Here is a 72,089-nt window from a genome sequence, read left to right as displayed (position 1 = left end):
GCTGCAGAGCAGCAACATTCTTCTAATGCTTGTATCCCAGTCTTCTTGTCCTCCTAGTCTTCACTGTCCCCAGCCTGCCTCCGCGGGCCTCTGTTCCTGTTTCCCCTCTCTAGTCCTCCTAGTCCTCCCTGTCCAGTCCTTCTAGTCCTCCTAGTCCTCCCTGTCCCCAGCCCGCCTCCGCGGGCCTCTGTCCCTGTTTCCCCTCTCTAGTCCTCCTCGTCCTCCCTGTCCAGTCCTCCTAGTCATCCTAGTCCTCCCTGTCCAGTCCTCCTAGTCCTCCTAGTCATCCCTGTCCAGTCCTCCTAGTCCTCCCAGTTCCTGCCCTTGTCCCTTGCCCTGTCCTGTTTCCCTTAGCCTTCCCCTTAGCCAGCTCGCCTTATTGATAGTTTTAATTAATTGATCTGATGTCAGTGGATCATGTATCAGAAACATTGTACACTGGTCTCTGTCTCTATGTAGACACAGGGCCCCGTGAAACAGTACTGGCAGAAACATTGTACACTGGTCTCTGTCTCTATGTAGACACAGGGCCCCGTGAAACAGTACTGGACACAGGTGCAAGATCATGTATCAGAAGCATGCAAACACCAGCACACACACACACACACACACACAAGCACACACCACACAGACATTCATGCATACACACAGAAAAGACATACACACACACCAGCACACACACACACACACACACAAGCACACACCACACAGACATTCATGCATACACACAGAAAAGACATACACACACCCCCCCCTTTTCTGTTGGAGAGTGTCAGCTAGACATGCAAACTCATGTCTCTCACTTTAACACACACACAAGCATACACCACACAGACATCCATGCATACACACAGAGAGACATACACACACCATTCTGATAAGGAGAGCGGAGGAATACAGCCCCTCCTTTTACTCTGCTCCCCATCTAAGATCCTTTGTCCTCAAACTGTGACATGACAGCTATCAATCATCAAGGCAGAAAAGAGGTTGGCCTATGTACTACTGTATAAAAATGTGTGGCTGTCTGTCGTCAAGGACCATTCTGCGGGTGTACTCAAGCAGGTGGTCCGGATTGAAGAGCTATCCTTCCTGTGTTCTCTGTGTACTTCGAGATAAAAACCTTGCAGGCATCTGACTTCAGACTCAACTTGTGTCTCACCGCTTCATTCAATAAAAGAACTCAGGTTACATTATTGAGGAGGCCAGTGACAGTATTTCCTTTCAAATGGGGGCTCATCCGGGATTGGATTGATCGCGGTGAACCAGTTGTCGTCTGGAGTCCCAACCAAGGTGTCTCGTCTTCAGTGACAAAACAAGCGCTAAAAAATTGAAAAGGTGAGCAGACCACCTATTTAACTGAATGTCCTGCACATTGAAAACTCTAAATTTATGATTTGTTCTGAATATTGGTATATGTGAGAGCACAGGAATGATGGATCTATAATCTGTATTTTTTTTTCTCTCCTCTCTGCAAATCGTCCTGGAGAGACTGACAAGGTGTGACGGCTGAAGAACGGCCGCCCAGGTCAAAGCGGATGCCGGTGCTTTTTCTTCAAATGACAAAACGGTAGGCAAAATTCCAGCCTTTAAAAATAACTACAAATTGGCAAAATTCCAAATTTAGAATTATTTTGTCATTTTGATAAGAAAAAGTACCTGCGTCTGCTGACATCTGTGAGGCCCTAAGGTCTGTCCAATAGGGTTAAAGTCCCACCGGAGGTTAAAGGCCTATTAATCTATTCTTCCAAATAGGGTTAAAGTCCCACCGGAGGTTAAAGGCCTATAAATCTATTCTTCCAAATAGGGTTAAAGTCCCACCGGAGGTTAAAGGCCTATAAATCTATTCTTCCAAATAGGGTTAAAGTCCCACCGGAGGTTAAAGGCCTATAAATCTATTCTTCAAAAATGGTTAAAGTCCCACCGGAGGTTAAAGGCCTATAAATCTATTCTTCCAAAAAGGGTTAAAGTCCCACCGGAGGTTAAAGGCCTATAAATCTATTCTTCCAAATAGGGTTAAAGTCCCACCGGAGGTTAAAGGCCTATAAATCTATTCTTCAAAAAGGGTTAAAGTCCCACCGGAGGTTAAAGGCCTATAAATCTATTCTTCCAAAAAGGGTTAAAGTCCCACCGGAGGTTAAAGGCCTATAAATCTATTCTTCCAAATAGGGTTAAAGTCCCACCGGAGGTTAAAGGCCTATAAATCTATTCTTCCAAATAGTGTTAAAATCCCACCGGAGGTTAAAGGCCTATAAATTGATTGTGCTTCCAAATAGGGTTAAAGTCCCACCGGAGGTTAAAGGCCTATAAATCTATTCTGTATGAATGTTAAAGCTAAGTGACCTATTAAGAAAGTGAGTCGACTGATTGCTATAAATTGATTGTGCTGGTTTCGTTTGTCTTTTCTCCCCCATACATTTCAATTGTGTGTGGATGTGGAGGAAAAAAGGCATAAGGATATATGTATTTGGGTGGCATGTTATTGAATCTTAACAGAAAAGCTTAGATGTAAGACGAATTGGTGCTGTATTCTTCAACAGGGCCCGCCCAAATTAAAGGGTAGAAGATTGGCTCGTTATTACAGCAACGATTTGAACGACATACAGGCTTTTGAGATTAATATCCACGGACGGGGTTGGGACATTAGGGGATAGTGAATAGGCATTTGTATTGAATCCCAGGTTTAGCTGGAGCAAGTGAAGAAAACATCTTTAGCATAGTTGAACGGACCCCCAAAGTGGAGGGACACGTTACTTAAATAGGTTGGATAACTACGTTGTACTAGTTCACTGGGTCAAGCGATTGGAGTTTGTGTTAAGCTGTGTGGTTAGGGTGACTTTCTCCCCCCTCTGCCTCTCTCTATAACTCACTTCCTCACACTATCTTGTGTTTTTTTCTCCGTCTCCTCCTCCTCCTACTTCCCCCCCCCCCTCTCTCTATAACTCACTTCCTCACACTATCTTGTGTTTTTTTTTTTTCCGTCTCCTCCTCCTCCTACTCCCCCCCCCCTCTGCCTCTCTCTATAACTCTCTTCCCCACACTCTGGCTTCCTCCTTCTCTCTCTCTATCTCTCTCTTTCTGTACCCCAGCGCATCTAAATACACACACATTACGCATAAGGAAGCCTACAGTCTAGCGGGATTGTTCGGATCTTGAGGTTTAGAACGTCTCTGAGGCTGTCCTGTTTTCTGTGTCATAAAAAAATCTCGAGGTGGAACTCATTCGGATTAATGTGTCGATATGTGTTACGGCCGGCTACCTGAGCTCACATCTCAAAGATTTTAATAATTTGCGGATGATTAGCGCGTGAGAGCTAAACGAGCTTGTGGTTGCTGGTTACGGGCGCAGGATTGACCTTTGACCTGAGAAGTGATACTCGAGATTTAGGTGAAAGGAAGACAGGCCCCTTTGGCAGGCGTTTGCCTTCGAGTCAGAATCGTCTCTCTATATTTTGGGCTCTATCACCCAAACACCCCCTGACTCTCTCTCACATTTTTTCTCTCTCTCTCTCTTTTTCTCTCTTACTCTCACACGTGCTCATAACTAGCTCGTTCTCTCTCACTGTCTTTTCTCTCTTTCTCTCTCTCTCTCTCTCTCTCACATTTGCTAACACTAGCTCGGTCTCTCACTCTCTGTCTTTCTCTATTTCTCTCTTTTTTCCTCTCTCTCTCTCACTCTCACACTATCAAACCCTCTCTCCCTCCTTATTTAAAACAGCCAGGATTGATCTTTGACCTGAGAAGTGAAATCCAATACTTAGGTAGCAGGGCACAGGGGCTCGTTGGCTTCTCTGATCAAACTCCCTCATCCTCTCACATTCCTTCTTTCTCTCTTACACTTCCTCTCTCTCTCACAGTTACTCTAAATAAACTCTTTCTCTCTCCTTTTTTTCTCTTTCTCTCTCTCTCTATCTCACTCTCTACTCTCACTAAACTCTTTCTCTCTCTTTTTTCTCTCTCTCTCTATCTCACTCTCTCTCCATCTTTCTCTCTATCTATATTATCCCTCGCTCTCGTCACCCCTCCTCTCTTTCATTCCCACTCCCTCCGTAGACTTATCTCTCTCGCTGTCTCTCACTCTTCTCTCCCTCTCTCCCTCTCACACTAAATTCACACCTCAAGGTCCCCATTTTCATTACAACATAATCATCATTATTATTTCGATAGTGCCGCTTGCTGTAAACATTGCGGGACCACACGTCCTCGAAAAACTACAACAACACGGAGCTGTTCCCTAGGTGGTAGTACTGAACTCGAGCCAGCTCTCTCACTCTCTCGTACTCTCTCTCTTCTCCCGCTCTCACAGGACCCATTCAGAGTGTCTCGTCTCCTCCCCCACTTGCACGCTCTCTCGCTCCCTTTCTCTCGCTCTCTCTCGTTTTCTCTCTCTCTCTCCTTCTCTTTCTCACTCTCTCTCTCGTTCCTTCTCTCTCTCCCCACTCTCTCTCTCTCTCTCTTTTGCTCACGCACCCCGGACACTTTTCTTCACACGCTCTCTCTCTGACTCTCCCATTTTTCTCACACTAGCTTTTTCCCTCTCTCTCTGTCTTTTTCTCTGTCTCTCTCTCTGACTCTCTCTGTTTTTCTTTCTTACTCTTCCTCTCTCTCACACATTTAAACTTTTTTTTTTGCTCTTTTGCCCTCTCGTTCTCTATCCCCATTCTCTCTTTCCATCTCTCTCTCCATCTATCCCTCGCTCTCTTGTCTCTCTCCCCCCCTTCCTCTTTAATTTTCTCACTCTCTCCGCAAACTTAGCATAAAGGTTGTAATAAAATGACGGAACGCATTATACAAAAGTGGAGGTCGTGTGAGCCGGGTAGCGTCGGACAAGTATTAGTAGATACACATTCACGTTGGCTGGGTAAAGTGGCCGACAAAGAAAGAGACAAAGCCAGTACAAGATTTGTAGAATGGGCGGAACAGGTCCAAAAGGTCGGAGTGTTTGGACAATGGACGGAGAAGGTGCCGGTAAAAGGGAAGCTTGGCACATGTGCAGGCCAAGCAGCCACAAGAGTAGCTAATGCAAACGCTGTTATGCAAGGAACGAAAACCTACGTTTTCAAAGCAAAGTCTAAAGCTAAGCAGGAGCTAGCCGAGGCCGAGTCATTCCTAGCTGACTGCTCCTGTTTTTTGGGAGAGGTTAAACTGACTATGCAGATGGAAGAAAGAGCAGCAGAAAGAGTGATTGATAACCTCATAGCGGCTGAGGCTCCCCCATTCACTCCAACAGCTCCTGTGTTTAACACGACCAATCCATTCTCTAGTCAACCACCACCACCACCATATGCAGATGCGGCAGATGCACAGGTGACATTAAACAAATTCCAAATGCCCCTGACAACACCTCAACCAGCATTTATGGGACCTTTAGTTGTGATCAGAGCAGGGCTATTGGATACCGGACCATCCGGTGGCAATAGTGTTAGGGAGGACGATACCCTACGATACCTGGCAGAAGTGGCGGAACATAGTAGTAATCTCACGCCCAGTCCATACGCAGGAACAAACCAAGCTGGGTCTGTGGGGTATGTGGTAGGCACTCAGAACTCGGCACTAGGAACCAGTTCAGGCGCCAGCTCAAGTGGCGCAAGTATCAGAGAATCGACCGGGGGGCCCGTGGGGTATGTAGATAACCAGACCTCGGCACCAGGAGCCAGCTTAGGCGCCAGCTCAAGTGACGTAAGTAGCATAGGATTAGCCGAGGTGCAGACCCTTATAACTCAGCTACAATCGGTACTGGTTACGGGCACACCTCAGAATGGACAAACCCAGGGGGTACAAGACTGGGTGGGGAGTCACCCCCAACAGTCACCCCCATTGACCTCCACGCCAGCAACACGGAGGGACCTGGAACGGGTAGATAAGACTCGGGCCCCACCGACTAGGTATGGTAGTAATGTGTACAATCTGGTGGGACCCGATAGAGCCTATATGATGCCCCTCACACATAGCAAATCGTCCGGTACTGGTAGGGTCACCACGACATTCTCGCCAATGGCACTCCGAGACGTAACACTCATGAAGGAGAGTATGCCGGACATCAATAAGGGTGCAACCAAGTTTATCAAGGCATATTTAGACACATGTGTGGGGCATGAACCGGCCATGGGGGATTTTCGTAAAGTGTTCGCTGCGTGTGCCTCTCGGTCTGCCTTAGAGGGGGTAGAAATTGAGGCACATACAAGGGGGGATCCAGATGACACCCCCCTAAGTGACCTGATTGACCTATTATGGCCGGCACTTAGGAAGAAATACCCCACAAAACAGAATGTGCGTGAATTGAACAACCTACCAGTGAAACCTGATGAAACCGGGACAGAATACATACTCAGGGTCAGAGACACGTGGTTAGATAGCACCGGGGATTACACTACCCCAACCATGGATAAACTGTTTCGCGGTGCAGTTGAGGGGTCCATGAACAAGAACGTTCAAGCAAAGCTCAGAGGTATTATTGGCATAAATGAGTTCTCTCATGAACTCTGGTCCTCCCATCTAGTCCATTACATAGATGTGGAATTGGAGGAGAGAGCAGAATCTGAAAAGGAACTGGCTAATCTCCAGTCGCATATTCTGAAGGGACAGGCAAAGGAAATGAAAGACAAAATGAATTGCGCCAAGTCATATAAACAGATGCCACAAGTAATTCTTGAGGAACCATACTGTCAATCCCCTCACACCCCACAATACCTCCAGTGTCCCCCACCAGCAAAGTACCAGATGTCCAACATGGACGACGAATGGGATAGGGGTGGAAACGAGAGGTTCCAAACTCAGGGGGGGAGGGGGTATGGGAGGGGGTATGGAAGGGGGCGGGGCGGCGGACCATGGGGTTACCCCCCGATGCGAGATGCCCCAGTGCCCGGGACAGGAACCTGTTTTTCATGTGGAATGCCTGGTCATTGGTCCCGCGAATGTCCCTACAACTCAGGGAAAAGGGGGAGGGGTGCCAGGGCCATAATGCCCCCGCCCCACCAGGCGCCCGGCCCGAATCAAATGCCCCGTGGTGGGCCACACCAAATGTTCCAGAACCAATAGGGAGGCCCAGACCCACACACAGGCGATTTGTCCAGCATAGATAAATTATTCATGGAACCCATGGTCAAGTTAACCATAAACGGCCGTGATCATTTATTTATGGTGGACACAGGAGCACGGTATTCTACACTTAACACACACTTGCCACACTCAAAGGATGCCGTCCCTGTAACTGGGTTCTCGGGAAACACCGAAATGTGGCCGTTGTCTGAGACAACCGACTGTGTTTGGGGAACACAGAGATTTAAACATTCATTTCTATTAGCTAAGAGCTGCCCACTTAATTTGATAGGCAGAGACATACTGGGCTCTCTTAATATTGAGATAATGTGTCACCCCCTTAGCATGGACATATTATTCCCAGATGGGAGTTCATTAACATGTGCCACGCCATGGCAGGTGATGAAGCACCAAATGGTCCAGCAGACACAGTTTGGCCAGCCCCACCCTGACACAATGGCTGAGGTATGGTGGGGAGTGTGCGTGGATTTTAACAGCAGCAAGCTCCACGACGCAAACCGAACATGGCAACCCTGGATCTCTTCCCAGTACCTACAAAAAGCCCCAAATGACCCTCCGCACTGTACGTTCTTCTACTCATTAGCGGAGGATGAGAATTATGATGCCCTGTGGGAGGGATGGGGAAAGGGTCAAGATGACGCAAAACCTAGACTCCGGATAGAACATATCTATGTAGGTGAAGCAGGCACCGCGGCTGGGGTGATACTGACCCCACAACAGGCTGAGTATTATAACCTAGGAACCTCCTCTAGTCCGCACCTTACCCTAGGGGTTACTAGAGGGGGTGAAGCGAAAAACCTAGGCCCCATGATTAAGGCATGCATGCAGGCTACTGATTGGGAAAAGACGCAGCATGACTTACTCTGGTACTCTCCAGGAACTAAATCATACCGAATAACCCACGAATCAGAGGTCACGGTAGAATGCCAGAAACAACGTTTACCAAGAACACATGGACGCGAAAACACAGACCACCCCGACACTGATGCACTGATAGATTCGCTACCTCAATCACTGTGGTCCCAGGGACCAATGGATGTTGGACGGCTAAAGATAGATCCAATCTCGATTAAAACTAAGCCAGGAACCACACCCATATTTCGGGCTCAGTACAAGCTCAGTGAAGCCCAGCAGGACGGGATAAAAGATACTATTAAGGGACTAGTATCTGGAGGTGTAATACACCCCACCCGGTCTCGCTGGAACACCGCTATAAATCCAGTTCCCAAACCAGGTAAAAAGGATTATAGAATGATCCAGGACCTCAGGCCAATCAATAAGGTGGTCGAGACCACTAAGTATGATACACCAAACCCATACACCATATTGAATGCAAAAAGACCTGAACAGATATGGTTCACCTGTATTGACCTTGCTAATGCCTTCTTCAGTATCCCCATAGATGATGAGAGTCAAGAACTATTTGCATTCACCTACAAGGGGCAACAATACACATACTCCCGGTTGCCCCAAGGATATATAGACTCTCCTTCTATTTTTAATCATGTATTGAAGTCACACCTTCAAGACATTAAGTTGCCGGAGGGCGTTACCATTTACCAATACGTGGACGACATTTTGATCTCGGCTGAAACCTCTGCTGATATCATGACGGCGACAAAGGCTGTGTTAGCCTCCTTAGCCCACTATGGATACAAGGTGTCTCGAGAAAAACTCCAAGTAGGACGCCCACAGGTTGTATTCCTCCAGAAGGTAATCAGCCAAGACGGCGCTGAGATGACTAATAGCACTAGACATGACATCCTGCACTACTCAAAACCAACCACGGTACGAGAAATGATGAAGTTTCTAGGACTAGTGACGTATAGTAAGAACTTCATAGCAAACTTTGCTGATTATGTGACTCCTATGAGACAGATGATGACGGAGGCAGGATATCAAGACTATAAAGCCCCATTGATCTGGACCGGGGAGGCCGAGAGGGCCTTCATAGAGATTAAAACAGCCATGTCCGAAGCATGCTCTCTCCACACACCTGACTACTCCGAACCTTTTCATCTAGATGTCTCCGAAACGGGCGGGATCTGTAACTCAGTCCTGTACCAGAAGACAGAGAAGGGGCGACAGGTGCTGATGTATTACAGTACTAGACTAGATAAAATAGAGATGGGTCATCCATCATGCACTCGTAACATTGCAGCCATAGGTAAGGCTTTACAAAAGACATCACACATCACAATGGACAATCAGACCATTGTACATACAGGGCATGGTGTCAAGGCATATTTAGACGCTAGTGCGTTTACACTATCAAGCCATAGGACGGAAAACCTAAAGCGCATTTTAGGGATGACTCATGTACACTTCAGCACAGATAGGGTTAACATGGCTGAGCAAATGGAAACTGAACAGGATCATGAATGCAGAGCAGACACCCACTGCTGTATTGAACGAACGCGACGAGAGATGAAGCTGCATGAGTCACTGTCTGACCTCCCACTCGACTCACCAGACATGACACTGTTTAGCGACGGACACAGTCATCATGGCCCCACTGGTGCACTTATCTCATCCTATGCTGTGGTAGAACTGGGAATGGATGGGGGATACTCCACAGTGACATCGGGCATAATACCCCAGACCGCGTCAGCCCAGTTGGCTGAGCTAGTGGGGATAACAGAAGCATGTTTAGCAGCTGAGGGTAAACGGGTAAACTTGCATACGGACTCTGCGTATGCCACACATGCGATTCATGTTGACATGCCGCATTGGGGGAGGAAGGGGTATGTCACCTCGTCAGGGGAACCTGTTAAGCATCTGACACAGCTTACTAAACTCTATGAAGCATTGACCGCACCTGCTGAGGTGGCTGTACTGAAATGCAAAGGACACCAAAAGGGGGAGGGATATATCACAAAGGGGAACAACGCTGCTGATATGGAGGCTAAACGCGTTGCTGGATACCGAGACCCCACTGTGCAGAAGCAATTGGTCCAGAAACCAACTAAAGGAAAACAGGACACTCCAGAAGGGAGAGAACTAACGAGTGAGCGAATCAGAGAACTTCAGCAGGGTGCCGCTCCCATGGAGAAGCAGGCATGGCTAGAGAAGGGAGCGAGCAGGGATCAGGAGGGTATATATAGGAACCATGAGGGGAAGGTGGTAGCTCCGGCTGGACTACTCAACTTACTCTGTCAGGAAGCACATAGTAGAGGGCACTGTGCAGGGTCAAAGGTTAACACCCTCATCTCCCAGCACTGGTGGCACCCCCACCTAAGGGATATTTGTAAATACTTTGTGTTATCATGTGAGATATGCTGTGAGTTTAACCCAAAGGCAGCACTGAAAGCAGGTCTCGGTAGTTTTCCCACCCCGGCGGCACCATGGAAAGAAATTTGCATAGACTTTACGGATATGGGAGTGCAACATCGTGTGGAGGGGAAGAGGTATCTGTTAGTGTGTGTAGACACATTCTCCCGGTGGGTAGAGGCCATTCCCACCAAGACTGAGAAGGCAACCGAAGTGATTAAATGGCTAATCAGAGAACTAATCCCCAGATTCGGGCTAGTTGAAGCAATCCGGTCCGATAATGGTTCCCACTTCTCTAATGAAGCCCTCCAGGAGGTAGAGAAGCATTTCGGTATAATACACCGATTCGGGGCTGTGTACCACCCCGCATCGCAGGGGCTGGTAGAAAGGGCAAACCGCACTATCAAGGAAGGGTTGGCAAAAGTCTGCAAAGCAACCAGTTTGGCTTGGCCGGAAGCCCTTCCCATAGTCCTCTTCACCATGAGATCCAGCACCTCTGCGACTCTCAATGTGAGTCCTCATGAGGTGCTTACTGGTAGGAAGATGCCGTGCCCGTTTCAGACCGCGCCCAGTACTACTCCACCATTGGTGCTGGCACACTCCGAATTGAGTGATTACGTAAAAGGCATGACCAACGCTGTAATGGCAATATCTCAACAGGTGATCGAGATACTGACCAAGGACGACAGAGAAGTGGAAACCAGCCCAGTGGAAGTTGGGGACTGGGTGATGAGAAAAGTGAACAAATTCAATTGGTCTGACCCACGCTGGCTAGGTCCATTCAAGGTAGCAGAAGTAACTACCCATTGTGTTAAGGTCTGGCTTAGGGAGGAACGTCTCAGTAATTGGCTGCATAAGACACATATTTGTAAGTCAAGAGACCCCACCGAGCGGGATCTTAACGCAGTACGGAGGGACCTGGCCGAAGTATCCAGTGATTAGAGACAAAAATGCCCGGGTCCAAATACACCAAATTGAAGGGTGAGGGGGCACTCGCCAGGTTGGGATGTCCAGCTACCAAGAGTAAGAGGGCACTTGCCGGGTTGGGATGCTCAGCTACCGAGATAATATTCATTATTGTCGCAATGACCGCCTTGGTTATTGCTCCCTTCGTCTGGGGGGTAGATAGATATTATAGGAACACACAAGCAGGAAATACAACTGCGATCCCCTCTGATACAGGCCCACCATTGGATTTACGGTATGCTGTAGCATTCCCGCTCGACATCCCAAACCCAAAATCTGATCCTAAATGTGTACCCATCCGTGAACATATCTCTGGTAATGTTAGCTCTTGTGTGCCAAGGGTTGAGCACAGCCGGGAGAGACGAGACGTTTCTGAGCCATACACGCCCGGGGGCCCTTATCCATCTAGGTTTATTGCTGTATCTAAGTTATCCCATGAGAGAGGGGAGTCGGAAGACATTAGGAGGATGACACGCCCCCCCGCTAGGTTTAGATTCAATGTCGGAGCTACGGCAAGCTACAGATTTGACGCATGTGAGATCCTGACGTGTGACGATAACCCTGTTACATACCAACAGCTGATGACGAACGAGATGTTCGTATTATGCTTGAGTTACTACGGCCAGCCGGTCCACACTAATCCTTGCTGGGATAGTTACAAGAGGGCGGCCTGGGCCACCCGACATCCCAGGAAGGGACCGCGACCCATAGACGCCACCATGAGAAGGTCCAGAGGTAGAGACTTGATACAGAGACTGGTATTCACCAAACTACCTAGACCCGGGAACTGTACCAAAGCTAACTGCAATCCTCTGGATTTAACCCTTGTAGACCCCGGTGAACACGACTGGGGGTCATTTTGGCTTACCTCTATCTCCAATGATTTTCCGAGTGCTCTGTTCCACCTAATAATCAAGGAGGACCTCCTTGAAGTACCTCCCTTGTCCGTACCACCCAGGCCTGTAATTCGAAACCTTGACAACTCCCTGGTTGTTGGACCTGTAAAAGGGGACTCTGACACAATTGAGAGGGCATTTGCCAGGGAAACTGGATTCTTCCAGAAGAATTATTGGATTGACTTCACTGAAAATGCGGCGGCTGCAACCAGAAGGGAATGTGTAATATGTGCAGGAGCAAGACCGGCGTTACTAACGGTACCCTCTATGTTTTCAATTAATGAGACCTGGTGCATGACTGAACTCATGATGACTGATAACCCCAGTAAAAGGTGTAGATACCTGGACGGGGCTTACCCACTCTCGCCCGAAAACATAAGGCCCCCCTTGTTCAATCCAATACGGGGTGATCATGTGTGCTATAGGCGCGATCACGTCCGACCAAATGATGAGAAGAGGATGGGTGCTATAGACAAGACGTGGTGCAATATCACCATGGATGTTACCCGTTGGGAAAATGTGACTAGACTAACAAAATCACGTGCTGACATCTATTGGTATTGTGGAGGGACAAAGTTGAGGAACACGCTCGATAAGGCATGGACAGGGTCATGTACTTTGATCTCACTGGTTGCCCCGGTAACAATAACCTCTATTTCCGTAGCTGACATAGAACGAGCTGCTGCTACTATACGTGTCAGGCATCCCCTGCATTTCTTCCGCAGAAGGAGAGCGGCAAGCTTTGATTTGTATGCAGATAATCCTACTTACGTGGATGCAATAGGAATCCCAAGGGGGGTACCGAACGAGTTTAAGCTGGTGGACGAGATTGCTTCAGGGTTCGAGTCAATCTTCGTCTGGATCACCCCTAATAAGAATGTTGACCGAATCAATTATATTCATTTCAATCTACAGAGGCTAGGGAACATGACTCGTGATGCAATTGAGGGACTGTCTGAGCAATTATCAGCCACTTCGTTGATGGCCTACCAAAATAGGATCGCTATAGATATGCTCTTGGCCGAGAAAGGGGGCGTGTGCTCGCTATTTGGGGACCAATGCTGCACTTTCCTCCCCAACAACACAGCTGGTGATGGGTCTGTAATCAGAGCCCTGAAGGGGCTGAGGACCCTGTCTGCAAGTATGGCGACTGATTCTGGAGTGAAAAATGTCGTTAGTGAATGGTTGAGCAAACATTTTGGTCAGTGGAAAGGGCTGATAGCGTCAGTAATGGTAACCCTCATAACGTCTGTGGCACTATTTGTCCTATGTGGATGCTGTTGTATTCCATGCATCAGGAAACTCTGTGAGAAAGTTATTGTGACTGCTGTTGACACAAAATTCGCGCAAGTACCAGAGAACCAGATGATGGTGAATGGAGGGGATGCTGGGTACCAGATGATGGTGAATGGAGGGGATGCTGGGTACCAGATGATGGTGAATGGAGGGGATGCTGGGTACCAGATGATGGTGAATGGAGGGGAGGCTGGGTGTGTAGGTGATGGAGAGGGTGGTATATATGGTATGGTCGGGTTGGAGGCCCTGTTGGGGATGTATGATATGGGCGAGTTGGGGGCCCTGTTGGGGGATGGAGAGGATGCCCACGAGGCGACTGCAGGATCCGTGCTCGAGGCACCGGCCTACGAGGAGCCCTTGGAGGATGCACCGGCCGGCTCTCCTCCCCGTCTCTTTCCTGTTCAGCTGGGGTCCCCCGTGTCTGAGCCACCGGACTCTGCTGACATGATGGCATCCGGGGATGAGGATGTGGGGGAACCAACTGCATGTTTCTATGAGGTCGTGGTAGGGTTGTGAGAATGGGGACAAGATATTGTTGCTTGTTTTTTTTTTTTTTTTTTTTTATTATATACTCATTAGAATATTGTCTACTCATGGGATATTGTATACTCTGATGTGGGACAATGTGTGTTTTGTTTTGATTTATTTTATGTGAATTTTAGTCTGATTTTCTAATGATCCCTCGGCATAGAGATTGCAACCATTGAAAATCATTGCATTTTTTTTATGTATCTCTGATGTGGTCTTCTTTTTCATTTGTGAGTTTGGGTGATGGTGACGGAGTATGACGCTGATGTGCCGGAACTGGGGATCTGAAAGTTGAGTGGTTCTTTACGCATTTTTTATGTGTTTCAATCAATGGGTTTTCTCATAAAATAAGTCGTAATCTGGTTTTGGTTGTTGCGTAAGCTGTGTGGTGTTCTGTGTGCTTTGATTCTTCCACAGGCTGTCGGGTTGGGGAGAGGCTGAGCGACCATGGACACGATGGGGAACGGTCAGCTGTCATCCGCTTCATTAGGGACGCTGTGGTCATGCTGAGAACCGTACCGGGGCCCTTCTCCGCCGGTGGTGGGGTGGAAATGCAACCCCGACGATGTCACGAGCTGTCGCTCGCTGGTCGCCTGAAAATGTAGGGCTGATGCCGGATTGAGGGGGAGGGGCTGACAACAGGACTTCGGCCTGAATTCAGTATGATGCAGTGTCCTCTGGGGGTGATGGCTGACTGACGGTGTCGTTCCGGCGCTCTCTGCCTGATGGCCTGCGGTGTTTGGACTCTGTGTGGACTCCACACAACAACTGAATAAATTAATAATAGATGAGAAAGTATAAATTGATTGAAATTATGCAAAATGTGACTGAACTAAAACTGAACTGTCTTGAAATATGATTGATATTGTGCAAAAGAAAACTGACCTGTCTGAACTGTCTTACATAGTATTTCAGGCATGTACATTATGCGAAAGCGGTCAAGCATCATTTCCATATTTTACAGGTCCTGGTTAAGGTTAAATCAACGTCAGTTTATTGTTATTTTTTTTGTGTTTTCATTCCTCTATGAATATACAGTGAATCTTGATGACTGTATCCTCGTGTTCGTTTCCTGGGTTATATTGTGTGATTGTAATTAGTATTTCACGGTTTTGATCTATGGCCTGCCCATCTATGGCCCTGACGACACTGGACGCTACTGGATGACCACTGGACCATCTGATTGTCACATGTCTCTGCTATACCATGCGCTTCGTGCTATATTTGCCTACTCTAGAGTCTTTCTGTTATCTCTCTCTCTCCTCTGGGCCCCCGTATAGTTAAGCTTCTTATAAGATATACACGCCCTCTTGGATTAAGTGCAAGTCTGGTGTATTGATGGCAGTATTGGTGGTCATCCGATATGTAGGTATATATCCGGGAATGTACTCTATTTGTTCCTGACCTTGGCCTTTTAACAGGTCCATGCTTAGTGTATGTCTTGATGATTGATGGTTGTGTCATATTGTTGGGTGCACAATGAATTGTTGTGTTGACATATGGATTTATATGTCAAAAGGGGGATTATTGATAGTTTTAATTAATTGATCTGATGTCAGTGGATCATGTATCAGAAACATTGTACACTGGTCTCTGTCTCTATGTAGACACAGGGCCCCGTGAAACAGTACTGGCAGAAACATTGTACACTGGTCTCTGTCTCTATGTAGACACAGGGCCCCGTGAAACAGTACTGGACACAGGTGCAAGATCATGTATCAGAAGCATGCAAACACCAGCACACACACACACACACACACACAAGCACACACCACACAGACATTCATGCATACACACAGAAAAGACATACACACACACCAGCACACACACACACACACAAGCACACACCACACAGACATTCATGCATACACACAGAAAAGACATACACACACCCCCCCCTTTTCTGTTGGAGAGTGTCAGCTAGACATGCAAACTCATGTCTCTCACTTTAACACACACACAAGCATACACCACACAGACATCCATGCATACACACAGAGAGACATACACACACCATTCTGATAAGGAGAGCGGAGGAATACAGCCCCTCCTTTTACTCTGCTCCCCATCTAAGATCCTTTGTCCTCAAACTGTGACATGACAGCTATCAATCATCAAGGCAGAAAAGAGGTTGGCCTATGTACTACTGTATAAAAATGTGTGGCTGTCTGTCGTCAAGGACCATTCTGCGGGTGTACTCAAGCAGGTGGTCCGGATTGAAGAGCTATCCTTCCTGTGTTCTCTGTGTACTTCGAGATAAAAACCTTGCAGGCATCTGACTTCAGACTCAACTTGTGTCTCACCGCTTCATTCAATAAAAGAACTCAGGTTACATTATTGAGGAGGCCAGTGACAGTATTTCCTTTCAGCCTCTTAAAGGCACTGTGCCTTTTTCCCATTTCTTGTTTTCCAGTAATTTGTGTTCTCCCTTAAAGGGACAGTGCCGTTTTCTGTGTGTTTCAATAAATGCCCAGTTCTTGGCTTACTCTCATACCTGTCTTGTGTTGTGCGATTGGGGTCGGTTACAAACCATAACACTATTTTGGGGCCACAAAATATTTTTCTATTTTGGAGCCACAAAATATTATTTTGAGGCCCCAAATTGATGAATTTGAGGCAACTAAATACATTTTGAGGTAACAAAATACTATTTTGAGGCCACAACATATTTTTTTCATTTTGCGTGGCAGCAATAAGCCTTTGTAGCAAGCAGATTAGCTGGGCTAGCTAGCTAACATTAGCTGAACTGACATTAACTTGATAGCTAACTAGCGAATAGCATCAGCTAGCTAACATTAGCTAATGTTCTTTGACACTATTATTACACCAACACCATGGAACTAATGACCAATTTGACAACATTCTCTGTCAGAATAGTCAGTAATTTTATATAGTGCTAGCTAACGTTTCAACATACTTGTCTTGTTGCCCATGATCAGCACTGGCAAATGCACTATTACTAAACTAGTTACAGTAGGTAGCTACATCTGCTTCCACGTCTTGTGTTGAATGTCGGACTGGGACTTGACATGACGTTACCAATGTCTTTGACATTTTATTTAGTTTTTTAGTTAACCAATGAGGTCAACAGGCTACTACCGGCAATCCATGTCTGTAATAATAATAATAATAAAACAAGAATAAAAACAATAAAAATGTAATTACAAAAAATATATATAATTGAAAATTATTATTATTCCCCCCACCCCCAATCTAAGATTACATTTTGGGGCTTCAGCCCCCCTAAAAAGGGTCTAGAAATGCCACCGTTTATGCTTGAGGTCCCCAGTCAGAGTACAGACTGAATTTGGAAAGTCAACCTTTTGTTAAATGCCCAAGCTTCTTGGAATGATCTTCAACTCACGCAAAAAAATTTTTTTTTTACATTTACATTTAGTCAATAAAGAGATTTGCACTACAACTCATACCTCATTGCACCTTACCCTAAGTTGTACCTCATCCCATTTCTGCATTGTACTGTATATTGTATTGTAACTCAGTAACTTTTTCTCTACTCTGCATTGTATTATTGTATATATGTATATTGAACACTTTTGTTTACACTTGTTTACATACTTGACTTTCTATTTTATACTTATTTTATACTTATCTATTTTTATCTAGCACACTCTCAGGAGCAAAACAGAAAGAAGCATTTCATATAAAAGTATTCTGTATTTTTGTATGACAACTAATAAAGAAACTTGAAACTTGAACTTGAACGTGAGACTTTAGTCGACGGCGAAAGATTGGACGGGGTTTCGGCTATCCTAACTGCAGTGGGCAGTTCATTCCACTATTGTGGGGCAAGGACTGAGAAAAGGCGGCTTCTCCTTGATGACCCTCCCGGAGCTCGGATAGGAGTGGGTCTGAGACGGCCATTGACCGGAGGTAGGCGGGAGCGGTTCCCTTTGCCGCACGGTATGCCAGGTCGAGGGCCTTGAAGCAGATTTGTGCAGCTATGGGGAGCCAGTGCAGGTCCCAAAGAAGTGGGGTGACATGGGCTGACTTCGGTATGGTTTGAGATCAGGCGGGCCGCTGCGTTCTGAATGAGTTGAAGAGGCTTGGTGGCAGTGGCCGGGAGGCCAGAAAGCAGTGCGTTGCAGTAGTCGAGGCGGGAGATGACTGTTGATTGGACGAGGAGTTGGGTGGCTTCTTTTGTCAGGAAGGGGCGGATCCTTCTGACGTTTCTCAGGAGGAATATGCAGGTTATGGTTGTCACTGCGATGTGAGCGGAGAAGTTCAACTGGTCGTCGAGGACAACACCAAGGTTCTTGGCGGTCGGGGACGCGGTCACAGCTGCATTCTCGACTGTGATGGAAAGGTCGGTCATGGGGGGAGGATTTGGCCGGCAGGTGGAGCAATTCTGTTTTGCTTAGGTTCAGTTTGAGGTGGTTGGTCGTCATCCAGGCAGAGATGTCGGACAGACAGGCAGAGATCCGCTCAGAGACGTGGATATCTGAGGGAGGGAAGGAAGGAAAGGAAGAGTTGAGTATCATCGGCATAGCAATGATACGAGAAGGCATGATCCCCACCTGCCTGAAGAAGTCCACTATTATCCCTGTACCCAAAAAATCCAAGCCTGCTTGCCTCAACGACTACCGCCCTGTAGCTCTCACCTCCATAGCCATGAAGTGCTTTGAGAAGCTAGTAAAGGGCTACATCTGCTCCTCCCTCCCCATCAACATGGACCCCCTGCAATTTGCATACCGCCCCAACAGGTCCACGGAGGACGCCATAGCCCATGTGCTGCACACAGCAGCATCACACCTGGACAAGAGGCAGGGGAACTATGTGAGAATGCTATTCATCGACTACAGCTCGGCATTCAATACCATAGTCCCCTCCATACTCATAGCCAAGCTCAGGGACCTGGGCTTGAACTATGACCTCTGCCAGTGGGTCTTGGACTTCCTGACTGGCAGACCCCAGGTGGTGAGAGCAGGCAACTGCACCTCCTCATCCATCACCCTCAACATAGGGGCCCCCCAGGGCTGTGTTCTGAGTCCCCTCCTCTACTCCCTGTACACACACGACTGTGTGGCTCAGCGGAGTAGCAATACAATCATCAAATTTGCTGACGACACAGTGGTGGTGGGCCTGATCTCTGCCAACGACGAGAGGGCCTACCTGGAAGAGGTCAAGGTCCTGGCGGGATGGTGCCAGGAAAACAGCCTCTCCCTGAACGTCAGCAAAACAAAGGAGATGATTGTGGACTTCAGGAGGTCGGGGGTCAAGGACTACAGCCCCCTCAGCATCGACGGGGCACCGGTTGAGAGAGTCAACAGCTTTAAGTACCTCGGAGCCTACATATCCGAGGACTTGACATGGACCACACACATTGACAGTGTTGTGAAGAAGGCACGACAACGCCTCTACTTCCTCAGGCGCCTAAGGAAGTTCCAAGTCAGTCAGAAGATCCTTAAGAACTTCTACTCATGTACAATAGAGAGCATCTTGACCGGCAACATCACCTCCTGGTTTGGGAATAGCACTGCACAAGACCGAAGCAGACTACAAAGAGTGACACGTTCAGCCGAACGCACAATTGGAGGGGGGCTCCCCACCCTCCAGAACATTTACAACAAGCGTTGCAAGGGCAAGGCTAAGAGAATCATTAAAGACTCCAGTCACCCGAACAACTGCCTCTTTGAACTGCTGCGGTCAGGCAAGCGATACCGGAGTCTCAAGGCGAGCACAGAAAGACTCAGAAGAAGCTTCTATCCCCAGGCCATCAGGCTGCTAAACGAACAATGAATGAACACTACACAACAACAACCACCAAACGCACATAGCACACACATCCACACGCACACACTCACTTAAACAAACACACTGTAGCACCCACTCCACACACTTTATAGCACACACCCACTTTAAACAAACACACTGTAGCACCCACTCCCCACACTTTATATTTATTGATGAAGGATTGCACTACAACTCGTACACCTTACTGTAAATTGTACCTAAATTGTACCTCATCCCATTTCTGCTTTGCACTAGATAGTACTGTACATTAGTACACTGCATAGTATTGTATATTATATGGTAACTCAGAACATTGTACATATGTCTATACCGAACACTGTGACCTCTTTTTCTTCTTCTAAATTACACGTATACTATGTTTGATACTATCTTGTCTAGCACAGTCTCTGGAGCGTAACAGTAAGAAGCATTTTGTATGAAAGTATTCTGTACTTCTGTATGACAACTATTAAAGAAACTTGAAAGAAACTATGAGAAGTGATAATGTTACCCAGAGATTTAGTGTAGAGGGAGAAGAGAAGGGGTCCTAGGACCGAGCCCTGGGGGACACCCCTCCGCAGGGGGCGGGTGGCCGACAGGGTCCCTCTCCATGACACTTGGTAGGAGCGGTCATTGAGGTATGATGTCAGCCATGTCAGCGCAGAGCCAGCCACTCCCATTCCTGCGAGGGACGTGAGGAGGATCTGATGGTTGACTGTGTCGAAGGCTGCAGATAGATCTAGGAGAATCAGGACAGAGGAGAGGTCTTTCGCTTTTGCTAAGTGAAGTGCCTCTGTGACCGCAATGAGGGCCGTTTCTGTGGAGTGGCCAGTCCGGAAGCCTGACTGATTAGGGTCTATAGGAGGTCATTCTGTAAGTAAGAGATAAGCAGTAATTTGGTTGGATACAGCACGTTCAAGTGGGAATAATTTGGATCTTTATTCCCCCTCCTAATTTTAACCTGTTTTAATATGCTTGTAATCTCAACAGTATTGTAAGCTCAGCATCGTTGTGAATGAGGACCACCCCAGCTTCTTGGAATGATCTTCAACTCACGCAAAAAAAAAAAAAAAAAAAAACTATTTAAAAAAACCTGTTCCAGGGGGGGGGGGGGCAGGTGGCGCACAGAGATTACGTTTGTCACCAACACCGGGAGACACTGGATTCGCCTGTTCGAATCCAGCTCCCGGCGTTGCTATCAGCTTGGCTGGCCTCTCACACTGATACAATTGGCTGTATCAGGGGGTGGGAAAGCTGAAGGGTGGGTCCTGGGCGTTGTGGACAGCGACCCCTACAGTTCGGTCGGGGCGCCTGCTCAGCAAGGGTTGGAACTAAGGAGAGATAGTGTGGCCTCCCACACGCTACACTCTCCCCGGTGAGAACCTGCGCGGCCAGGTTGGCCTGCCCCAGGCTGCACATGCGTCGGAGGAAAGCATGTGACAGTCTCCGGTCTCCCGGACCAACAGTAGGGGAAAGTACGCAACAACCAGGAAGAGTGGGATGGGAGAAACATCGGGAAAAAGGAGGGGAAGAAAGATAATAAAAAAAAAAAAAAAAAAAAAAAAACTGTTCCACTCGACAGGGTCGGTACCGACCCCTTTTGACCTTATTAAATTATTATTATATTTTTATGGAGATGCAAAATAATTTGTGATTTTAAAATCAACCGTTTTCAAGTATTATTATCACTACTATGTCACAAATACATGTAGAATGTAAAACGTTAGGTTGGCAATAGTTTAGCAATAGGTTAAAAGTGTATTTATATAATTTTAAGTTTTTTATTGCAATCGTTTTTTTTTACCCGGAACCGGATATGGAAATGTTGAACCATGGGAATTGGAATCTTTTTGCGGCCATTTTGAAGAGGACATCGCTAGCTATCTGCCAGCGTTGGAATTTCTCCAATCTACACTTCCTGTGGTCCACTATGGTGGTTCAAAGTTCAGCGTTCTGAATGAATCATATCAATAATTGTTATGATTCGCGATAATAAGCTACAAAAGGTAACGTTTTTGACAAATATTGAAACGCAGTCAGTTTCTCCACACTATTGTTAACATGTAGGAAGAATTAGATCTGAAATTAGTTTCAATATGGTTACACTGTGGGGGAAATAAAATAATACAGTCGATTACAGTAAATATCAGTATCTGTTATTATGCAAGCCTGGTGATACTATATCCAAATTGAACTCAGCCATTTGAAAGATACTATATACTATATATATAAATGTGCGAATTGGCTATAATAAGGTAATGTATAAGCATATATTCTATATTCTATAATAATATTTCAAATTGCATTGGTCCGGATGGGAGAATTCAGTACTATATACAGAACCTTCATTTTGATCATCTTCCCTTTATTAATTTCCTTAGATCTTTTGTACACATGATCTCAAGAGGGTACTGAATTAAGTTTGGTCATTATTATCATGGTTTTATTCACTGTCAAAGATGAAAAGAAAAATCATAATTCATATTTTCCTTTGTTTCATCACAATTTAAGCAAGCCTAGTAATAGACACAATATTTCTGACACTGAGAATACATTCATTGAGGTCCATAGATGTTCCTAGATACCAAGAATATGCAAATAGCCCTTGTAGAAGTGGAGCAATATTCCATTTACCTAGGTATACATTTTATGCAGATTTTCACCTGGGGTGGAATGAATGAATGAATGAATGAATGAATGAAAACTTTATTTAACAGATTGCAGAATGGGTACAATACAGTACGGCTCAATACATACAATTGTTAAGGGGATGCAGACCTGAGAAAGACGTTTGTCTTGTTTCCATCAGGGTCCCCCATTTTCAATTCATATAGACATTTATGACATACACAACATACATGACATTTATGGCATAGGGACATATAGGTATTTAGTAGATACATTTGTGACATAAACGGTATTCAAATATACAGTACTGTTACCCCTAGATCCTGACAGAGTATATACATATGATGGGGAGGGGACTGTACATTAGGAGGGGGTGGGTGGGTGGGAGAGAAATATACATACGGCGGGGAGGGAATATATACATGCGGTGGGGAGGAGACTGTCTATTAGGAGGTGGTGGGGGTTTTGGGCATTTACGGTGGCCAGTTTCGAATTGCAGCCTCCCATAGGTGCTCTTTAAGAGCGGTTTTGAATGTGGGTAGTGATTCACATTCCTTTACAGCTTTGGGTAGGGCGTTCCACATTGTTGTGGCATAATTGCGAAACGTGTTTAGTCCCTTGTTTGAGCCGAATCTGGGTTTTACATGATTTGTTGAGCTTCCTCTGGTGTAGTGGTTGTGGTATTCACTGACCTTTGGGAAGTATTTTGACATGTACATGGGTACCCCGGTCGTATAGTGTATCTTGTAGACCAGGCCCATTGCAAGTTGCTGTACTCTGTCGTCTACTCTAAGCCATCCTAGGTTGTCAAAGTGGGCAGGGGTGAGGTGGGTTCTGGGGTTCAGGTCAAGTAGTAGTCTGACCAGTTTGTTTTGTGATGTTTGTAATTTTGTTTTAAGCGCCTTTGAGGTGCTTTGGTACCATGAGGTGCACGCATAGTCGTAGTACCCTTGAATGAGTGCTCCTGCCAGAGTCTTCAGGGTATTCTTGTTTACCAGAGAGGAGATCCGGTACAAGAATCTAGTTCGTTGGTTGACTTTTTTTATTACATTGGATGCCATTTTGTCACAGGAAAGATTTGCCTCTAGGATGGAACCCAGGTAGGTAATTTCGTCTTTCCTTGTGACAATATTGTCACCCACTGTAACTGAGAAGCCGTCGGTCTTGCTGAGTTTGTTATTTGAACCGAAGAGAATGGACTCTGTTTTGCCCATGTGTAATGATAGTTTGTTATCAGCGAGCCATATGCAGATTTTGCCTAGTTCTGTGCTGAGGGTTTTTTCAACCTGCAACTTGTTCTTGTCAGAGACCAGCAGGGCTGAGTCGTCCGCAAACAGGAACAGGTTGCAGTCACAGGCTGACGACATGTCATTTGCATAAATTAGGAAGAGTAGCGGTCCTAGTATGCTTCCTTGTGGAACACCACAGCTCACTGTGAGGGGGGGGGGGGGGGGGGGTAGAGTACCGTTTACCTCTACCATCTGTTCTCTCCCCTCCAGGTAGGATTGCATCCAGCTCACTGATAAGCTATCAGGTTACAGGTTAAAAAGATGATCACACATCTCTCTGCTTCAGTGTGTGTAACTGTTTTTAACTTGGATCTTTATTCTCCCTCCTCATCTGTTTTTGTCTCGTTTATTCTGTGTCTAATTAACTAAATTGATTGTTATTTTCCTTATCTTTAAGACTTTAGTCCTCTTTTTAACCTGTTTTATGCTTGTAATCTCAACAACAGTATTGTAAACTCAGCATCATTGTAAATGAGGTGGTTAACCCTCAATGATTTCCAATATTTAAATAAAGCTTTGAATTAATGTATTCAAAACCATAGTATTACTATGATTATAAATATATTAATATGAAAAGGGCCGCTACAGTACCACCCACACAACAGACAGACCATCATCTCTGAATGAACGACTCGATGCAGAGTCGCACTCGCACATCACAGTCCGAGCTGCAGTAGCTTAGCATTAGCTAGCTAGCCAGAAACATTAGACAAACATGGCTGCGCAGTACTTTATTAAGAAACGAACCACCAAAAGGGACGCAGCCGAACGAAAACGCTAAAAATGATAACAATGCAACAATTGACTAAGAAGAACAATGTTGAAAACAAAGTTGTCGACGGAGAGGAGCGGGCCTATCCCTCGTTAGCCTAACGTAGCTTCTTGTGTTTACAACCAGCTAGCTAGCAGGCTAAGCTAACGTTAGCCAACATGGACCTTGGAACAATGTTGTACAACAATCTGAAAGATGTTCCGTGGAGCACCACGTCTTTAGCGTTAGATCGACTCGTCAGCTGCTATAGACTACCGCAGATCGTGAAGTTGGACAACGGTAAGCTACTTATTATGATAACGCCACTAACTAACACGTTAATTAAGTGGGTAACATTATTATAACGAAACCTTCGCCTGGGCTGCTAACGTGAACCTATAGCCCCTAGAAAGTTAGTAACGTAACGTTAGCTGGATGGATCAGTGATTGTTGAATGGTTTTCTATCCAAGGGCGGATAGACATCATCACGGTGGGGACATGTACCTGGCGGCAACGTTAACCTTATGTCTGTAATAATAATAGATTGTTGTACTTTTTAGTGCTGCTCTTGTCAGCTATGATGAATTGAAAATGGGGGACCCTGATGTAAACAAGATGAAAGTCTTTCTCTGGTCTGCATCCCCTTAACAATTGTGTGTATTGAACTGTACTGTACCCATTCTTCAATCTGTTAATAAAGTTTTCAATCAATCAATCAAAAGATAATTAAAGCTGTTCGTTTTGCCTAGTATGCTCTGAAACTACTTCAAGGACACTCACAGGGCCGTCATGTAACGACTTAGCATGTTAGTGTTTGTTTACTAACCTAGTTTGACAGTCACACAGCATTGTTGACTTTCTGGCTAGGTTCGTGTTTATCAGGATCCCCATTGGCTACAGGGCACACAGTAACTTGGGGTACACAACGAATAACAAGCAAAGGGACGGGTTAACAAACAGGAACAGTATAACATTAGAGAAGGGGCTCTGTTCCTCAAATGCCACTAGTTTTTGAATTCAGACTGGCTGGACAAATCTGAGTGAGGAAAGTGAACGAAGAAAGGGCTGGGCAATATGACTAAATATATCATCGCGATATTTTCCTTAGTTTTGAAGGTATAACTGTATGTGACGGCATAGGTTTCCAGTGCAAATGACATCATGATATATCTATTTATATTTGTAATGACTTTATCTTGTGATACAATTGTCATGGTCCTATTTCATTCAAAGTTATCTATAATAAAAAAAGGTACCTTTTAAGCTACAAGGATTTTTTTTTTAATGAACTTGATGATAAAACAAAATAGAATGTATCTAACAACTACAGTTGAAGCGCCGTTGAGCAATGCACTGATCTCATAACTGTGGAGCTGCTCAGTAGCCAGTAGCCACCATTGGAAGGTTGCAGATAGATGCTACCGGGCAGTTCCCAAGTTTAAAAGTGCACTATGCCGTTTTTGGGGAAGGGGATTTGTTTATACTTATTTTGCTGTAGTATCTTATGTCATCATAAATAAAAATAAATAAATAAAATAATTTCAAGGCACTATGCAACAAAAGTAGGGTCTTGCCTTTATGAACAAACAATAACGACAAACGAAAACAGAAACCTTTTGGTAGCTTTCTACTGTAGCTTCAAACAGTCTTCCAGGGACAGTTTATTTATTCAGTCATGAAATACCTCAGAATCTTTCCACTTCTCTTGACTCTCCCAAAGGTACATAACTATGAAGTTGTTTTTGCAATACTGTTGTATAGCAGTTGAGATCATGTTTAATTTGCAAGATATAATTTAATTAAAATATCAGCATTTGTTTGGTTGTCCCTTGAACTTGGGGGCAGTGGTGATTTAGGCCTGTGGGAAAATGTTTTGCCATTTGTTCCAGTATAATATATTATCATTTATAGAGATGCTGCATTATCTCCTGCACTGAACCAGTCATCTGTTTTAAAACTGTTGTTATTGTCTTTATCCCCACAGGTGAGCTGGTTGAAGGGCTTAGAGACAATGACTACCTCTTGCTCCATTCCTGCCGTCGATGGACGACCATCACCGCTCATAGTCTGGAGGAGGGACACTATGTCATAGGGCCCAAGATAGAGATCCCTGTGCACTATGAAGGTGAGATGGAACCATATTTAAACTAATTTACCCCTGGCCTGATTTTGATTAATACTTTAAAACCATTTCCTCTGGGGGGCCCTGATGGTGGAATATTTGCCTGGAAAACTGTTCTGCTATTGTAAACATGCGTTCCACTTCCCCTCATTCTACTGTTCTGCCTCCTGGTTTGTTTTCTGTCAACACTACTTTCTGAAAAAGCAACACAGGGGTTAAGTTGCCATTTGGATGGACTTTGAGCAGGTATGGGGGAGGTGGAAGACAAAACAATACGGTTACCAGAATCCATTTAGCAGCCCATGTGCTAAGAGAAGACATTTAGCAGCCTGGGTGCTAAGAAGACATTTTTATCAGCCTGGGTGTGCTCATTCAGAAGCCATTATGTAAAGGAAAGAATCTAGGCTAAATATTTTGCAAAAGGGTTAAAATTTTCATGTAGAAAAATTTGGTCAGAAAAAGCACTTTGTCATGTTGCCTCAGAGTTGAATAGACAGGGGAAAACCTGTACAAGAGCATGTCTCTGGCAGGTTGAAGGCATTAGAGCACTAGTAATATTAGCCAATTACTAATTTAACAAAACTAGGAATTAATATTATTATTTTAGCTAGCTAATGATTGCCTGAAGCTGCTTACAGATTATTCGCATTGCGCTTTTGGTCCCCGCGAGGCAGGTGTGATATATAATTGATCGTCAACACGGAGGTGCACTAGCGAGGAGGAAGAACATCATGCAATACTATTTGGCATGTAGCCTAATGCTTCTCCTGCCAGGTAACGTAGAGAATTGGTACATTAGGTTAGAAAAGCAAAAAGACGGTGGTGATGAAAGACTGCATGAACATGCAAATATGCTTCACGGAAGAGGCTTCGTGCCGATCGTCTCGTCTTTCCCTGCAAAGATCGTGGTCAGTTTTTGATGGGGTGTGTAACTCGGAAACAAAGAAAGGTATGATTTCTCCCAACGTCTCCTTTACATAATCCACTCACATTTGGGAGTTGCTTTTGCTTACATCTTATTCTCATTGGTAGAGCTTTGCATTTTTGCAAGGTCAGCTGCAACCACGGCAGTCAAAGTTGAAATCCTTTTACTTTTGAGCACAGCTCTCTGTGGCAATTTGGAACAGTGTGCCACGGTCAAGGGTAGCGCTGCTGTCTCAGTTGCGTGTTACGCACGCCCTGTATGAAAACAATGGCTCAGTCAGCGCAAAGCAATTTCGCCAGTGATCATGCACAGAGCCTTTATAGCTGATAGAAACAACATTTCTTTACTGGCCGTTGAAGACCACTGCTCAATATGCCGTAAGCAAAGATGTTTGCACGTTTGTAACGACAGTCTTGGCATTGTATTGTACAATGTACATTTGGAATGATTATTTTTCTTTTTTTCTGTTTTTGTTTTGAAAACCAAGCCCAAAATGGAGATAAGTCTTGGATGTTTGTGTTATCTTCATTCATGTCGAAATGCTAGTTTTTGCATTTAAAAAAAGCATCCCATATCAAGCAGAATGTACAGAAGTACAAGTCATTCATGCTCTTCTGTAATCTGTATGCGCTGTGGTGCCAGCTTTTGGTCAGGTCCCACAGATATTTGCTCTCAAACACAAATAGCGAGTAAAACAAATGCAAAAAACCTTGATTTAGTTTAGGTGTTTCTTCTTCTTCAGGCCAGTTTAAGTTACTGGAGCAGGACCGGGACGTAAAGGAACCTGTGCAGTATTTCAACAGTGTGGAGGAGGTGGCTAAAGCGTTTCCAGAGAGAGTGTACGTCATGGAAGAAATTACTTTCAATGTCAAGGTATGTCTTTTTCTTCTATTACATGGATCACAGCGGTTGCCTAGAGGTTAGAGAAGCGGACTTAGGACTTTAAGGTCACCGGGTTCAAATCCATGGACCAACTGGGATCATCGATGTGAAGCTTGAGTGAGGCACTGAATAGAGACTGAGTAGAGACTGGGGGCTAGATCCACAAAGAATGGATTGCACGGAGCAAGTTGCACCCTTACTTACAATTCATTATGAATTGAAAATGGGGGACCCTGATGTAAACAAGACGAAAGTCTTTCTCTGGTCTGCATCCCCTTAACAATTGTGTGTATTGAGCCGTACTGTATTGTACCCATTCTGCAATCTGTTAATACAATTTTCATTCAATCAATCACCGTGCGCAGCGACCAGGAAGGGGATTGGGAATTGGCATAACGACTAACATTGGGATGGGAGAAAAACTGAGGAAAAAGGAGGGGGGAAAAGATCAAAAAAAAAAATAAAAAAAAGTTATAGCCATGCAAAGAAGGTAAACATCTCCATAGGCTTTCAACTGTGGCAGACTGGGTATATATAATATAGTGCAGAAAAACAAAGGTACTGCATTTAGCATAAAATAAATAATCATATCGGCAAAGCCCAAGAACAGATGGCCATATTGACCTGCACACTGTAGTGTCCAACCGTACACTTTTTAAGCATTAATTTAAAACCAAAACGATGGACCTCAATGCATCGCAACAACAGACACATTGTACAACAGGTAAGCTAAAATGTTCCATTACTCAAAGATCATTCCCTGGATCTCATGCACTTCTAAAGCAAATCACATAATGGAATTGTGTCCAGCCTTACATGGGGGAAAATAAAGGTTCACAAAAACATCCCCTTCTACTATGTGGAATCAAAATCACAAATCCAACTGAATGGAGTCCAATGTCAACCTTTTACCGACTATTGTACTTTTGTGCAGTAAAACTGTAATTCTCTCACATATTTGGGGACAGACACATACATATGAGAAACATCAACAATTAAAATGTACACAGAAATTTTTGTCTGTTAAGAAATCTTTATTGGCAGTATGCCTCCAAAAAACGTGACGTTATTAGCCATCATTATCAACCATGCCATGTTTTTTTTGTAATTTGACTGCCTCTTTGGTCATCACTTTACAGATGGCTTCAGGGGAATGCAACGAGGACACTGAAGTTTACAACATCACGCTGAGCACCGGCGACGAGCTCACTCTGATGGGCCAGGCCGAGATCCTCTACGCCAAGACCTCCAAGGAGAAGTCGCGCTTCAACACCCTCTTCAAGAAGATCGGGAAGCTGAACTCCATCAGCAAAATCGGCCGGGGCAAGATGCCGTGCTTGATCTGCATGAACCACCGCACCAATGAGAGCATCAGTCTGCCCTTCCAGTGCAAAGGTCGCTTCAGTAGCTGCAGCCCACTGGAGCTCCAGATGCAGGAGGGCGAGCACACCATCCGCGACATCGTGGAGAAGACCCGCCTGCCGGTTAACGTCACCGTGCCCAACAGCCCGCCCCGCAACCAGCACGACCTCCACCTCATCCGCGAGGGCCACCGCTACAAGTTCGTCAACATCCAGACCAAGACGGTGGTGGTGTGCTGCGTCCTGCGCAGCAACAAGATCTTCCCCGTCCACTTTCCGTTCCACATGGCCATGCCCAGGTTCATCATCCCCGAGGGGCTGCTGCAGGGTGAGCTGTGGATGGACACCATGGTGCACCGGTGGTTCACCTTCTGCCAGGAGCAGTTCGACATCGACAACTACTCCCGTGCCGTGCGCGACGTGCGGGTCGACTGGAACGAGGACGGGAAGAGTCCCAAGAAGGGCAGCGGCGGCAGCAGCAGCGGGGGTAGCTGTAGCGGGGGGAGCTGTAGCGGCAGCAGCGGAGGCGGCAGCAGCAGTACCAATGGCTGCCCCGCTCACATGCACATCCCCAGCTCTCTGACGTACGCGCGGGACGAACTCACCCAGTCCTTCCACCGCCTGTCCGTCTGCGTGTACGGCAACAACCTGCATGCCAACAGCGAGGTCAACCTGCAGGGCTGCATGGCGCTGTGCGGCGACTGGTCCCTCTTGCCGTCGGACAGCGCCCCGGCGGACTCTGGTGACACGGAACACTTTTTCCCCGAGTTGCCGGAGAGCGCAAGCCAACAGCCGCCCCTCCTCATGTCGGACGTTCCCTACGAGGAGCTGTGGCTGGATCACCTAAGAGGGAGGAGTCAGAGGCCTCTGAGCGAAGGGATGCGGGGCTCTACGACAGTGGCCCTGTCCTACACGGCGGCCTGTCCACTCGGTCCAGTGATTAGTTCTGATTCAACTCTACCTCCGCCCCCTGTTCCACCCAAGTCTGAAGCTGTGAGTAGAGTACAGACATTACCTAATCTAGCGTATTGTCTCCTCAAATTAGGTCAGGAACAAACTCAACGAGGTGGGATCAACTGCGATTTATTTGAAGTGTACTTGTTTGGATTGCTTTGGCTGAGAGTTTAAAAGCTGAATGGTTTCTTTCCAGGTGAAGGAAGAATGTCGTCTTTTGAACGCTCCGCCCATTCCTCCTCGGAGTTCCAAACAGATGCCCGCCTTACCCGTTATTTCAAAACCCCGGCAGCAAGAGACTCGCTCCCCGAGCCCCACCCTCTCGTATTATTCCTCTGGCCTCCACAACATGTAAGAACCTAAATATTCAATTGATACTAGAAATGTGTGCAGAGAAATGAAACGTCAATTCAGAATGTTTTTTAATCTTCCTTGAATTTTGTTTGCATAGACACAAATCGTCTTTCTTTGACAGAGTAAACCATTATTAGAGTCCAAATCTTTAACAAGGCTTTTTAACCTTAGGCGGGCAGAAAAGTGGAATTTCTTTTACTTGAACTTGAGGACTGCATACTTTTTTTGCAAAGCTTATCTTTATACTTTATACTTATAGCACATGCTTGAGCCTGGTCTCTTTTGAAAGATAACATTCTGAAGTTACTAATGCAAAAAAGGAAAATCACTTTTAGTGCTAATGAAATAGAGTAACGGAGGTCTGAACTTGAGTTGAACTTGTGTACTCACATTTTTCTGTAGTGGTTGCAATATCCCCCCCCCCCAAAAGATATATAATAGGTATAAGCTGGAAAACATCCATAGCCTGAAGTCTTATGTAGTACAGGTCCAAATTTGATAAAGATCCGTTCAGATCCGGGTAAACCGTGCGCCAAAAGAAAAGCTCTCCAGAATTCCATTTCCTCGTCCACGGCCATTAATTCGAAATGTTTTTCACTTCTGGTTTTCGCTAATCAACTTTCACCTAGATCCCTTATTCGCACCCCCCACGTGGGGTATCATTGGGAAGCTAAACTCATTGCCTACAACTAGGGATGGGAATCACCAGTTTCATCACGATACGATACGATATCGATTCTTTGGACAACAATACAATATTTGCCGATATCACAGTCTGCCACGATACGATATGATACGATTCAGGTGCCTGCGATCGATATGAGACGATATTATATGCCCATTTAACACAATTAGTAACATTTAGATCAACTCAAAAAAGGCAACGGAAATATCATTTGACATTTTTATTTTTGAGCTCTTCCAGACATTTAAATTAAAAACAATCTATTGTTTTTAATACAAATAGACCTGTTCACTGTATAGTGCAACGTTTTGATATATTGTGCTTTACATTTTAAGTAAATTGTTTTGGAACTCACAACACACAACACGCAACCTAAAACCCCTTCCTCTCCCAAACCGTTCCTGCAATTGTTTTATGATCATGAATACATTTGCTATTTCAATTCACAATCTATCTAGGAAGGCTGTGTAACCATAGGGAATGAGTCTGAGATCGCAAAGGTCCAATACCGCCACCTGGTGGTATGCGGCCGATGTTGCACTCTGTATCTTTCTGTGTGTCGATGAAATTCCTCCGGGCGGACATTTCTAGTAGCCTGGATGCGTGTATCCTTTCCGGGTTCCTCTGATTGGCCGCGACCCCCACGTGACCCGCCCCCCTATCCACCGCTCTGCTGCGCGAGCGGCCGCGGACTCGCTCGCTTCCTCAATTTATACGGAAGTATTGACTGAATGAATGAATGAAAACTTTATTTAACAGATTGCAGAATGGGTACAATACAGTACGGCTCAATACACACAATTGTTAAGGGGATGCAGACCTGAGAAAGACGTTTGTCTTGTTTACATCAGGGTCCCCCATTTTCAATTCATATAGAACGACTACGCCGTAACAAATCATTAAAAAAATATACCGTTAACTGGAATATGTTGTGCCTTTACACATATGTTGGATTATGTAATTGGTTTGTCATGACAAACAAGTAAAAAAAATCGCGATTTACCCGCTGGCTACAACAACACTCAGTGACTGCATGTAGTCAGAGCCAGAGCTCAGCGATGCCGCTCGCGGCAGCACATTCTCGCCGCACAACATATTCCAGTTAACGATATCTTTTTTTAATGATTTGTTACGGCGCAATCAATACTTCCATGCATTCGGGACCTCCATGTTTTGGCGGTATTCATCAGACAAATCGGATCCGGGGATTCGGCTCCCATCAGTCGGGCAAGAACTGCGGGTTTTCAGCCTCTCCCCTCTCTCCTGGAGCTTAAGGGGGAGCTTAGTATTCCTGCCTCTGAGGAGGTGGCTACAACATCAACACACAGTGACTACATGCAGTCACTGTGTGTTGTTGTAGCCAGTGGGTAAATCGCGATTTTTTTTTAATTTGTTTGTCATGACAAACCAATTACATAATCCAACATATGTGTAAAGGCACAACATATTCCAGTTAACACTTTGGCTGCCTAAGGTTAAATTCATGATATACCATAGATTGCCAGCGCTATTTGTCTATGGAGAAAGTCCCCTTCTTTGCAGGGCTATAACTTTTTAAATTCTATTGCTACATTGCCATTATTAGGGCCCATTCAAAGTCCTATATGTATTGTTCATTGTGTAGCAACGTTAAACTTTTTCATTCACATATTCATAGTAAAGTATGGTCTAATGTATAAGTATGTTTTCATCTCTTTCTGCAGCTTTCTCCAGAACGTGATATATAGCCCCAAATGCATTATATTGATGATGAAATACAGTTTGATGGCAATCAGCGCGATATAAAAAATTCCAACTAGACGTACTTCTAGAAGTTACTACACGTCATCTGATGTTGACCGGATGGGCGAGGGGGCGTTTATAATTCCGTGGGCAGCGTTATACCAATCATCTAATGTGGGTCAAATGTTGATAATAGCAGTTAGTATCGAAGACGGTAACGTTACACGCTGAAACTCACCCCAGTCTCCGCGCGCCGTTGGGCGATCATCGTAGAGTAGAAATCTTATCATTATGGGATATATTTTTACCCGGTCCATCTCCAGCTTGTATAATGGTATATACGTCCAAATCATGTTGTTTATCGAGTTATTGCCAATCGATCACCGTGTAGCGTGACGAGCCAGAGTCCCATGACCTATAGCGAGCGCCCGGAAGTACTACGGACGTCTAGCAAAACCTCTATGCCACATCCTGTTTGGCGATTGCGCCAATCGGCCACCAGATGGCGCTCGTGAACCGCCAGAGAGCTCAGTGGGTCCTGCTGGTGGATCTCAGGCCAGCGGAGGGGACATATGAATCCGATCGCAGATTTTTGAAATATTGATATAAGGACGACGTAACGCGTCCTCCGGCAACTTTAGCATGGCCAGCAAAGACGTCTAAAGACGGTTCCCGGCAGCCAAAGTGTTAACGGTATATTTTTTTAATGATTTGTTACGGCGTAGTCGTTCTATATGAATTGAAAATGGGGGACCCTGATGTAAACAAGACAAACGTCTTTCTCAGGTCTGCATCCCCTTAACAATTGTGTGTATTGAGCCGTACTGTATTGTACCCATTCTGCAATCTGTTAAATAAAGTTTTCATTCATTCATTCATTCATTCAGTCAATACTTCCATGCGTATAAATTGAGGATGTGAGCGAGTCCGCAGCCGCTCGTGCAGCAGAGCGGTGGATAGGGGGGCGGGTCACGTGGGGGTCGCGGCCAATCAGAGGAACCCGGAAACCGAATTCCGTTGCGGAAAGGATACACGCAGCCTGGATCAAGAGCTTCACCCGATCGCATTGAATAGTTTTCGGGACCCCCAATATATTATGCTGTGGTGGGTCATGTCGTGGCCCAAATGGACATACGATCCAGCAGATGGCAATCAAATAATTGGAATATTCTTTTTGGAATCTCACCGGCCACAGGTAAGAGCAATTTAACGTACATTTCAGCTTGGTTGTGCATTGTTTTCATAGCCATCGCCCTGATCAGCGTATGCTATTGTACTAACGAATGCCGTTATTGACAATCAATTAATCAGAAACGAATCCCCCCCCCCTTTCATTCATTCATGATGGAACATAATATACAGATCATATGCATTTGAATTTTTAATTGTAGTGTGTATAGGGACGAAATGCCAATGGATTAAGTATAATATGCGCCGCGGCCTATTACTAGCCTCCCAGGAATTACCTTAAACCTCTCTAAAACCATACTTATATTCACCACGACCACGGTATAAAATGGGAATGTATGGATGGAAAAAATATTCCTTTTTCACATCTTGAACGATAGATACTCTATGTCAAATGGGCCATAGTATTGCATTCATAGCTATAATATTTATATTTACATTTACATTTACATTTAGTCATTTAGCTGACGCTTTTATCCAAAGCGACTTACAAGTTCTGTACGACAAGCCATCAGGAAGAGCACAACTCTATCAGCTGAGTAACAATGTTCATCAAAGTGTTGAGTGCTACAGTGTAGGTTAGTTTATTAGGACAAGTGCATGACAGTATGGTTAGTTAGGGTTAGATTTTTTTTTTTTTTTTTTTTTTTTTTTTTTTTTTTTTTAATTCAGATAATGGTTGAAGAAGTGAGTCTTTAGTCGACGGCGAAAGATTGGACGTGTTTCGGCTGTCCTAACTGGGGTGGGTAGTTCATTCCACCATTGTGGGGCAAGGACTGAGAATAGGCGACTTCTCTTTGATGACCCTCCCGGAGCTTGGATAGGAGTAGGTCTGAGGCGGCCAGAAGATGCAGAGCGTAGGGGTCTTGAGGGTGTGTAGTTAGAGACCATTGACCGGAGGTAGGCGGGAGCAGTTCCCTTTGCCGCACGGTATGCTAGGTCAAGGGCCTTGAAGCGGATTCGTGCAGCAATGGGGAGCCAGTGCAGGTCCCTAAGAAGTGGGGTGACATGGGCCGACTTCGGTAGGTTTGAGATCAGGCGGGCCGCTGCGTTCTGAATGAGTTGAAGAGGCTTAGTGGCAGTGGCCGGGAGGCCAGCGAGCAGTGCGTTGCAGTAGTCGAGGCGGGAGATGACTGTTGATTGGACGAGGAGTTGGGTGGCTTCTTTTGTCAGGAAGGGGCGTATCCTTCTGACGTTGCTCAGGAGGAATCGGCAGGTTCTGGTTGTCGCTGCGATGTGAGCAGAGAAGTTCAACTGGTCGTCGAGGACAACACCAAGGTTCTTGGCGGTCGGGGACGCGGTCACAGCTGCATTCTCGACTGTGATGGAAAGGTCGGTCAGGGGGGAGGATTTGGCCGGCAGGTGGAGCAATTCTGTTTTGCTTAGGTTCAGTTTGAGGTGGTTGGTCGTCATCCAGGCGGAGATGTCGGACAGTTATATATATATAGTTATAGCCCTGCAAACAAGGTGAGCGACTTTCATCGTTTACAGCGGTGGCAGTAGCTACTACACGATAAGGCTAATAGCTGGCAGTCAATGAGTTAAAGGGTAGTATGTAGCGCCAAAAGGAATGTTTGTTTAGCCCTTAATCTGCAGTAAAAGCTTGAGTGTGAGAGGCTGCTCCTCCATGTAGCCAGAAATACTCAGAATTCCCCTGGCATTATACTGATCTGTCTTCTGACATTAATACATCCTGTTTACCGTTTCAGCCCATTCATAAATCAGTATTTCACCATTGGGTTGTGCTTTACCTGGTGGCTCCAATTGACCTATCTCAAGCTCCACCCTCTTTTCTTGATCCCTCAGAGGGAAGCAAGCAACAGTTGTGATTGGAGGAACAAGAAAAGAGGGCAGAGCTTGAGAGGTCAATTGACCACACTACATCTCAAAAGTGCATCTGAAACACCATTAAAAGTCCTCACTTCATATCTGTGGGTATTCCAACATTGTCAATTACTTAGTTGTAGGTGTAGCGACTATCCTCATGTCCTGGTAGATGCTCGGTTGGGTGCGGGGATTCCTCGTCTTTGACGCGCAATTAGAAAAAACACAATATCGAGTCCGTGTCACCTGCCGTTGGGTGAAGTTCCCATTTAATTGAAGTATTCAACATAATACATGTGTTGAGCCAAACAATAATCTCTGCATAATGCTGTTAATAATACTGAAAACGAGCGAGGGTACGTGCGTGTGTTCGTGCGGTAAAAACCGTGAGATCTCTCCGTCACCCATACCTAGATACCTTGATTGACATAGCCTACACCTGTGCCTTTATTCAAAACCTTTGCGCTCTGTGCTGCCACCCAGTGCTCCGTGCTGCCACCCAGTGATGAACTTAACAAACTACAAACTAAGCACAAAAACCATCAAATAGCTCCTACACACCGGCCCCAAATGTGAAGGTGGAAAACAATTACATTAAAGAAGAAAAAAGGAGCTATAACAAATGTTCTTGGTTCTTCTCTGAGCCAGAGGTTACCAGCACGTAACTCAACGTTGGGTCGTGACCTTTACCGCCAGACCTTACACTGCTTCTTGAAGCAGAAAGAGCTTGGATATGGGCCGCTCCAAATGCCCTGTCTTGGTCTTCAACCGTACTGCCCGTACAAGCCCTTTCTTGTCTGGGTACGTCTCTGTCACCCTCCCCATGAGCCAGGATCCTCGAGGAGCGGTCTGATCCATGACAACAACAATGTCCCCTGTCACGAAACTTCTAGGCTTCGTCCATCTCTTGACGCTCCTGCAGCAGCGGCAGGTACTCCCTGATCCACCTCTTCCAGAACAGATCTGACAGGTACTGAACCTGTCTCCATCGTCTCCTGATGTAAAGATCATTTTCTTGAAAGAGTCCAGGGGCAAGAATGGGTTTCCCTTTGAGCAGAAGGATATGATTTGGAGTGAGAGCTTCCAAGTCATTGACATCATCAGATACCTTGGTTATGGGGCGGTCGTTGAGAATGGCCTCCACCTCACACAGGATAGTATGAAGGCTTTCATCATCCAAAGATTGCTGTCGTAAAACAGAAAACAAGACCTTTCTGACCATTCTGATGAGTCGCTCCCAGACACCACCATGATGGGACGCACCAGGTGTATTGAAAGTCCACTCGATGCCCTTTTGCAGGAGAGAGCCTTGAACCTTGCTGTGGTCTATGGCAGCTAAGGCTTCTCTTAACTCACGCTCTGCTCCAACAAAATTTGTGCCATTGTCTGACCTCATACAACACACCTGGCCTCTGCGACTCACAAATCTTCGTATGGCATTAATACAGGAGTCAGTATTCAGAGAATAGGCTATCTCCAAATGTACAGCTCTACTAGCCATGCAGGTAAAAATTACCCCATACCTCTTGACCATAGCGCGGCCTCTCTTGACCTCAATGGGCCCGAAGTAGTCCACTCCTACGTTGGTAAAAGGAGGCAAGTCTGGACTAATTCTTTCCTTCGGCATGTCGCCCATTTTCTGTTCACTTGGCTGTCCTCGATGCCGTCGACAGACCACACACCGATATTATCTTTCGACAGGCAGAGTTTGCATTTGTGATCCAGTATTTCCGTCGCAAGGTTGAGAGCATATAATTTCTACCGGCATGTCCAAGCTGTTTATGAATATTTCTCAAAATGAGGCTGGACACGTGTTGACCCTTGGAGAGTATTAGAGGATGTTTCAGCTCCTCGGGTAAGGCAGCCCGACCGAGACGTCCACCCACTCTCAACAAACCATCCCTTAACACAGGATCCAATCGGTAGATACTCTGGTTTTCCTTATGCCAGATGCTCTGCTCTCCAACAGAGAGATTTCTTCCTTGAATGTTGCCTGCTGATTGAAGCGAACGATGGCAAGTTCTGCTCTGAAGAGGTCGCTTACAGATAGCGATTGATTTCCCACTGCATTTCTGGCCCTTTTCATTTCTTCTTCTACCTTGTCTGGTTGTGTGGGTGAGCCAGCAGTGGTTAAAGAAGCAACAATGTCCTTCCTCTTTCTCCTCAACTCCAGAAGAATAGTCTTGAGCCTAAGGAACCAGGCGACCGAGGTCTTGAGTTTAGTCCACTCAGAAAAATAGTGCATGAGTGTAGTAGTTGCATCTTTGGAATGTACAACAAGGTTCACCATTAGGTCTCTTTTGACCTCTGGATCTTCTGAGGAAACTGGCTTCGAATCAAAGGGTATTGGCCAATCCACCTCTGGCATTCGAAGAAAGTCTGGGCCCTCAATCCATCGCCTACATGCCAGGAAGTTGTCTGCAGTCAGACCCCTGGAGGCTTCATCGGCAGGATTGTTCTTCGAGCTGACGTACCTCCACTGAACAACATTTGTTGCTTCCCTTATAGAAGCCACTCTATTTGCCACAAAGGTGTGAAATCGTTTGGTTTCGTTGTTGATATACTTCAAGACGGTCTGACTGTCAGTCCAGAAGCACGACTCCTCCAACTGAAGTGGTAGTTCCTTTCTCAACATTTTATCGACTTTGACTGTGAGCACAGCAGCGGTAAGTTCGAGGCGAGGAATTGTTTGTTTTAACGGTGCGACTCTGGCTTTACCCAGCATGAATGCAAGATGCACCTTTTTATCCTGGTTCTCCAGCCTCAGGTAGGACACGGTGCCATAACCATGGTCGCTGGCGTCTGCAAAATGATGCATTTGTGCATGTATGGGTCCTCTGAAGTCCTTTGGTTTGATGCAGCGGTCCACCTTGAGTTCCGCCACCTTTTCCAGGTCCAGAAGCCACCCTGCCCATTGCTGTGAGAATGTCTGGGGTATGGGGTCATCCCAAGACATGTTCCTTCGACACATTTCTTGCAACAGCAGTTTTGGTGGCAAGGTAAATGGTGACAAGAACCCCAAAGGGTCATAGATGGAACTGACGATTGAAAGAATTCCACGTCTGGTGTGTGGTCGTTTTTCCACTTTAGGCTTGAATGTAAAAGTGTCACTTTCGGCACACCAATTCAAGCCAAGTACCATTTCCACAGGCAGGTTGTCTTGCTCCAAGTTCAGCTGCCTGGTTGTTTTGGACCGCTTTACCTCGGGAATAGATGACCGTACAGTCCGACTGTTGCTTGTCCACTTCAACAACTGAAATCCTCCCTTTGAGCATATGTCAGCAAGGTCCACCGCCAACTGCATTGCTTCTTCCTCTGTGGGCAAATATTTCAGACAGTCATCAACATAAAAGTTGTTGCAGATGGTGTCAGTCACTTCCACTTTGAAGTCATCCTTATTGTCAACTGCAGTCCTTCTCAAAGCGTAGTTGGCACAGCTCGGTGATGAAACTGCTCCAAAGATGTGCACTCGCATTCTGTATTCCACTGGCCTCTGTGATGTGTCTCCCATGGGCCACCACAGAAAGCGAAGAAAATCCACATGCTTTTCAGACACCTTTACTTGGTGGAACATAGCCTGGATGTCGGTCATCAGTGCAACATTCTCCTGTCTGAACCTGGTTAAAACACCAAAGAGAGAGTTGGTGAGGTCAGGACCTTGCAAAAGTTGACAGTTCAAGGAAGTTCCTTGAAATGCTGCTCCACAGTCAAAAACCACTCTCAGTGCTTTCTTCCTTGGGTGGTACACCCCGTGATGAGGGAGATACCACACACTGCCATTTTTGCACTCCAACTGGTCTTGAGGCACCATTTCTCCGTAGCCGCTGTCGATCATTTGAGTAAGAAATTCTGTGTACTCATTTTGGTAGCTCTTATTTCGTTCAGATTTTCTTTTCAGACCCTGAAGGCGCTGTTCCACAATGCACCTGTTGTTTGGCATGGTGATGTCATCCACTTTAAAAGGCAAGTCCATGCAATAATGTCCTTCCTGCATGCAAATAGACTTATCCAAGATCTCCATAAATCTCAGGTCCTCTCTTGACATCTCCTGCTTCTCCTCCAGTGACTTCTCGTTGAACTCTTGGTTGTACTGAGAGACCAACAGCTCCTCCAGTTTAACAATGGATATCCTATTGGCATATATGGTCGAGCAGCTTCTCTGACAACCACTATTACCCCTCAAAGGACCGTTGACGACCCACCCCAATAGGGTCTTCACGGCATAAGGTCCATCACCTTGGCTGTTTATGATTTCCCAGGGTTCCATGAGTTGTGGTGCATTAGTTCCAATCAAAAGTTCAACATCATCGTCCAACTCTGGGATCCTGATACCTTTCAGATATTCCCATCTTTCAACATCTCGCTGAGTAGGGATGTTACTCCTTGAAACAGGGATTGTTTCCTGTGTGAATGTTTCTGGGAGCTCCATAAAGTGGTTACTTTCCAACTTGGACACCAGTCCTGTAAGGATTTGGCTTTCGACTACCTTTTCTTGACCCATAGTGCACATAAGAATGTTGGTCTTTGTACCCTGTAGATTGAGCTTCTTCATAAGATGGTTGGTACAGAAGGTTGCTGTACTTCCCGGGTCTAGGAAAGCGTAGGTCCGCACCACACCTTTCTTAGATCTTAACTGTATTGGAACGATGGAAAGGGTACAGTCGTGGTCTCCGGCCCCAGTACAATCACATGCCTGAAGAGACACAAGTGCATTACTGACTGGTGTTTCCTGTGACTTGGTCACCTTGTCTTTGTTGTGGATATGCAGAATAGTCGGGTGTTTAAGATTGCATTCATCACAGGTCAGACTATTTCTGCATTCCTTACTCATGTGACCAGCCTTTAAGCATCCAAAACAAATTCCTTTTCCTCTCAGAAAGTAGATTTTCTCCCTTTGAGACATTTTATTCAGTTTAAAACACTTGAAAAATGGATGCGACTCTTCACAATAAAGGCAGGACTCTGAGGACAACTCCTTAGTTACAGTAGGCTGCTTTGGCATCATGTGCACTGTTGGTTTAGCAGTTTCATCTTGGTTGGTTGCAATGGTTGTTACGAAACTGCTTCCTTTAATGCTGCTCCTGGGTAGCGGCACGCTCTTATTTACAGGCTTTATTGTGATGCTTGGTCGTGCATCTGAAATGTCACCAAAAATGGGATGAGACAAGATTTTGACTTGTTTCTCTAAAAAGTTCACCATCTCTGGGAAGGTGGCCCTGAAGCCTTGCCGTTCTTGTATCTCACAAGCTGTAGACCTCCATCTCTCCCGCAGCTTGTACGGCCATTTCATCACAACATTCCTCATGTTTGATGGAACGTTCATCTCCTCCATGTACTGTATCTCTGTTATAGCGTTGCAGCACCCTCTTAGGAACAGCGTGAACTCCGCAAGGCGCCTCTACATCCTCTGCTTTAACAACAGGCCAGCGAAAGGCTTTTTCCATGTAGGCTGTTGCTATCCTGTGCTCATTACCAAAGTGTTCTTTCAAAAGACCTTTTGCTCTTTGATATCCTTGTTGTGGTGGCATGTGTAAGCAGCTTCGCACCAGCTCTCTGGGCTTCCCCCTGGTGTACTGCTCCAGAAAATACAAACAGTCTTGATAACTGCATGTTACCTCTTCAACACAATGTTCAAATGTCCTAACAAAGGAAATGAAGTGCAATGGATCACCATCAAATACGGTTATATCTCTTTTTGGTAAAGTAGATAACATTTGCTATTGAATGAGCAATGTGGTGAGTTCATTCTGCCTTTGCATGATTCCACAAATGGCATCCTGGTCCACTGTATTTTGCACTGCAGCGTTCTGTGTAGACTGTCGTTCCTGTGCAGCTACTGACCTACGAGGTGCAGCAGTGGAGGCCGTGAAAGCGTTTTGAGACTGATGCTTTAGAGTAGTGGTGAGAGACGTCCCAGTGTTTGGTTGCCACTGTGGCATGAGAGTAGTATCCTTTGCTTGTGGAATTCCATGATGTTGTACTTTCTCCTGAAAGTGTGTGTGCATATTCACCTTTGGTCGCACATCATATGTGGAAAAGATAGGTGGCGCTCTTGAGCCTTGATCCGAAATCAGGGTGTTCTCCTTCGGCACAAATGCAGTTGCCTGTAGGTTGAATTGAGGTCTCAGCTCTTTCATAGATTTGCTCAGGTAGGAATTCATTCCATCTGAAGGGGCCTTTCCTCCAACAGCACTGCCTTCCAGCACAGAAAGTCTTGCAGTAACAACAGCCATTTGTGTATCAAGCTCCAGTTGCTCCTTAACTTTTCTGAGTTTCTCTTGTTCCTGTCTGAGTTTCTCCTCTTGTGCCTCTATTTCATGTTTCCTTTGCAGAGCAGCGGTTTGCTCCATTAAAGCCGCTTTCTCTGCCATGGCATTTAAGCGTGCAGATGCAGTACTAGAACCTGATGCTCTACTGGCATTGCTTCTTCTGCTTGACCTTTCCTAGACACATTAGACGCACTGTCTCCAGCTTTAATTTCCTCATGCAAATCAGATTTCATTTTTTCCAATTCAGCATTATCATCATTGACCTGAAAAATCCCATTTTCGCTCAACCATGTTGACACTTCATTTACAAATGTATCATTTGTTTCCTTTGTTGCATAAAACCATTCGTCCTGCTTTCTCTGCGTATCCTCAGTTGTAGGATACTCAGTCATCAATGTATTATGTGCCTCAGAGACAACTTGACATAGAGCTTTGAACTGTTTTAGATTTGTGCACAAGATTTACATTGTCGTTGGAAACTAGAAGAGTGATGATTTTCCTTTTCAATTTCCTTGCTTGTGTACAATATGCATTTCTGTCCGTTTGGAGCCTTTCAATCAAAATTGATAATCCCTTTAAAGAAGGCTTTCTTATTCTTGGCTCACAAACATTTTGCTCTTGGCTGGGCTCCACAATATCATGACGTGAATCCATTTTTGATAATACGTACTGTTCCTTTAAGAGACTGGCACGACAGTCTCTCTCGTGAAAAAAAGTCAATACAATAACAACAACTTTCAATGCTGCTGCTCCATTAGCAAGCAACCCATAGCGATACACTAACCAGTCCTCCTTTGGTGTGCTATCTCGGGATGATGATCTTTATCCAGAAGCAGCATTCCAAGCCAGGTTCCAAAATCCTCCATTGTCCAAGTAAGATCTGGTTTTTACTTGTGTAGCGACTATCCTCATGTCCTGGTAGACGCTCGGTTGGGTGCGGGGATTCCTCGTCTTTGACGCGCAATTAGAAAAAACACTATCGAGTCCGTGTCACCTGCCGTTGGGTGAAGTTCCCATTTAATTGAAGTATTCAACATAATACATGTGTTGAGCCAAACAATAATTTCTGCATAATGCTGTTAATAATACTGAAAACGAGCAAGGGTACGTGCGTGTGTTCGTGCGGTAAAAACCGTGAGATCTCTGTCACCCATACCTAGATACCTTGATTGACATAGCCTACACCTGTGCCTTTATTCAAAACCTTTGCGCTCTGTGCTGCCACCCAGTGATGAACTTAACAAACTACAAACTAAGCACAAAAACCATCAAATAGCTCCTACAGTAGGTATTCAGTAGCTTGGCTGCTTTATATTGAGACTTCTTGACAAAGCTATCCTCAACACAACAGCATTGACAGTTATTTTCACCTCGGTCCGAATTGTAATTCTGGAAACAAACGGCAAGCAAATATATTCCTGAGCAACATAGTCACAGTGAAAAGTGGCTACTTTATCATCATCCACCCACCCCAGCAGCCTGTTTCATCAAAGCATGTTCCTGAGGCCATTTCTGCTAACTGAACAAGTTAGTAGTTGGAGGTAATCCTGTTGGGGGTCTATGTAGAGTTTGCTATTGGACTGGACTGTGTAGCCAGGTTCAGCTCCAACTCCATAGTGAAGTTTGCTGACGACATGGTGGTGGTGGTGGGGCTGATCTCTAACAATGACAAGAAGGCCTACCGGGAGGAGGTTGATGTACTGGCACGTTGGTGCTGGGATAACAGCCTACTCCTGAACATTGGTAAAACCAAGGAGCTGATCGTGGATTTTAGGAGAATACAGCAGGGGACACACAAGCCACTATCGTAGTTCGTAGACGGGGTGAGCAGTTTTAAGTACCTGGGAGTCCACATCACAGAGGACCTGACATGGTCAACTCACATAGACAATATAGTAAAAAGGCGAAACAGCGCCTCTTACCACCTGAGACAATTATGGAAGTTCAGAGTATCAGGGAAGATACTCGACTCCTATTCCGGGGCTGTAGAGAGCATTCTGACTGGGAACAGCCTGGTTTGGAAACGGCACGGCCCAGGATAGGAAGGCCCTACAGAGTGGTGCGCTCACCAGAGCCTGTAGAATAATGAAGGACCCTCACCACCCCAATAACAGCCTGTTCAAGCTGCGGTCAGGCAAGTGCCTCCGTATACACGCTACAAGAACAGAGAGGCTAAGGCTCAGCTTCTTCCCTCAGGCCATCAACAATGAACACTGATTTCTCCACACACAAGCATACACAAACACACACACAACATTCTACACTTGCACACACACAAACGCACCACAGGTCACTTAGTTTAAACACACACGAAAAGGACACTTTAACTCTTTAATTGCCAGCGATATCTCGCCAGACCCGAGATATCTCGGGTTTTGGTAGTTTTTTCTTTTATTCGATATTTTTATTCATTATTCATCCACTGACCTCGGTGTTGCCATAGGAAAGGTTTTTGAGATCGCCAAAGTGCAATACCGGCCGCATCCTGCCAGATGGCAGTGTCGCCCACCCTTTGAAACCTTATATCCAACTCTGTGTTACACTCAAATGTCTCCGGGCGCTATATTTAGACGGAGCCGAGTAAGTCGCTTCATCCGACCACTTCAAAACGCATCTGGCACACTCTATCCATAAGTTGTGCCAAATTATGTCCGGGACCAGATGGACACCGGACAATTGGAATATTCTTTTTGGAATACCACCGACCACAGGTAAGGACTATCTGACATCAATTTCAGCTTGATCCAACAATGTTTTCATATCCATCCAGCTGATCGGCTTCTGTAGTGTTCAACACAAATGCCGTTACTGGCCATCAAAGCATTAAAAAAACGACCCCATCCCCCCCCCCCCTTTCATGCATTCATGAAGAACCATAATACCTATTATATACATTTGATTTGGAAATAGTAGCGTGTCCAGGCAAGAAACGCCAACTGTAACTGAGGGGTACAATTCCCTGACTGTATTAATCAAGTATGGTATCATTAAACCACTACCGTCTTATGTACATTATACTGGCCATACCGTACACGAGTATATGATGAGAACACTTCCCCACAATGAATCGGTTCTACACAAAGTTGTCTTTAAGTATTTATTAGCAGCAAGAATACATAATATACTTTAATTGAATGCACTTGTAAGGCAAAGGAATGTGCGTAGGCAAATCAATAATGAATGTCCATTCTCATATTACGCATGAGATAATAATACAACTTGAATATTAGGAATTATATCTAGGGGATACTGGTAGGGGGGTTCCACCGGTTGTAAGCCAGCAGGGGGAGGCAATGCTCTAATGCAAAGTCTGGGTCAGCGGGGACTTAATAGGCTCCTGGAGGCGGTATATTACTCCCTGCTCGGCAGACGAAAGGCAGCTGTAATCCCAGTGTGCGCGCAGCACAGGTGGCAGCCGGTCAGCCTCTCCAATAGAGACGGGCTCGAATGATGGTCCTCACGGGCAGGTCCCACAGCAGTGGGTGTAGACGATTCTTATCCTCTCCACCAGCCTGGTACAAAGCAATAATAATAATACTCCAGCCGGAAAGGGGCTCTGCAATCACCGGTGTAGATCCTCCGGTGCGCGGTACTTCACATCAACTAAGTCGAACTTGACGTTATCCAACCAAGCCCTGATACTCCACTATCCCATTCGCATGCGGCTATAAGTGCTCTATTTAGACACACTGTTGCTCACTTCACTTGGTCTTTGACTCGTGATGAAGGCTTTACTAGTAAGGAGCGAACGATACGTTGAACAAACGTATTAGGATAAACAAGACTCTATCTTGGGGCAATACGGGCCCACTTCACCGCACGTTGCATAGTGGGTGAGGCTTCACTTGGGTAACTCGAACTCGAACTGAACGGACTGCGGACTGAACTACTTCTGTATTCACCATATTTATATGTACGGGGAATAAACTAGTACCAGCCTTATTCCTGTCTCGTAGTCCTGGGCAGAACCGGGCATGTTGAGACATGTCCTGACGGTAGCTTTGAACTCGACTCTGGGGGTAAGACACTGGCGCTGGTGGAACGCTATCCAATAAGAGAACGAAATATTATGGTCTGTAGGCTACTAGGTTAAAGGGATATTCCGTGTATATGTACAAAGAATACACAAGGGATATCAAACGATATACAAATATTATGCAATATATATCAATCAATAAATACATATATTCGGTTTAATCTGACCCTTTGTAACAGCCGCCTCCTAATTAGTCCCACCTAATTAGCTAAGCAGAGACAGATTAACCGCACTGTCCACTACTCAATGTCCGTTGTGAGGGTAGGCAGTTCACAAAGTCAGGGGTCATGGTCGTCATTAAGCGAGTCGGGGAGCCTTGGCGACTCGTATCAGCCTCTCCACGGGTCGGTTGTAGGTCCGCCCTTGGACGAGCAATTCTGCCGCTCTGACCTTTCCGTCGGCACCAGTGGTCACTTTGCTTACGCGGCCGGCCGGCCACGCAGCTCGGGGTAGTGACTGGTCTATGGTCATGACGACTGGACGGGATGAAGGGGGGCTTAGGAGGAAGCGGGCCTGAGACTGCTTTGATCTGTGCTTGGCTGTGCCTCCTCCTCCTCCGTCTGTTTCTCTTGTTTGCTCTGTACCCCGTCTGAGGAGGGGCCGGTCCCGGCCGCCCCGTCAAGGAGTCGCTTGGGGTGCTAGGTTCGAGGTCAGCTACGTCTGAAGCGCAGCTGAGGGGGGTGGAGTTCCGAACTCCCTCTGGTGCCCACGGTTCTCTCACGGGCCTCTCGCTTAATGTCAATAGCCTCTGCTGTACGAGGGAGTGGCCGGTGTCGCTCGCCTTTGTGTGTAGGCAGCGTGTAGACGTGGGTTGACTGTCAAGTCCGTAGAGGGGGCCCTGGAGCGTCCATCCCAGTCGGGTCTGAACCGCGACTGGGCATCCTTTGGGTCTGATGTGGGCCGCCTCAATTGGGAGAATGAGGTCCGCGTGGTCGGAGCCGATGAGCAGGGTCGGTGTGGCGCCGTCGATAAGCGGTATAGGTAGTTGACGTAGGTGCACATACTTAGCCATCAGCTGTGGGATGGGGTAGGTGTACTGAGACAGGCCTATGTCGTGGCTGGTGAAGACGTTGGTTATACTATACTGCTTCTCGGGCTGGTCCACCGCTGCTATCTTGAAGGAGACCTTTTCACCTTTTATGGTCTTCTGGTCCCTTCTGATGGTGCGTATGGTCATGGTATCTTTGACACCCCGCAGGCCCAACTGGGCTGCTGCGGAAGCGAGGAGGAGAGTCTTTTCAGACCCATCGTCCAGGACGGCGTAAGTGTCCAGGACCTTGTCCTCGTAGCTCAGGAGCACTCTGACCACTTTGAGGAGCACTCGGGGGGGTCCCGCTATGCTGGTCAATGTGGAGCACTCCTGTTGGTCGGTTGTCACCTGTCTGTATTGACGCAGAATCTATATGGTGCGAGTCGCACCGTGACTCCCAGTGTCTGCTGTAGCAGTCGGGACACCAGGGAGCGGTCTGGTGGAACTTTGGTGCTGGTGCCACCGCCTCGGCATGGTACATTACCGCGACGGGCCCACTCTGTTGTCCTGGCTGACGCCTGTTGATGTCATGCAGGACCTCCAAGTGGGTGCCACCGCACCTGCTGCACTTCTTCTTCAAGCGGCACCCAGCTGCTAGGTGGCTGCGCGCGCAGCGGAAGCAGCGGCGGTGGTCCTTGATCCACTGACTCACCTCGTCCGTGGTCAGTTTCCCGAAAGTGTCGCATTGGTACAGCCGATGTTCTCCCTCACAGTACTGGCACTCAATCTTCCACTGGTCCTCTTTCGTCGAGGGGGTGTTGTGGTTCCTGTGCTGCGGTACTGATTCGGCTTGGTGCATAACGGTCACCAACCGACGGTTATCTGTTGATCCCCGAGGTCCGAGTCTTGGGCTTGGTCCACTCCATACGAACGTGTCGAGTCATAGGCTACTGACCTCCCTGGCGAGGAACTCAGATAGGTCTAGGAGGGATGCCTCTGGACCGTTGGGGTCGCGGTGGTCTCTCTGCCGCCTGAAGCGCTCTTGTCGGGCGGGAGGGAGCTTCTCTAGTATCCTCTCTACATTAGAGTTAGCGTACAGTTCATAGATACCCTTTTCCTTTTGGGACCCCAGCATCCCTACCAGGGACTGTACCTTGATAGAGAGGTCATCTAATGCTCTGTTGTCTCTGGCTGGGGGGAGACGGTCAATGTCTCTTATCTCCTGTATCACGTAGTCCCATATGCGTCCATAACGTTGGTCGAGGGCTACTAGAGCCGCGGTGTATGGGGTAGTAGAGCTGGAATATGCCAGCGCTATATTGTGCGCTCTGGGCACCTTCAGGTGCTTGAGTAGGATAGCATACTTGTACGGTTCATCTGGTACGTCGGACAGCATAGTCTCTAAGCACATTCGTAGCTCTGTGTACTGTGCTCTGTTCTCGTGTGTGAAGTCCGGGAACGTCGGTGTGCCAAGGTACGATGCCATGGATGACTGGCACATCGGTGAGCGTTGGGGGAGAGGCCTCCTGGGCGAGTCTCCTCTTGCGTGTCGTCTTGGGCTGGTACTTGGTGGGTACCGAAGGTCGGGTACCCAGGTGCTGTTCCTCGGGGCTGGCGGTGCGTCAAACTCACCCGTGAGTTGAGTCGGGGGTTTGTAGCGCAGGGCCTCGGGACTGACGTCTGGGCTGTACTGGACCTCCTGGTCCAGAGTACGTTGCTGCTGGTCGGGGCTGTACTGGGCCTCCTGGTCCAGAGTACGTTGCTGCTTGTCGGCTTGACATTCCTCCTCTTCCTCCTCCTCTTCCTCTGCTAGGACCTGGAGTCTTCTGTTCAGTCTCTCGGCGTGGTCCGGTTCTTCCCGGTTGCTGGGTCTCGTATGGACCGGCCGGGGAGGGGGTTCGGAGACGTGGACAGGATCCTCCTGTTGGCGGGGTCCCGGGTCGCTTGGTCGGGTAGGGGAATGTGTCCTAGACCCTTGTCGTGACGATCTCCGGGAGCTCCGTGCGGAGAGAGGGGGTGTCGCCATGGTGATCAATTTGTCCATCAGCTGCGCCTGCAGCCGGTCGCGCTCTGCCTCGCGCTGGGCATGGGCGGCTTCGCGTACTGCTTCGCGCTGGGCATTGGCGGCGTCGCGCTGCGCATTGGCGCTGGCATGGGCGGCGTCGCGCTGTGCATTGGCGGCGGCGCACTGTGCATCGGCGCGGCTTCTCTCAATGTTCTCTTCTGTCTGAAGGCGTCTGGTCTCCAGTCTTATGCGGTCGTCTTCACTCCTTTGTTGCGCCTGGAAGCGCTCTCGCTCGGTTGCAGAATGTTCGCGTTCACGGAGGGCTTGCGCTTGGAGTTGCGCGTGAAGGCGCTCTCGTTCGTCTGCAGCTTGTTCGCGCTCGCTCGTCTGTTGCGCTTGGAGTCGATCGCGTTCACCCTGAAGTCGATCGCGTTCGGTAGAGGCTGCCAGGGTGGCGATGAGTGCCTGTGCCAGCATCTTGTCCGCCTCGCTGGGGGAAGACGCCGGTCGAGGCGATCGGCTCCCGGCAGTACTCGTTGGAGATCCGTTCTCCTGTCGCGTACCGAGGAGATCCATCTCCTGGGTGCGCGTCTCTTCTTGTGGTGGGTCGGGTTCCGTCCCGGGAGGGCTTTCTTTATCCTGGAGCTCTCCGGGGACTGTCCCGTTGGCGTTGTCTGGGGGTAAAGTCATGTCATGTCCCTCCTGGTCCCCCCCGTGAGCTTGGTCAGTTACGTTAGAACCCACTAGGGTCTCTACTGGCGGGGTAGCCTGGTCGGTAGGGTTGGACATAATTTTACTATCCGCTTTAGTTACTTTATCCGTATTTAACTTCCTTTTAAAGCTAGGTATTGGACTGACAACGTAGTCCTCTAGGTGAAGAGGTGGCTGCCGTCTGCGCTCTGGGCGATCTAGCTTAGGAGAACCGTTTGTGGAGTGTTCATCATCGGCCATGTTAATATTAATATTATATTAATATTACGCTAATTCTCTCCGGCTCGAAGGACCATTTGTAACTGAGGGGTACAATTCCCTGACTGTATTAATCAAGTATGGTATCATTAAACCACTACCGTCTTATGTACATTATACTGGCCATACCGTACACGAGTATATGATGAGAACACTTCCCCACAATGAATCGGTTCTACACAAAGTTGTCTTTAAGTATTTATTAGCAGCAAGAATACATAATATACTTTAATTGAATGCACTTGTAAGGCAAAGGAATGTGCGTAGGCAAATCAATAATGAATGTCCATTCTCATATTACGCATGAGATAATAATACAACTTGAATATTAGGAATTATATCTAGGGGATACTGGTAGGGGGGTTCCACCGGTTGTAAGCCAGCAGGGGGAGGCAATGCTCTAATGCAAAGTCTGGGTCAGCGGGGACTTAATAGGCTCCTGGAGGCGGTATATTACTCCCTGCTCGGCAGACGAAAGGCAGCTGTAATCCCAGTGTGCGCGCAGCACAGGTGGCAGCCGGTCAGCCTCTCCAATAGAGACGGGCTCGAATGATGGTCCTCACGGGCAGGTCCCACAGCAGTGGGTGTAGACGATTCTTATCCTCTCCACCAGCCTGGTACAAAGCAATAATAATAATACTCCAGCCGGAAAGGGGCTCTGCAATCACCGGTGTAGATCCTCCGGTGCGCGGTACTTCACATCAACTAAGTCGAACTTGACGTTATCCAACCAAGCCCTGATACTCCACTATCCCATTCGCACGCGGCTATAAGTGCTCTATTTAGACACACTGTTGCTCACTTCACTTGGTCTTTGACTCGTGATGAAGGCTTTACTAGTAAGGAGCGAACGATACGTTGAACAAACGTATTAGGATAAACAAGACTATCTTGGGGCAATACGGGCCCACTTCACCGCACGTTGCATAGTGGGTGAGGCTTCACTTGGGTAACTCGAACTCGAACTGAACGGACTGCGGACTGAACTACTTCTGTATTCACCTGCGCCATATTTATATGTACGGGGAATAAACTAGTACCAGCCTTATTCCTGTCTCGTAGTCCTGGGCAGAACCGGGCATGTTGAGACATGTCCTGACGGTAGCTTTGAACTCGACTCTGGGGGTAAGACACTGGCGCTGGTGGAACGCTATCCAATAAGAGAACGAAATATTATGGTCTGTAGGCTACTAGGTTAAAGGGATATTCCGTGTATATGTACAAAGAATACACAAGGGATATCAAACGATATACAAATATTATGCAATATATATCAATCAATAAATACATATTCGGTTTAATCTGACCCTTTGTAACACCAACGCTTATAATTCATGTTGCGCCCTATAACTCGCTTCCCAGGAATGATCCCGGATCACTCTGAAATTATACTTATTATCTCTTTTTTGCATCTTGGACGGAAGAAAGTGACTGTCAAATGACCATAGTATTGTCCCCATAGCTATAATATAGAATATAGATATAGCTCTCCAAACATAGTGACGCACAGTGAAAATATGTAATGGAAACCTAAACCTGGCACATTAGCTACAAGGCCAAGACTAATGCTGGCGCTGAAGGAAAAGGACACTAAGAAAATAACTTGTTGTGATTGTTGTATAGTTAGTAACAGCAAGTATAGCATAGGGACATAGAAGAAAAACTGCACATTGTATAGGTATGTACGTACATAGGATCCAATGCCTTTAAACGATTTACTAACAAGTCTATTTACCATGTCTAATCTAGTTATCTTTTTTATTACTATTGTTTTTATTGCACAATCGAAGCGGGCATGGCCAACGCCATTTCACTGTATGCCCTAGTATGTATGTGATGAATAAAACTCTTAAATCTTGAGAGGGCCAGAACACTCTAAACCCATGTCATTCAATTGAAACACAGTACAATACAAAATGGCAGTGGAGAGGGCCAGTAAACATCATTTTAATTGCTGTGCATGCATATATTTAGCTGATACTTTTTTGTATGGATTTCATATCCAGTCCAGCTTTCATAACATTATTTCGACGATCCATCTACTCCCGTTGCAATAGTCAACCAGTGTTTTCTCTGGGGGACAAACCGCACACAGTATGTCCAAATCGTTCCCACGACTCACTCTCGCATTCCTTTCCATTCTGTAGCAGAGGAGGCGAGGCGGAGGTGGTGGAGGCGGAGGAGCAGAGCCACGTCTGCTACCCCTGTGACTGGGCGAAAGCCGGCGGAGAAGAGGTGAGCCTGGCGAGTGCATCCCGTGGAACGCTGCCGTTGGACGTGATGTCCTCCCGGCTGTCTTGGCCCAACAACTTCTGCGGAGGAGGGGAATCCCCCGATGCAGAGGAGTTCTCGCCGGCCAGCTGTCGTAGTTATTACAGTTATCCCCGGAAACGATCCCCAGGCACCCTGAAGGCCTGCACGTCCAGCCTCTTCGACTTCGATGGGAGAGAGAACACGCACGGGGGCAACAACTTGAAATCCCACAGAGCCTGTATGAACCAGTTCTGCACCAAGTCGTCGAGTTACACTTTAGAAATGTACAGAGACACGCCGATAGAAGAATCCAACACTAAACAGAGTCTCTCGTGTCCCATCTTGCCGCCGAGAACACCCGTACCCAACGAGGGGACGACGGGGATAGATTTGCTGTCGGTGGCGGCCTGTGACACCCGGCGAGAAACCGCCAAGCGCCCGCTCAGTCAACACGAGCCAGGCTCGGCAGACATCTTTTCCATCTCTTACCCTCTATCCCCTAGCTGCCCATCCTCCCTCTCTCCTCAAGTACTGTGGCAGCCCCCGACCAATCTCACGGGCCTGTCCATCTTAGAGGTGTCCAGGTCCCTGCGCTTCATCGGCCTGCAGGACGACATCGTCTCCTTATTTGTCTCTGAGAAGATCGACGGGAATTTACTCCTGCAGCTCACAGAGGAGATCTTGTCGGAGGACTTCAAGCTAAGCAAACTGCAAGTGAAGAAACTCATGCAGTTCATTAACGGGTGGAGACCTAAAATATAAACTAACACAGAAGAAAAAGACACTAAATCCATATTACTGAGCAAAAAGCTGACAACCTCATGCCTTTCAGTTTCAGTACACAATGCTATGCACAACCTGGCCAAAAGTGAAGCTTGAATTTGTTAGCTACTTTTTCCTTGTTACCTCCCAGATCCTGGGGAAAGATGGCTCGGTAATGCTTTACTTCTCAGCCTACTTAAAAATCCACCATCTGTTGAGTCAATTCAACACTTTCAAAATAGGCTAGGTACTTTCAACACTTTCAAATAGGCTAGGTACTTTCAATACTTAATAGGCTAGGTACTTTCAAGGTCAGGGGGTCACCCTCAGTTCAATCAATTCAAAAAATACAATTCACCTGTTATTGAGTGTAAGCTCTTATCACGGGTTTCTTTTGTAAACTGCATATGAGAACTTTTAATTTTTTTTTATGAACAAAAGATTTATAGATTTGTTTTTTTGTTATATATTCAACTATATACTAATGTATAAGCTATAATTCATATTTAATGAATTGAAATAAAAAGATGTTGAACCCATCCCCACACCACAAAGTGGTGGTACACCGTCACACGCCAGTGAATTTGGAAACCCAGGTGGCCAATGATCAAAATGAGGAAACGAGAGTAAAGCATTACTAGCCACACTAGCTTGATAAAGGCATTGTACCATATTGTTCTTGAGGGACAATGCCGCCGTATTGTATCACGTGTTCCCCCTAACAGACTGTGTGTCCCCCCTAACAGACTGTGGTCTGTCTTAGTGACATGTATGACCGTCTCTCAGCCAGAAATGAGGAGCTCAAAATCTGTGATGTCATGCCTAAGGATCAATGGAAGTGTGGATTCCTTGCTGGCAATTCTGCCAGCTTTTGATTTTCCGGTTCAGAGCCGATGGCACTAATACGAAGAATTTGGATGTTAAAAAATAAAACCAAACAAGCAGATGTTATCAGTAGGGCTGACCTTCGATTTCTTTTTTGGAATTCGAAGCTTCGGGCCGAGATTCTATTTGAATTTGAAGCTTAAAAAAATAAAATAAAAATGAAATTAATTTTTTTAGTGTTGTGGGACTTGTACAGCACTTTGTTCAACTTTGTCAGTGCTGTAAAGTTTAAACCTTTTTAAATCTTAGACAAACTAAACACTTTGCTTCCATGAAATATTGTAAGCCGTCATTTGAGGCTCAAGCAGCACAATGAACACATCTGTCAGTGCAGAGTCCGACCTCATCTTAAATAACAAACAGCATTGCTTGTTGTAGTTAACAAAGAGAGGCAGAGTTGATTTTACAACAAAAAAAAGATTTCATTTTAGAATTTTATTTTCATATTCGAATCCAATGCCCATCGAACGAAGCTTCGAAGTATTTAAGACAGCCCTATTTATCAGTCCACTATTGTCAGTTGAGTAGCACCAGACTGTGTAGCAGCATGACATCAAAGATCCCAGTATGGGTTCTATAGTTTCTGGCTTTGGGATTGAGTTGCTCAAGTACTGCTGGGGCTATCTTAAAGGGGATGCAACACCTGTTTCAAGAAGCCGGTCTGGTTTTTCTCCAAGTGGAAGTCAACCGAGTCCATCCAAAAAACACTTGGCACTTGCATTCTGGACTTTAATCGAAAGTAGAATTTGTTAGCATTTATTAGCAAAAGCTCCCAAAGAGGTGAGACCATTTTGTGTATGACTTCAATTAGATTTATCTGAGATATGATTGGGGCCACCATTGACTTCCAATAGTAATGCTAACAATTGCTAATAATTTCTACTTCCACCATCTCAAAAACAGAATAGAACTGGAGAAAATGTTTTTTTTTGCATGGATTGAAATGATTACCAGTTTGTGACAAATCAGTTATGCATCTTTAAATGGGTGGCGTGTCCCTTTTTAAGTGATGACGTGAATTGTTAAATAGGGTGGTATTCCACTTTTAAAAGGACCTACCGACGTCTCTAACTCTAAGCTAACTGGTCGGTCCTGTTCAGTGAGATGAGCCTCTGGTGACCAGCGTGGTGGCTGGCTAAGAATGCAGAGGACTTCCGTTTGTCAACTCTTGCCATATAGATAATAATTTTAGTCGGATCCCTTCTAGCTGTAAAGGATAATTCTGGTTATTTCCATCCTGCAATCAACTCAAGTCACTCAGAAAAACACAAGCTGTTCATTTGGTCAAAACTTACTGTCATGAGATGATGGGAAAATAGGATTTTAACATAGGCTTAAAATAACTGGAATTATCCTTTTAAGGTAAATACATAAATTATGAACGACTGAAGCCTTACTAACTCCAATATTTCCTTATTCTAAATATAATATGCAAATAAACACCAACAGAAATAATCTATCATGACATTCTACAGAAATAATCTATCATAATATTCTACAGAAATAATGGATCATGACATGCTACATACATAGTATATATGATTTTATGCATCATGCACTTTGGTATTTTGCCGTCAATTCACGATAAACTACAAGACTACCGGTATTACTCCAGTGTCCAAGAAAGACAGCGAATGCACTACATGGTTTTGCAAAAGTTAAAAAGGTACTTGGTCCTTCGTTCTCATTTTGTGCTGAAGATGTGAGGGGGAAAAAAGTAAAGGACGACTTTTCTATGCCTTAACGCCCACAGACCTTAAGCTACTTACATTTAAAGTGATTTTTGACCTTGGTAAATGATTCCACTGTTGCACCTCTGTGGGAGTTCAGGAGCAGTCACCACCCATATTCAGCCTTATATTCAAGATGTCGAACTTGACAAGTGTGACCCTAGGTACTAGGGTACTTGGTATCCTCTCCACATGATGTGCAGTGTTACTGCAGTATTTTGCTGCCTTTAAAACTAAATATTGCCCAACATTTGCATTTCTTCAACACTAAAGGCAAATGTTAGCCATATTTTTGTATTTGCCCAGAGTGTATCTTATCATGTGAGCAGCAATGTGCAATGCTCTCCTGAATGCTAATTGTTATTCCTTCCCACTATTGTGACACCTGTCGGCATTTCCCAATACAGAATGAAATAACACAGGTCTATTTCACTGTGTTTGTGTCTCAGAAGAAGCCTGATTATGAGGCTGGACTTTTTTTTTAAGAACAAAAAGGACTTTGAATTCTGAAAGTAACCAGTTGTTGGTGGTTGATTATTACTGAACTCTTCCAGAGGTCTGCCAGCTAAAAAGTGAAAATGTCCTGACAAAGTGAAATGTTGCTTAAGTTTTTAGTATACTTATAATTATTTTTTTACTCTATGGCCTTGATTCAGAGTTGACGGATGTTTTCAATGTTTAAGTCCTTCAGGTCAATCCAAAATATGCACTGAAGAATTATTGGTATTCAGACCTGGCCTTTTGTCTGATCTAAAGGTCAACAGCTGTGTTTCTTTCTCCAGTAACACATGGAACAGCGTATTGTTATATCGATTTTTTGTGAATTTTTACCCATGATGTACCTGGTATTCATTTTTACAGAAGACAGCGAACACTAAGAATTAGAATGGAATGACTTTCATTAAGTAGGACCCCCGATTCTCATTTCAGCAGGCCTGTAATTGTGTGGCAATACATTCAAACAAATTTAATCCGAAATATTCCTTGCAGCTAGTAAATGTGCCCTCCCTCAATCACTATAAGGGTATTTACCGCAACTACCCTCAGTCACTACAATGGTATTTACCGCAACTACCCTCAGTCACTACAATGGTATTTACCACAACTACCCTCAGTCACTACAATGGTATTTACCGCAACTACCCTCAGTCACTACAATGGTATTTACCACAACTACCCTCAGTCACTACAATGGTATTTACCACAACTACCCTCACTACAATGGTATTTACCACAACTACCCTCAGTCCCTACATGGATATTTACCACAATAGTTAATTGTATGTTACTGTACAACTGTATCCACATCATAATAACCCTTTGGGGACAAGTTGTCCTATGCTGCCTTCACACTAAGATACAGGAATGGACCACAGGTCTAGCACTTCATAGTTCTGAAAGGCAACAAGCACACAAAAAAACGCAGCAATGAAGGAATGATTTGTTAAATCTACCACACGCACGTTAGATTCTCGTTCAGTATTGTGTGTACGAGGAAAAGAGATGCCTGAATGGTAGAAAATGTATTATTGAAACCAAAAGTTTTTACATGGCATTCAAGTGTTTTAATTTGTGGAATTCATTAAATAATAAAGTTATTAATATGAGTCCTGTGTGCACAGTCCCAATTTCTTATTACACTATGAATGATGCAGATTATAGGCAAATTATGTATTGTAGATGTCTGACCAGGATGATACTGATAGACATGGTCATTTTGGGGGGGGGGGGGTAGTTATACATTCAATTAAATTGTCACAGGTTACTACTATCATGGAAAAGTCACAGAATATGAAAGCCATTTTCCAGGCTTGGAACAGTTATGGAAAATGACAAAAACCTTATTGGAGAAATTAAGCTTGGTTGCTGAATATCGTGAATACCACGATCACAACACCAGAGGGAGCTCCACAAATCATGTAAAACCCAGATTCGGCTCAAACAAGGGACTAAACACGTTTCGCAATTATGCCACAACAATGTGGAACGCCCTACCCAAAGCTGTAAAGGAATGTGAATCACTACCCACCTTCAAAAACACCCAAAGAACACCTACGGGAGACTGCAATTCAAAACTGGCCCCTACAAATGTCCTAACCCAGTTGTACAATAAAGACCAAGCATGGCTTTGTCAGTATTCCAATGTACAGCCCCACCCAACCCCACCCCACCTACCCAACCTCCTCCAATGTACAGTTTCTATGTCAAATGTCAGTATTCCAATGTACAGTGTCCCCACCTCCAATGTACAGCCCCACCCCACCTACCCAACCTCCCCCAATGCACAGTTTCTATGTCAAATGTATATACACTCTTTTTCAGGATTTTTTTAGTATCACAAACTACTGTATTTGAAAATCTGGTATGTCATAAATGTATAGATGTAGCAGTACTGTCTATCTGTATGTTGTGTGTGTCATATGATGAATTGAAAATGGGGGAACCCGGATAGAAACGAGACGAAAGTCTCTCAGGTCTGCATCCTCTTAACAATTGTATGTATTGAGCTTTATACAACGGCATGCAAATTTCTCGATTCTGATTGGCCATTCACACGTCTTTATTGGTAACAATCCACGGTCCTGGGCTCAGGACCCGCCCACAACCAAATCACATAACCCTCCCCGGCTCACTCCGGGAGAAAACAGGATCGCGGAGAACAAATGGTTATGTTGAAAGCACCATAACGACTAAATATGAAGCGATTCTGTCAAGGGGAATGTGTTAGTATTTTAAACAATGTTGGATGATGTAATTGATGGGTCTTGACTCAATCTAGAACAAAAGAAAAATCGCGGATTGATTGATAGATTAATTGATTGATTTAAATTTCTTCCTTCCTACTTTCCGACTGCAGCGTTCTCTCTCACACTGTCCGACGCTGGCGTACCCACAAACACACACATACACACACACACACACACACACACACACACACACACACATACACACACACACACACACTGTGACACACACACACACACACACACACACGCACACACACACACACACACACACTCCTGTCTGCAACAGCGGGGGAGTCAGACTGAGAGAGAAGCAGCGCTGTTTTAAGTGAGCATGGTCTATTGAATTGATTGATTGGTTGATTGCTAATTTTATTACTGTACCCCTGGTTTCCAACTGGTTAAGTTTAGGCTAAAAGAAATAAATAAAAAAATAGGGCGAAGAAAACGTTTTTTTCCTATAGGGCAAAGAAAACGTTTTAATAAATTTTCAATCAATCATTCCAATAATACACAGTTGGATGTGTTAGTTGGTTGGATGCACTTCAAGCTGCTTCCACATGAGGCAACTTCTCTCAATCATTCCAATAATACACAGTTGGATGTGTTAGTTTGGTTGGATGCACTTCAAGCTGCTTCCACATGGAGTTGTGGGAACTACTTTTTCTGGCGGATGGTTTTTTCAATAAATCTTCGATTAATGTGTGTTTATTGTATAGAAATAAGGTTGGATGAATCTGGCAGTTGTATAAAAGCTTTACACCACGTGCAGTCGTGATTTGTGACCAATAAACCATGCCTAGGGGGGTCTAACGACCCTCGGCTGCGCCTCGGGCCTAACAACCACCCCTAGGCATGGTTTATTGGTCACAAACCACTCCTGCGTGTGATGTAATGCTTAATTGTACTGTACTGTACCCATTCTGCAATCTGTTAATACACTTTTCAATCAATCAATCAATCAATGCTGGTAGATCTAGTTATCCTTGAAGGAATAATAACCCAAATTGCATATTTCCAGATTACTTGAAGATATAATCTGCAATTTTAATCAAATACCGAGCTCTAGGCAAGAGTCCCTCTTGGTACTGCCACACTGCTATCTCATACCGCGGCAGAGCGGTAATATTCTCTCCGAAACCCCAGGAACTAGACTTGCCATCCATATACCGGTACGTTGCATCCTGCACCCTACTCAAGTACCCTAAAGTCCAACTGATGTAATGAAAGGATTTGAATACTAGTGATAAATGTTGAAAGGAAACCATTGTTCTGAACACTTAACTAGAATGAAATATTGAACCAAGTTTCCTTTGTCCTTTGGAAACAAGGGTAGTTATCTAAAACGATTATATATATATATATTTTTTTACTTGATATTTGACTTTTTTTTTTTTTACCTTTATTTACCCATGGTAGGTTCGTGGAGCACGGATGCTCTTTTTCAGCTACGCCCTGCTTCACATTCACAGTTCCATTCACACCTGGGAGCTGCACAGTACAACCACAGTCTGACACTGTTGGCCACTGAGCAACTCCACTGGAGCAGTTGGGGGTTACGTGCCTTGCTCAAGGGCACTTCAGCGATTGGTGTTAAGGGTATGGGAGAGAGTTAGTAATTCACTTCCCCAGTCCAGATTTTCCCTGCCAGTCCGGGGGTTCGAACCGGCGACCTTCCGGTCACAAACCCGCTTCTCTAACCTTTAGGCCACCGCTGCACCCTATATATATATTATGTTAAGTTAAATTGAACTTTTATTAAACCCCTTGGGAGAATTCGTCCTCTGTTTTTGACACATCCCAACTATTGAGGAGCAGTGGGCAGCCACACAGTGCGGTGCCCGGGGGCCAACTCCAGCTGTAATGCCAGTACCTTGGTCAAGGGCAACGGTAGGACACCTAGCATGCATTCCTCTTACAGTTGAATGGGGTTAATTCAAAGTATCCTGTTGTGTGGAATTAAACAGTCAAAACTTATTCTTGTTAAGGTGTGTTGAGTGTGCACTTGATGAACAATATTGTAAAGTCAACTCTTGCTTTCCACTCCAAAGGACATAAGGAAACAACTCCAAGTTCCAACTCCAAGTCACTTTTTATTTTCAACTTTTCAACAGTTTTAGTTGCAGTTGATTCTTGACTGGTTGGTTCTTCATATAGGTTGAAAACCTTCGAAAACAAAGAAAAAGGTTTTAACAATGCAATAAACATAAACAATAAACAACAATAACCATCTTTTCAAACCAATAAGTTCTTTTTAAACATGGTTGATTTTAAACATTAAATATATATTTTAAATAATCAAACGTCTTTTAACGATAGTGTTTACACAATGAATGCCAAAATGTAAAGTATTAAATTACCTTATAAAGTCGACATTTTAACAGTCTTAAATTAACTCGACATTTTAACCCAATTATTAAAGTAATTTTCAATGAATCATTTCTGAATTGTAACCTTTAATAAATGATTCAAGTTAGTAAACATTTGATTCAAGTCAAGTAAACATTTGGTATTTTAAATTGAATAAGTGAAGAAATATAGCTCATTTTAAGCTTGTAGATCAGCTCTGATTGAACAAGGCATTTTAAACCTTTAAACATGAGTTGTCGACCTTTTTAGTAGTCTTTCAAATTCTTAAATCATTTTAACATTTCTAACTTGGTCTTAACTTGTAAAGATACTTTTAAACATAAATGAAAACCAACTCTCAAGCAAGTGAATGTGTAGACTGAAACAGTTGGAGCTACTAAACACACAATTGAATTAGCCTGAGTTTAACCACATTTAAGCAGAAGTATAAATAAACAGTAGAATAAGTAGAACATAACCGACCATTGGCGTCTTTGGGGGTAGAACTCCTTGGGTCGACCTTCAGCTTGCTTTGTTTGTTTGTTCTGTGAGTGTCTCCACCACCTTCAGCTTGCTTTGTTTGCTTGTTCTGTGAGTGTCTCCACCACCAGCCTTTAACAGCTGTTCAATCAGCCAACGGCAGCCATCTTGCAGCTGATGCACTCTGGGAGATGTAGTTGGTAGTTGTCTGAGGTGTCTTGACATGCTCCACTCATGAGTTTTAACTCAACACCTCCCACTTGAGCTCCTGGGTTCTTAACCACAGAGGTCACTCAAGTCCTTCACGCCTCTGTTGTTCTTCAGTAGGAAGTAGAATGACCAGCCGTCTGACATCTCGATGCAGAATTGTGGCCGGGATTTTGGTTCTCTCACTATTTGATTTTGTGGGCTTTCCTTTGTCATTTGCTTTCGTGATGGGGACAGGATAGCTGGGAAAGGTCCTCACCAGCACATCTCTTACGATGCCTTTGCGGTCAGCGTTGACACCGACTACTCTAGCCAGCTTGTTCTGTCCTCTCAGGGCATTTTGGTCAGCCAACCAGACCACATCTCCAACAGCAACATTTCGCTCTTTGGTGTGCCATTTGTTCCTTATGAACAAATTAGGACCGGCCAATTGGCTCCATTTCTTCCAGAACTTGCTGACTTCTGCCTGAATATTCTGAAGTCTTTTGTATGGGTAGCCATCAAACTGAAAGTCTCCAGGGTCACCTTTAGGATGGGCACGTCCTAAAAGCAGAGAGTTTGGAGTGATGTACTCTATGCAGTCTTCCCTGCTTTGAGTTCTTGCATCGATGGGTCTCTCATTAGCAAGGTTGGCTGCCATGAAGAGAAACGTTTGGAATTCTCCCCATGTGAAAACACCTTCTCCACCAAGGTTGCTTAAGGCCCGCTTCACTATTCTGACAGCTGCCTCTGCTGCACCGTTCCTGTGGGGAGAGTCTGCGGGGTGGACCTTCCACGACCATTCTGTGCCATGTTTGGCAGCTCTTCCTTCAAGTTCAGGCCTGTTCAGTTGGTCAAGGAATTTGTAAAGCTTTTCCAGAGCAGGCTTGGCTCCCACAAAGTTAGAGCCAGGGTCTGACCAGAGTTTCCTGGGGTGTCCTCTCAGCGAAGTGAACCTTTGATAGGCGAGCAGGAATCCTTCGGATGACTGGTCACTCACCACTTCAGTGTGCATGGCTCGGGAAGCCATGCAGCAGAAGACGATTCCCCATACCTTGAGTCTGGTCCTCTTTTTGACCTCATCCTTCACTTCATAGGGGCCGAACAGGTCCATGGTGGTGAATTCAAAGGGTGCAGCTGGGCCTGTTCGCTCTGGAGGCAGGTCAGCCATGATTTGTTGACACTGTTTTACATTGTTCTTTCTGCAAACGACACAGCTGTCAACCACCCTCTTGGCAAGTCTCCGGCCTTTTATCACCCAAGCCTTTTTCCTCATGCGAAGAAGGGTTCCTGCTACTCCCTCATGGTTTGCTTTGTGGGATTCTTGTGCCAGCAATGTAGACACCCACGATTCAAAAGGTAAGACTGGCACTGCAGTCTTCACTTCGTTGAACATCTGGATTCTGCCTCCACAAAGTAGGAGTCCAGAGTTCACGTCTTTGTACACTGCCAATCTGCTTAGAGTCGTCTCTGGGAAGGCTATAGCTTCTTGAGCAGCGAGGAAAAGGTCTTCAGATGCGTTGTCAATTTCTTTTACAGTCAACCCAGCTTGTTTGGGTGATGCCTCCCACTTTGACTGCCCTGGCACCTGGCACTTCCTCTCTAGCCACTGCTTGACAGCTCGATAGACCCAGGCGATGACTCTCACCAGTTTGGACAGGTTGCTGAATCTTCTTATTTCCACAAGATCTTTGACCCAGCCAGTGGGCTTCCTTCTTAGAGGAGTTGGCATTTCCTTTTGACTTTCCTGTGTGGTCAGAGGGTCGTCTTCCTGCGGACTGATTTTAGCTTGAGCTCGTGTGATTGCAGCTGAAAATGCCTTCCTTTGGAGTCTGTTTACGCTCTCCCTGGCCTGGGCAGCTACCTCTCCAGCTGATTTAATGGACCACTCCTCCACTGGCCACTTCAGGAAATCTGGTCCATTTTGCCAGGTGGAATCCTCTTTTAAATCTTCAGGAGTGCCTCCTCTTGTAATGATGTCAGCTATGTTCAGACCTCCACGGATCCACCACCAGTCCTGCACTGGTGCAGTCTTTTGGATTTCACCCACTCTGTTGGCAAAGAAGCTTTGGTACCCATAACTGTCTCTCTGGATTGCCCCAAGGACCGTCTGACTGTCCAGCAGATGGAACCATTTCTCGATCTTCATTCGAGCATGCTTTTCCACATACTTCCTGATTCTGGCTGCGAAGACTGCTCCACAGATCTCAGCTTTTACAGCTTCTCCCTTTTGATCCAGAGGTGTCAGTTTGGCTTTTGATTCCACAAACCGAACTTCAATGCCATGACATGTTTCCCACCTTAAGTACATCACAGCTCCAAAGGTTTCGTCACTTCCATCAGAGAATGTGATGCCCCAAGGGTTTCCTTTCCAGTCAGCTGGTGTGAGGCTTCTGTAGAATTTCACCTGACCAAGCTGTACATATTCTTCAAAAAGCTGTATGGCTTCTTCTCTGATGCTTTCCGAGAGTGGTTTGTCCCAGGTTTCTTGGGTCAGCTTGCCACCTCGTCCCTCTTGGAATGCCTTTCTGACAAGAATTGCTCCCTTCTGCTTGACCGGTGCTACTAGGCCAATTGGGTCGTACAGCCCGGCTACTTGGCTTAAGAGAGCCCTTCTAGTCAGTGGGTTTGGTGTTTCGGTTCTCACCTCTTCTTTGAGGAGATCTTTGCCAACTCTCATTTTCTTCTTTCTTTTGGAAAAGTTAACAGAGGTCAACATGTAGAGCTTGTCTTCGTCCACTTGGTAGCCGATGCCTAGAGCTTTGTTGTCTTCTTCCCTCATTTGATTTGGGAGAATGAAGGTTTTCCCTTGTTCCTCTTTTAGGACTTCCTTCTCTGTTCCTTTCCTCCCACTTTGCCCTGACCGGACCCATGGTTTGAGGAAGAAGCCTCCAGCTCCCAAAATCTCTTCAACTTTTGCAGTGATTTTGTCGAGTTGATCCAGGTTATTGTGGGAGGTCAAGAGGTCGTCCACATAACTGTCCTCTTCAATGACTCTGCGTTCATCTTCCAAGTGAACAAAGCTGGGCAGGCTCGCCGTTTCTCTCATAGCCAACTGAGCGATGCAACCAGCAGGTTTGTCCCCGATGTTGACTCTGGTGATTGCATATTCACTGATCTCCTCTTCTGGGCTGTCTCTCCAGAGGAATCTGTGTAGATGCATCTCACGCTGCTCCAGCCACACAGAGTTGTACATCTTCTTTATGTCTCCTAGAGCTGCATGCACACCTTCTCTGAACCGTAGCAGTACAGCTCTAATAGGGTTGAGTACATCTGGTCCCTTAAGAAGGATGTCATTCATGCTCACGCCTTTGTACTTCTGGCTGCTGTTCCAGACAATACGAACTGGTGTTGTCACTGAATGGGGGTTTGGCGCCACCAGGTGGCTCACATACCACACTGGTCCAGTCCACTTGTCAATGATGTCATCGGTGAGTTTTATGGCTGCTCCTCGTTCGACCATTTCCTGGATTTGGGTTGTGTATGCGACTTTCCAGTCTGGTTCTTTGCTCAGTTGTTTTTCCATCCTTAAGAAGCAGGCCTGGACTGCACTTTTGTTGTAGGGGAGAGAGACAGGATCTACGGTCCAAGGATATTTTGCATCCCAGTGTGGAGATGGGGTGTGAGCATCCTCCTCTTTGTAGGTGAGGCCTCCTTTAATGATTTCATACTCCCTCTCCTCTGCCAGGGTCATTTCTTTTCCTCCTGGTGGACAGTTTCCACAGCGACATCCTCCACATTTTGGTTCACATGCAGCTCCGATGCTGTCCCAGTGCCACCACTCAAGGAACTCACGGTTACTGGCAACTGTGAATGTCTCTTGATATTTGACTGCTGCTGTTCTCATGGAGCGAGCAAAGTGAGTTCTTGATTCATATGCTTCCACGTCCACCTCTTCATGCAGATCAGGATGTGCTCCGCCCACCGTCTTCCCCAGTGGACTCTCCCATAAGACACGGTCTCCAACTACTTTTACTCTTTGGGGAGCAAGTCTTCCCTCTCGGTGGCTTATGAGTAGTTCAACCTCTTCTGGCCTTTCCAGCTCTTCAAGCTTGACCTCCGGGAAAAACCTTTGCAACCTCTCTGGTTGAATCACTTGATGGACCTTGGCGATTTCATCTAGGCCGTAGCAGACTAGTTTGTGGGCTCTTTCAGTGCCTGTAGGAGTCTTCACTCTAACTTTGAGGAGGTATCTCTGAGTGTCCACCTTCATGGCCATTCCTCCAACCCCATGCACAATCAATGTTATCTTCTCTCCTCTCAACCCAAGTCTTTCAGCAGCCTTATGGGTGATGTAGTTTGTATCTGACGCTAGGTCAATCAATGTCCCAATTTTCTGACCAGCGTTTGCAGTGACTTTCATCAGCATCATGATGACAGGAAGCTCGGCGAGACCATTTCTTCGCAGTAGTTCAGACTGGCCGGAGGTTTTGAGTGCCACTGTAGTTTTGTTAGTAAAAGCCCTTCTGCCTCGATCTGCCATTTCAGAGGAGAGTTCAGACAAGAACGACTCTTGTTCCTCTGTGAGTTTGCCTTTGTTGCCGTCTCTTCCACCTCTTCCTTCTTCCCATCGAGGCTTGAATTCTCCTTTTGGGCAGAGGATATAGTGGTGGTCTGCAGCATTTCCTCCCTTCTTACAGTCTGCATTTCTGCATAGGAATGTCTCTCTGCAGTATGCAGTTCCGTCATGGCATCCGAGACATTTCCTGCATGCTCCCAGCTTCTTCAAGGCAGCCGTCTTCTCCGAAAGCTTCAGTCCCTTGAACTTCCGGCAAAAGAACAGTTTGTGGTTATGTCCACTGTCGCCACAGACAACACATACGTCAAGCTCTAGTCTCTTTGTGTTCTTTGTCGAGGCAAACTTTCTTTCATTCTTTTTGTCCGGGCGATCTGGCTTGTCAGTCTTCTCCACAATTCTTAGTTGATCAAGCCTCTCCAGTACGTCTTCCTGGTTCTTCAAATATTTCAAGAGCATGTCAAAATGGTTCTCTGCTGTGACATTGCTGCTGGGATCTACCATGAACATCAACCAGTCTCTCTTGATAAAGTCAGGTAACTTGCTTTCAATTGATTTGATCACAAGTGCGTTGCTCATGCCCCCAGAGTTGCCCAATTCAGTGAGATCTGACAGAGTCTTCTCCACAGTTTGTATAAGGTCGATGACCTTTCTTGGCTGGTTTCCTTTTACATATGGTATCCTGTCGAGCTCTTCAAGGATTTCCACAGTGATGCTTGATTTATTTCCATGCCTGTTCTCTAAGACTCTGAAAATGTCTCTGGCTGTAGTGTAGGTAGAAAGTCTGAGTTCTTTGGAGATTTTCTCCTCCACGCTGTCCAAGAGCTGGATCTTTTTAACTTCAGGGGATCCGGATGGCTCTCCCTGCCTTTGCAGGCTTTCCCAATCTTTTCTCCATCTGTGATATTCTCTCTTATTTCCAGAGAAGGTAGGTAGGGTGGTTGGCTTTATCCTCACCAACGGTGTCGTCGGATGGTGTGGTGCAACTCCTGTGCCTTGCTCAGCATTCCTCAGGCTGCGTGCAGATGTAAACTGAGGTTTCCTCATCTTCAGCCTGAGAAGGGTGTCTTCTAGCTTCTTGAGCCTCGCATTCAGTTCATCTCTGGATTCGTCAGGTATCCATTTCTCCCACGTGGACATTATAGAGATGGCCTTGTCTCCCATCTCGTCTGAGAGCGTTAGGTGCTGTTCATAGCACTCTAAGGATTCAGTCCTCACTGGCACAGTTCCTGCTGCTTCACTTACTTTCTCAGCTCCATCAATAGCTGTTTCCAGCTCATGTCTTCCATATTTGGACCACAGGATCAGCTGCACAATGTCTTTGATCTCTCCCATCTTTGTTTCGGCTTCTTTTGAAGTATGTTTGAGGTCGTCCTCTTCCTTCTCGTCAAGCCCTTCATCCTCAGGTTTTACTTCAGCCTCCAGCCCAAACCTGAATTCATCATTTGCCTCAAGCACGGCTCTATAACAGAGTGAGAGTGTGCTGAACTCATCCATCAGCTCGGATCGCAGCATGGTGTCTGCTCCTCTGGCAATGTGGTTGGCTTGTTTGGTGAAGCGGCGTTTTGCTGTGGTCCTCTCCTTCTTTAGTTCTTTGACCTCCGCCATATCTTCAGCCATCTTTCCCTTCCGTGTCAGCAGTATTGGGTCGAAGCAGTTTTATCCTCGTCCTCCACTGCTAGCACTTGGTTTTCAACTGTAAAGTCAACTCTTGCTTTCCACTCCAAAGGACATAAGGAAACAACTCCAAGTTCCAACTCCAAGTCACTTTTTATTTTCAACTTTTCAACAGTTTTAGTTGCAGTTGATTCTTGACTGGTTGGTTCTTCATATAGGTTGAAAACCTTCGAAAACAAAGAAAAAGGTTTTAACAATGCAATAAACATAAACAATAAACAACAATAACCATCTTTTCAAACCAATAAGTTCTTTTTAAACATGGTTGATTTTAAACATTAAATATATATTTTAAATAATCAAACGTCTTTTAACGATAGTGTTTACACAATGAATGCCAAAATGTAAAGTATTAAATTACCTTATAAAGTCGACATTTTAACAGTCTTAAATTAACTCGACATTTTAACCCAATTATTAAAGTAATTTTCAATGAATCATTTCTGAATTGTAACCTTTAATAAATGATTCAAGTTAGTAAACATTTGATTCAAGTCAAGTAAACATTTGGTATTTTAAATTGAATAAGTGAAGAAATATAGCTAATTTTAAGCTTGTAGATCAGCTCTGATTGAACAAGGCATTTTAAACCTTTAAACATGAGTCGACCTTTTTAGTAGTCTTTCAAATCCTTAAATCATTTTAACATTTCTAACTTGGTCTTAACTTGTAAAGATACTTTTAAACATAAATGAAAACCAACTCTCAAGCAAGTGAATGTGTAGACTGAAACAGTTGGAGCTACTAAACACACAATTGAATTAGCCTGATTTTAACCACATTTAAGCAGAAGTATAAATAAACAGTAGAATAAGTAGAACATAACCGACCATTGGCGTCTTTGGGGGTAGAACTCCTTGGGTCGACCTTCAGCTTGCTTTGTTTGTTTGTTCTGTGAGTGTCTCCACCACCTTCAGCTTGCTTTGTTTGCTTGTTCTGTGAGTGTCTCCACCACCAGCCTTTAACAGCTGTTCAATCAGCCAACGGCAGCCATCTTGCAGCTGATGCACTCTGGGAGATGTAGTTGGTAGTTGTCTGAGGTGTCTTGACATGCTCCACTCATGAGTTTTAACTCAACAAATATAACTGGTGCCCCTGCAATGGAGTTGAATGACTCTTTTGTCCCTGTACAATTATTAATTTAAGGTTTAAATTGTATTTAACTTTAATCTATTTAATTACATTTTTATATTTTATTTCTATGATGAGCTAATGTCAAAATGAGAATTTTTGCAATTAATGGTGATGCAGTGACAAGTCTAAAGGGAAACACAATCATATGTGTGAACATGAGCTACTCTCTCCCAAAGCCAGAAACAAGAGAAGACTCAAACTTGATGTCTGATCAGGTATACAGTCTGGAGCTGCTCCAAAGAATAAGAGACTGTTTGACACTGTTAAGACAAACAATACTTATTGTTGACCACCGGAAGTGTAACTCTTGTTGGTTTTGTTGTACACAATTTGTAGCACAATAGCTTTTGGATTTGGTAGAGTTGTTCATGTTCATTCATATTTTTGGACTGTTTTAGATCATAGGAGTAATAACATGTATGAATTCTGAAATTGTACATAATTCCCCTTTAACTTTACCTGGCTGGGGGATTAATGAAAAGAAAAAATATTAATCTAATACACAACATTAACATATTCACAGATGCACCCGTCGACAAGAAACCCCCAGGTTTCCCCAGGCAAGTCTTTCAATTGCACCAATTCAAAATGTAAATTGCAACTAAAATTAACTTACTGACAAGTGACAACCATTCTAGGGGGGGGTTGCTGAATTGGTTGATTTAAAAGTGAACTTGACCATCCTGTGTTGTCCAGTTGCAGTGAGATCTTGACATAACTCGACACTAATGTGAAGTGTAGTGTGTACTCTTTTAAATGACGGTCCTTGGCTTTAGAATTAGCTTTTTTTGTGTGCATGTTTTGACACTTTTATTTCATATCCAAAAAAGTTTATAATTTCCTTGAGCAAGACACTTGGAACAATGAACATCATGACATCATGAATGAGAATGAACATATCAAACCACAATTAAATGGTTACAAGTATGGACCTGTATAACTGTATAAACTAAGTGTAGTGCAATATCCTTGCCATTTTATGTAGCCATTAGAGAAATTACTGGTATTGATGCCTTAACCCATTTAACACAGTACACAGATTTTTTTCATCTGAAAGTCAATGACAAGTCACAGGTGTTTTGAAAAAGAATAAGAGGGGTGTCAGACCCACGGTTCCCAGCCGTCATACACGTGGCCGAGTACATTGGGGTCCATGGCTTGGTCCAGCAGACAGTCTACCTGCTGCTCCACTGAGAGGCCTTTCTTCCGCTCCACTGGGAGCATTTCAGGCTTTGCCCGAATGTTGTTCTCTTCACTCCCCAGAACCACAGACTGCATGCCCGGAAAGGATGGATGCTTCTCAAAGCCCAGTCTCAGCTCCTCACTGATGAAACAGAACAAAAACATTAAACATCAGCTTTTTTCCCTCGTCATTCAACAGCAAACCTTTGTTCGTTTGGTAAAGTGAGTGGAATCAGTTCGGACACTAATGGATTCACATTGTTTATTATTTCCAGTGTTTCCCCTTCATTGGTTCAGAAGTATTTGAACTACAAAAACTCATAATCTTGGTTTATTACAAATAAATAAATAAACAACAACAGTGATTATAGTTATATTAGTAAATATTATGACAGGTATGGTAGGGCTGTCCTCAACTAAAACCTTCAGTCAACTAAAAACGAACTAAGGGCCAACAGAGCACTCAAGCTGGTACTGGATTTAAAATTATCTTTATTAGCGTTTTTCACAGCTTTTTCTGGCCATGCAGGACCGACAGAGGAGAGAGGGAGAACGGGAGGAGAAGCAGGGAGGCAGTGTTAATTTTGGCAGCTATTTTAATTTTAGTTTTAGTCTTAGGCCCTGTTTAGACGGAAACGCTAGCAGGTGAATCCGCAAAAATATTTTTTTGGATGTGCCTTTCGTTAATACGGAAACAGCGTTTTTACGGGGTGAAACCGTAAAAAAGTGAGACCACCTTCCAGGGTGGAATTCCTAGAAACGATAAACCTTTGCGCTCTCATCTAAACTGTCAAACCGCATAAAACGATGACGAAAGGGTTGTCAAGGCTCTCGTCGCGTACTGCTTACATCACAGGCATGCGCCAGTAGCCTAGAAGCGTAAACAAAGCATGTCTGATTCTATCCATGGCGATCACCTGAAGGCTACATTGGCAGTACTTTTAAATACACAAGAATCTGTCCCGCGGCTATCACAACTATTATGACTGGACCCACTGCACGGAGAATTCCATCCCAAAACTAGTCTAAACGCAAAATTAAAAGTGAGACCGCAAGACGACTTTTGCGGTTTCTGTTCAGACTCTCTCCGTCTAAACGTAGCCTTAGTCATGTGTCAAATGCTCCTTTTTCGTTTTCATCATATTTAGTCATTGTACCCATTCTGCAATCTGCATTCTGCAATCTGTTAATAAAGTTTTCAATCAAAGTCACCTTCATTTATTTTTCGTTTAGTCAGTTTTAGTCAACTACAGGTCTGAGCATTTTAGTCTTAGTCAGTTTTAGTCTCGATTTTGTCTTTTTTGTTTTAGTCTAGATTTAGTTGCAGAAAACATTTTTGTCTAGTTTTCGTTAATGAAAAAAAGGCATTTTATTCTCTTGTAATGCAATTCTATGTACCGCTACAGTCAGTCAAATTCACATTAATTTCTATTGGGATCATAGATTCATGTAGACGCCCCTCTCCCCACTCCCCCCATAACGCAATGAGTTAAA

General features: G+C 45.3%; 1 protein-coding gene and 1 long non-coding RNA gene across 2 annotated transcripts in view; one reads left to right on the top strand and one right to left on the bottom strand.

Annotated features, from left to right (window-relative positions):
* The first annotated feature begins 24,350 nt into the window (after positions 1-24,350).
* garem (GRB2 associated, regulator of MAPK1) lies at positions 24,351-57,910 on the top strand. The gene is made up of 6 exons (XM_084326564.1): positions 24,351-24,730; positions 26,416-26,556; positions 28,221-28,351; positions 29,500-30,714; positions 30,872-31,026; positions 52,845-57,910. The coding sequence occupies exons 1-6, from the start codon at positions 24,610-24,612 to the stop codon at positions 53,710-53,712; spliced, it is 2,631 nt and encodes an 876-aa protein (XP_084182690.1). The 5' UTR covers positions 24,351-24,609; the 3' UTR covers positions 53,713-57,910.
* A 12,797-nt stretch (positions 57,911-70,707) lies between these two features.
* Positions 70,708-72,089, bottom strand: part of LOC311238388 — an 11,280-nt gene continuing 9,898 nt past the window's right edge. The window contains exon 3 of the long non-coding RNA XR_014620357.1: positions 70,708-70,737. This is a non-coding gene — a long non-coding RNA (uncharacterized lncRNA). The remainder of the gene's footprint in view (positions 70,738-72,089) is intronic.

This window comes from Notolepis coatsorum (genome assembly GCF_963971535.1).
Source record: "Notolepis coatsorum genome assembly, chromosome: 12".
NCBI lineage: Eukaryota > Metazoa > Chordata > Actinopteri > Aulopiformes > Paralepididae > Notolepis > Notolepis coatsorum.
This window is presented reverse-complemented; position numbering and strand designations above follow the sequence as displayed.

What these genes read in the sequence shown, in the direction of transcription:
- garem (XM_084326564.1), top strand. Translation starts at nt 24,610, where the DNA reads ATGGACCTTGGAACAATGTTGTACAACAATCTGAAAGATGTTCCGTGG. An exon ending in AAATTACTTTCAATGTCAAG is followed by an intron (nt 28,352 to 29,499) that starts GTATGTCTTTTT and finishes ATCACTTTACAG; the next exon opens with ATGGCTTCAGGGGAATGCAA. An exon ending in TTCCACCCAAGTCTGAAGCT is followed by an intron (nt 30,715 to 30,871) that starts GTGAGTAGAGTA and finishes GTTTCTTTCCAG; the next exon opens with GTGAAGGAAGAATGTCGTCT.